Source organism: Callorhinus ursinus, unplaced genomic scaffold (genome assembly GCF_003265705.2).
Source record: "Callorhinus ursinus isolate GAN/ISIS: 27379988/994484 unplaced genomic scaffold, GSC_fseal_2.0 scaffold25, whole genome shotgun sequence".
NCBI classification, from domain to species: domain Eukaryota; kingdom Metazoa; phylum Chordata; class Mammalia; order Carnivora; family Otariidae; genus Callorhinus; species Callorhinus ursinus.
Window position 1 is genome coordinate 18,156,875 of NW_027397087.1, and position 70,873 is coordinate 18,227,747.

The 70,873-nt window shown below is 44.7% G+C and overlaps 2 protein-coding genes and 1 pseudogene across 4 annotated transcripts; all 3 read right to left on the reverse strand.

The window, feature by feature from the left end:
* Positions 1-6,796: 6,796 nt before the first annotated feature.
* LOC112832937 (T-complex protein 1 subunit delta-like) lies at positions 6,797-8,856 on the reverse strand (annotated as a pseudogene).
* A 1,287-nt stretch (positions 8,857-10,143) lies between these two features.
* BCL2L10 (BCL2 like 10) lies at positions 10,144-14,921 on the reverse strand. Its single transcript, XM_025883775.1, has 3 exons — positions 14,481-14,921; positions 11,328-11,443; positions 10,144-10,231 (listed from the first exon to the last, which is right to left on the reverse strand). The coding sequence occupies exons 1-3, from the start codon at positions 14,919-14,921 to the stop codon at positions 10,144-10,146; spliced, it is 645 nt and encodes a 214-aa protein (XP_025739560.1).
* A 6,143-nt stretch (positions 14,922-21,064) lies between these two features.
* On the reverse strand, positions 21,065-60,630 carry GNB5 (G protein subunit beta 5). Of its 3 annotated transcripts, none has more exons than XM_073877016.1 (12): positions 60,552-60,630; positions 59,785-59,896; positions 49,841-49,977; positions 46,738-46,779; positions 44,484-44,560; positions 39,177-39,309; positions 31,201-31,344; positions 29,294-29,385; positions 26,998-27,046; positions 25,226-25,322; positions 24,487-24,653; positions 21,065-23,244 (listed from the first exon to the last, which is right to left on the reverse strand). In XM_073877016.1, the coding sequence occupies exons 2-12, from the start codon at positions 59,894-59,896 to the stop codon at positions 23,233-23,235; spliced, it is 1,062 nt and encodes a 353-aa protein (XP_073733117.1). In that variant the 5' UTR covers positions 60,552-60,630; the 3' UTR covers positions 21,065-23,232. The 3 variants fall into 3 exon arrangements, with proteins under 3 accessions (XP_073733117.1, XP_025740061.1, XP_025740060.1); XM_025884276.2 differs by lacking the exon at positions 60,552-60,630 and adding an exon at positions 60,223-60,240; XM_025884275.2 differs by lacking the exon at positions 60,552-60,630 and having other exon boundaries at positions 59,785-60,046.
* Between the last annotated feature and the right edge of the window lie 10,243 nt (positions 60,631-70,873).

Here is a 70,873-nt window from a genome sequence, read left to right on the forward strand (position 1 = left end):
ATGTTAGGCCACAAAACAAGTCTCAACAAATTCAAAAAGATGAAGTCGTATCATTCATCTTTTCCAAACACAGTGGTATTTAACTAGAAATCAACCACCGGAAAAAAATCTAGAAAGAACACAAATTTTTGGAAGTTAGATAACATGCTACTAAAGAATGAATGGGTCAACAAAGAAATTGAATAAAAAAAAATATATGGAGACAAATGAAAATAAAAACAATAACCCAAAGGGTGCCTGGGTAGCTCAGTTGTTAAGCGTCTGCCTTTGGCTCAGGTCATGATCCCAGGGTCCTGGGCTCAAGTCCCACACCGGGCTCCCTGTTCGGCGGGAAGCCTGCTTCTCCCTCTCCCACTCCCCCTGCTTGTGTTCCTGCTCTTGCTATCTCCCTCTCTTTCAAATTAAATAAAATCTTAAAAAAAAAAAAAAAACCCAAAATCTTTTGGATGCAGCAAAAGCTATTCTAAGAGGGAAGTTTATAGCAATACAGGCCTACTTCAAGAAGAAAATTCTCAAATCAACAACCTAACCTTACCAAAAGTAGAAAAAGAACAAACAAAACCCCAAACCAGTAGAAGAATAAAGATTAGAGCAGAAATAAATGAAATAGAAACTTAAAAAAAAAAAAATCAATGAAACCAGGAGCTGGTTCTCTGAGAAGATTAACAAAAAGCCAGACTCTTTAGGGGAGAGAGGGGGGAGGGGTAATGAGCACACAGTCAAAATCAGAAATTAAAGAGGAGAAATAACACCACAGAATATGAGATAAGAGAATATTATGAGAAATTATATGCCAACACATTGGACTACCTAGAAGAAATGGACAAATTTCTAGAAACATATAAACTCCCAAAATTGCATTAGGAAGAATTAGAAAATTTAAGTAGACAGATTACTAGCGATGAAACTGAATCACAAATCAAAGAACTGTCAATAAACAGAAGTCCAGGACCAGATGGGTTCACAGGTGAATTCTAACAAACATTTAAAGAAGTTAATACCTATTCTTCTCAAACTATTCCAAAAGATAGAAGAGGAAGGAAAATTTCCAAATTCATTCTACAAGGCCAGTATCACCCAGACACCAAAACCAGATAAAGACACTACAAAAGAAGAGAACCACAGGCCAATATCTCTAATACACATGCAAAAATCCTCAACAAAATATTAGCAAACCGAATCCAATACATTAAAAAAAATCATTCACCACAATCAAGTGGGATTTATTCCTGGGATGCAAGGGTGGTTCAATATCTGCAAATCAATCAGTGTGATACTTCACAACAAGAATAAAAACCATATGATCACTTCAAGGGATGCAGGAAAAGCATTTGACCAAGTACAACATCCATCTATGATAAAACCCTCAAGAAAGTAGGTTTAGGAGAACATAATAAAGGTCATATATGAAAAACCCACAGCTAACAGCACACTCAATGGTGAAAAACTGAGAGCTTTACCTCTAAGCTCAGGAACAAGACAAGGATGTTCACTCTCACCACTTTTATTCAATGTAACTGAAAGTCCTAGCCACAGCAATCAGACAAGAGAGAAAAGGCCTCCAAATTGGTAAAGAAGGAGTATAACTCTGACTATTTGCAGATGACATGATACTATATATAGAAAATCCTAAAGACTCCACCAAAAAACCACTAGAACTAATAATTCAGTAAAGTTGCAGGATACAAAATCGATACACAGAAATGTATTGCATTTCTACTGGTTAATAATGAAGTAGTAGAAAGAAAAATTAAGACAACAGTCCATTTACAATTGCACCAAAAATACCTAGGAATAAACTAAGGAGGTAAAGGACCTACACTCTGAAAACTATAAAACACTGATGAAAGAAACTGAAGATGACACAAACACATGGAAAGATATTCCATGCTCATGGATTGGAAGAATAAATATTACAAAAATGCCCATACTACCTAAAGAAATCTACAGATTTAATGTAATCCCTATCCAAACACCAACAGCATTTTCCACAAAAATATAACAATTCTAAAATTTGTGTGGAACCATGAAGATAGGCAAAGCAATCTTGAGAAAGAACAAAATTGGAGCTATCACAATCTCAGATTTCAAAATATACTATAAAGCTTAGTAACCAAAACAGTATGGTACTGGCACAAAAAACAGACACATAGACCAACAGAACAGAATAAAGAGCCCAGAAATAAACCCATGACTATATGGTCAATTAATTTATGACAAAGGAGTTAGGAATATGCAATGGGAAAAAGACAGGCTCTTCAATAAATTGTGTTGGAAAAACTGGACAGCTGCATGCAAAGAATGAAACTGGACTACTTTCTTATAAACAAAAATAAACTTAAAATGGACTGAAGACCTAAGTGTGAGACCTCAAACCATAAAAATCCTAGAAGAGGGGCACCTGGGTGGCTCAGCTGGTTAAGTGTCCAACTCTTGGTTTTGGCTCAGGTCATGATCTCAGGGTCATGAGATGGAACCCCTTATTGGGCACTGTGCTCAGCGGGGAGTCTGCTTGGGATTCTCCTTTTCTCTCTCCCTTTGTGCCTCCCCCCCATGCACATGCACACTCTCTAAAATAAATAAATCTTAAAAAAAAAAATCCTAAAGGAGAGCACAGGCAGGCAGAGCACAGCCTCTGACACTGGCTGTACCAACTTTTTCTAGATATTTCTCCTGAGGCAAAGGAAACAAAACAAAAACTGTTGGGACTACATCAAAGTAAAAAGCTTCTGCACCACAAAGGAAACAAAACAAAGACAACCTACTGAATGGGAGAAGATATTTGCAAATGTTATATCCAATAATGGTTTAGTATCCAAAATATTAAAGAACTTATGCAACTCAACACCAAAAAAACCAAATAAGCCAATTTAAAAAATAGGCAGAAGACATGGACCTTTCTCCAAAGAAATCCAGATGGCCAACAGACTTGTGAAAAGATGCTCAGCATCCCTAATCATCAAGGAAATGCAAATGCAAACCACAGTGAGCTATCACCTCACACCTGTCAGGTTAAAATAAAAAAACAAGAGGGGTGCCTCGGTGGTGCAGTTGGTTGAGTGTCTGACTCTTGGTTTCAGCTCAGGTCATGATCTCAGGGTTATGAGATCGTGCCCCGCGTTGGGGATCCTGTGCTCAGCATGGAGTCCGCTTAAGACTCTCCCTCTCCCTCTGCCCCTCCCCCCATCCATGCACCTGCAAGTGCATTCTCTCTCTCTCAGATAAATCTTAAAAATGAAAACAAGAAACAACAGTGTTGGTGAGGATCTGGAGAAAAAGGATCCCTCTTGCAATGTTGGTGGGAACGCAAACTGGTTCAGCCACTGTGGAAGGTAGTATGGAGGTTCCCAAAAAAATTAAAAACAGAACTACCATATGATCTAATAATTCTACTATTGGGTACTTACCCAAAGAATACAAAAACAGTAATTTGAAAGATACATGCACCCCTATATCCATTTGCAATACTCAAGATATGGAAGCCACCCAAGTGTTCATCAATATATACCACATCTTTATTCATTCATAATCATATACCCACATGTGAATACACACAATTAGCCATAAAAAAGAATTAAAATTTGCCATTTGCAATGACATGGATGGATCTAGAAAGTACAATGTTAAATGCAATAAGTCAGTCAGAGAAAGACAAATACCATATGATTTCACTCACAGGTAATTTAAAAAACACAACAGATGAACAAAGAAAAAAAGACAAAAGACAGACTCTTTAATACAGACTCTTAAATACAGAGAACAATTTGATGTTATCAGAAGGGACGTGAGTGGGGAGTGGGTGAAATAGGTGATGGGGTGTATTAAGAATACACTTATCATGATGAGCACTGAGTAATGTATACAGCTGTTGAATCCCTATGTTGTACATCTGAAACTAACACTGTATGTTAATTATGCTGGAATTAATAAAATAATTCAAAAAAAACAAACTCAAAAAAGAAAAAAAAATACAAAGAATACATTCTGGAAGTAATAGATGTGTGGGTTGAGAAAACCAGGCAGGAAGATGATGAGGGTGAATAGGGTCCTAAAAGACTTCAAGTTTACAGGGAAGGTACAATTGGAATAAAACTGAGTTTGAAGCAAACATTTACCCATAAGTGCCCACCTAGATTCTAAAAATGCGGGGAAACCTGAGAGAAGATACTAACGAACATATTACTCTTCCAAGTAGACAACTGATCAGGCAAAAATTTGAGGGAACCACTGTTTTACAGGCTGATTGGTAATATTCTCACTTGGAAATGCACTTCAACCCAGCATCCCAAGAATGCCCTGAATGGTCCCATTCATCAGTAGCACATCATGCTAATCATCTTCCTCTTAGGAGTCCAGACTACTTAGTTTATGGAACAACCATCCACATGCTAAAAACAATGAGAAGACTATTTCTTTGTCTTGTGGCTAGATCTTATAGTCACAAACACTCCCTCAAACTGAAATCCCTCATCACTCAGGACTGTCAGTGCTGCTCACCTTTAGGATATTGTTTCTTACCACAGATGATTAACACATGTGTCTAATCCTTCATTTACTCACCCTCGGTTAAATTATGGTTTGAGCAATGGCTGCACAACTCCAGCCTCCTAAAATGCTAGTGGAAAAAAGTGCTGGAAGAAAAGAAGGCTCTCTACTGAAATCAAGGGAATTTTCCAATACATGGAAAACAACTATCATACCCATTCACTAACCTATACAATTAGCCAAGAAAAGAAAGAGATCAATATTAGGAAAGAAACATTAGTTAGAACTAGTGAGTGTTCAAGATAGCCAGAATTTATAATCTACATTAAATTTCTCTTCAGGATAGCCGTAACCAAATAATAAATATAACGGGGAAAACTGATCCTTTGACTCAGGAATGAATTGAGTTGCACTGGTAACATAAGTCAGTTTAAGCAGAAAAGGGAATGTATGGAGTCCCAAGTAGTTTTAGGCACAGTCACATTGTGAGACATCAGCAATGTCACCAGAACTGTTTCTGCGTGTTCTATCCTAACCCAAATCTCTTGACCTCTGTCCTTCTGTGAGGTCTTCTCTTCCAGTCAGGCTGTCTCCATGCACTGGACACCTCAGCTGAGAAAGAGTCTCCTCAGATAGTATCTGCAGAAATCCTGAAATTAAGTCCGGCTAACTTCACTGAGGAATGGACTCTGTTAGGCCAGGTCTGGGTCATTTTCCCGAACTTGAGGTAGGGTCAAATGGGGAGGAGTCAATCCCACCAGAACCACATGGCCTAAGAACAAAGGAGGGGTAGTCCACCCGCTAAGAAAACTGCGGGTGTCAGGAGAAATGGGGGAGACAAATTATCCTCTCTAGATTCCATTCCCAATAGCAGTAGAACTCAAAGTGTTGGAATACATCTAAGAACATAGGATCTATACAAAGGAAATCATGAGACTTAAAAAACATGAAAGAAGAGTTCACGTTCTTAGACAAGTTCTTCACAATAATGTAAAGATACTGATTTCCAAATTGATCTATGATTTAATCCCATTCTAACAAAAATCCTAAGCAATGTCTTAATGGATTCCTTATAAACGATTTTTCGGAATTTACGTTAAATAATTCACAAAAATAGCCAAGGATTTGTTTTTTCTTTTCAAAGAACAGCATTGGGGAAACTAGATTTAGACCACTAGATATTCAGGCATACATTAACATATAGTACTTCAGACAGAGTGCTATTAGCAGGGGAAAAGGCAAGTCAACAAAATAGAGAATACTTTCAAATCCGTAGAGGGAAAAATGGACTATCTGCAATGCTGAAATATCTATCCCAACTCTTAGAAGAAGTAAATCCTATTTTATACTAAAAGAATTACAGACTGGATCAGTGACCCAGAACACAGAAGATTTCCTTTATAATCTTCAGACAAGGGTGACCTTCCTAAAAAAGACTCAAACTCTAAAAGCCAAAAAGGTAAAATTTTAGGATGATTTAATACTGGCAAGAGTGTGAAGAGCTAAGCATTCCCTACCCTGGTGTAAGTTTGGATTGGTAGACTCTATTTTGAATGATAATTTGGTAGTAGCCAAGTTTTAATACACATAAACTGATTCAGAATCTCTTTCTAGGATTCTCTCTTACAGACATAGTCATGCATGGTTATGCACACACAAAAAATTGTGAGATGTTGTTTCTCATAGCCCTTAAGAAACATGCTAACATACAGAGCAATGAAAAGCTACATCAGCTTGATCCCACGACCCCGAGACCATGACCCCAGCCGAAATCAAGAGTCAGATGCCTGAGTGAGCCACCCAGATGTCCCTTGACTAGTCTTATGAACCCTTTCTCTTCAGAACATATAGCTCTGCCTTGCCGTTCCATCCTAGTGCATTCTGCATTATTGCAGAAGTTGATGTAACCTTTCATTGTGCTGGGTGTAGAGGCTGCTTGGGATTCTCTCTCTCCCTCTGGCCCACACCCCTGCCCCCCCCCCCCCACTGCTCACACTCTCTCCCTCCCCTTTCCCTCCCCCTCTTCCCATCGCCCTCTCAAAAAAAAAAAAAAAAAAAAAGACATCAAAAGAGCAGGTCCAGTTTTTATAAAGGCCTGAAAGGCCTGGAGGGATACCATACTATTTTTTGAAACCAAGTATTAGTATTTTCATTAAAAGGGTGCAAATACCGTTTCTAGCCAGTGCCAAATGGAAGACCAAGCCCTGGAGTTCAAAAAGGAAACAATCTTCTGAACAAGGAGCACCAAGGCAGTCTTCTACTCCAGCCACACTACCCATGGCCATGACGATGCCAGAGAGCCAGTGTCAGATTACTGAGCGTTTACCACATGAGCAATGTGCACAATGTTCTAGACAGTTTCGGTTGCTAGAATAAGTGCACTGACTGAAATCAACAAAGGCTGGACACCTGTTCTTCCAAAATAATTGGAAATTATTATTATTAATTCAGACATTAATGCCTATAGTTTTTCTCCTTGGGCATGTTAGTTTCTTGGTTCTGTTACTGCAGAAATGGGATTCAGGCCAGCAGTTTCAGCTAGTGTGCACAGAAGGACTTCCATTACATCTGCATTAGAACACAGTGGAATTCCAGACCACTCAATGTTCATGAATATTCAGTTAACCATAGGGCCAACTTTAGTTCCGGAGCACCACCTCCCACAAGAAGAGCTCTTGCTTCACTCAACAGCAAGTAACACACAGGGCATCATGAATGGAGCACTCTGCTTCTTCAATCACCAGTTTATTAGAACGATGCACAACTGTAACTTTTTTCCAGTCCTCTTGAGCAGTTTGCCAGAACCACTTAAATTGACCCGCTCAGCTAGCTCAGCCAAATCCAGCATGTCACCAGGGAATTGGTCAACATGAGCAACTGGCTTGGTTCCAGTTGTCTTACAGAGGACTTCAGTGTCTTCTCTTCCAATATCCCTAGCCACCATAATCTTCATTTTGTTCAGGAAATTTTAATGCAAGATCTCTAAGAGCAGCTCTTAAGAATAGACTTCTGTATGAGAACATTATATCTGGTTTAAAAAATTTGCCTCCCTAAATTTAGGATATAGGCTTCTTCCTTAGTACTGGGCCCATCTGGGCATATCGGAAACTACTATGTGATTATCCCTATCTGTTCTGGAAGCAGATAAGGAAAACCCGGTAAGCCCCATCTTAGCCTTTTCGACTCTGGTTAGATCATCTTATGGGTGAGAACCAGCCCTTCTACCAACCGGTAGTCATCATTTGTCCCACCCAGTTTTGTTATATATATATGAGCTATATATAGTTTATATATAAACTATACATACATACATAATTATACATATAAACATTTATTTAAACTAGAACAAAACAGGGGAGCCTGGCTGACTCAGAGCATGAGACTCTTGATCTCGGGGTCATGAGTTCGAGCCCCACGTTGTGGGTAGAGATTACTTACCTAAACTTGGGGTGCCTAGGTGACTCTGTTGGTTTCAGCTCAGCTCATTTTAGGATGAGATCGAGCCCCCATTTGGGCTCCACGCTCAGCAGGGAGTCTGCTCAGTGGGGAATCTGCTTGAGATTCTCCCTCTGCCCCCTCCCATCCCCTCTCTCCCACATAAATCTTTAAAAAAAATAAACTTAAAAAGTAAAAATAAACTAGAACAAAAGTTCGCCCATTCCCTGACCCTGGCAACTAACAATATGGCATCAGTGAGGTTGGTTTTTTAAATTTTTTGATTTAATTTTATGTACTCTTTCTAGATTCTACCTGGGAGAGAGATCATCAGTATTTGTGTTTCTCCATCTGATTTACTTCACTTGGCATAATGCCCCTGAGGTTTCTTAACTACTTTGGTATCTCAAAGATCTACACCAGTAGCTGTGGCACAGTCAATCACTTCCCTCACTGCATTTCCATTTACTGGAGAAAGCAGACTTGAACACGAAGAAAACTCTGAGTTCAGTGAAGCGGTTCCATTATCGAACAGTTTCTTGGTCACTCAGTTCCACGGGTCAAGAGGAGTTAAGATTTCAATACCCTTTCCCAAATCCTTCTGGAAGGACAATGGAAATGATGGCTGGATGAATCTCTTTCTGAAAAAGCTTCAGACAGGAATCTAAGAGAACAAGCAGCGATGATCATCAATGTGGTAACACCTCCTGCTTCTTCATCTGGGGTCTTGGACAGCTCCACCTGCATTCTGGCTGCTGGATGGAACACTTGCATTTGTTTCAAAATAGTGGCACCATGGTTTGTAATGGCCACATCCTTTCCCATCTTCACTTATTTTTATCCTTTTGGTCCCAGGCTTGTTCTAATAGCACCAGCAAGAGCTGGCCCATGGAGAGACTGCTGAGCAGATTTGGGCTGGCATGTTGGGGTCCTCATGGCGCCTTTCCAGTGGCTGCTGGCAGCGCTGTGGAGCACCCGCTCCAGAGCACCAGTGCTTGGACATGGCAAGCCTGGAGGGTCTGGGTGGGCTCAGAAAGGACAGATGGATGTGGAGTCCAGCTGGCTGCAGAATAATGGCATGCACCATTCACCACTGAAGTGGATTAGAACAGGTCACTCCAAAATATGAAACTTTGGCATATTATTTTGAGCTTAAGGCAACTGAGAAATAGCACACACAGGAAGGGCTCTGCCCTCTACTTTTCTGCCTAAGAGCAGGACATAAATTTCCTATGAGAAAGGTTCTTTTTTGTTGGTTTTTTTAAAGAGTGAGCATGTGTGAGCACACGTGGGTTGGGGAGGGGCAGAAGGAAAGGGAGAGAGAGAATCTTAAGCAGGCTCCACACCCAGTGCAGAGCCCGACGCAGGGCTTGATCTCACCAGCCCGAGATCACGACCTGAGCCAAAACCAAGAGTTGGGTGCTTAACTGACTGAGTCACCCAGGCAACCCCCCCCCCTTTTTTTTAGTTAGTTTCAGAGGTAGAATTTAGTGATTCATCAGTTGCATATAATACCCAGGGCTCATTACATCAAGTGTCCTCCTTAATGTCCCCACCCACCTCCCCTCCAGCGACCCTCAGTTCATTTCCCCACCTTTTGATCTGCCCCCCCCCCTTTTAAGTCTCTTATGGTTTGCCTCCCTTTCAATCTTCATTTTATTTTTCCTTCCCCTAGGTTCATCTACTTTGTTTCTTGAATTCCACATTTAAGTGAAGTCAACTGTATTTGTCTTTCCCTGACTTCACTTAGCATAATACCCTCTTTTCCATCCACATTGTTGCAAATGGCAAAATTTCATGCTTTTTGATGGCTGAGTAGTATTCCATCGTGTATATATACCACATCTTCTTTATCCATTCATCTGTTGATAGACATCTGGGCTCTTTCTGTATTTTGGCTATTATGGATATTGTTGTTATAAGCATCCCTCCTCTTTAAAGAATTTTTAAAAGTAATCTCTATCCCTAGCATGGGGCTCAAACTCACAACCCCGAGATTAAGAGTCACACGTTCCACCAACTGAGCCAGCCAGATGCATCGAGAAAGGTGTCCATTTATACCAGGAAGGAGAGAACACTCATCACTGGAGATGGAAATCAACACCAAGAAGACTGTACAGACTGGATTAAAATAACCCTCATCTTCCATTAGTTTCCCCCATCTATTTCCTAGTCCTTTCCCCAGAATATACTACCCCTACCAGTCTAACCCCTTTCCTTTGTCTACTCCACGATGTATCCCTTGTTGTTAAAGTATATAAACCCCGAATCTACACATTTCCTTGAAGTTTTCACTCTTCTATAAAGTCTCCTGTAAAAACATCAAGATCCATGTTTTTCACCTGTTAATCTGTCTGCTAAATTCACAGGCATCAGGTAGAGAGCCTAAGAGCTTAGAGTTAAAGTTTTCCTCCCTATCACCTTGCAGGTGATGGGTTGACTGCAAAACGGAAGGTGGAAGTGAAGGACTTTTTATGAGTTTGTATATTGATTAAATGTTTAAAATAAAGAATTGTATGTATTGTATTTAAAGAAATAAAAAAGGAAATTTTCTTCAATTCAAGTTACTCCTAAGAATAGTCTTATTGGGTGCCTGGGTGGCTCAATTGGTTAAGCGACTGCCTTCAGCTCAGGTCATGATCCTGGAGTCCCGGGATCAAGTCCCACATCGGGCTCCCTGCTCAGTGGGGAGTCTGCTTCTCCCTCTGACCCTCTTCCCTCTTGTGCTGTCTCTCATTCTCTCTCTCTCAAATAAATAAATAAAATCTTAAAAAAAAAGAATAAAGTCTTATTAAATCCCAAGGAAAACCAATAATTTTTTTAAAAAGATACATATGTTTATTAAAAATTCAAAGATATTTAACAATTTATTGAAGTCAAAAATATAAATTCTTTATAAAATCTAGAAAGGTAGAATTAGGAATTCGATTTCAAAGGATTTAGAATTCCTTATAAAAGTTTTTAATATTATATTCCTTGTCAAACTGGGACTTGGAGGGCTTTTGGCATTCCACCACTGACTGACTGCCTTGAGAAATGAGTCAGCAGTAGCACATGAAACTGGATAGATGAGAGATGCATATTCACTCTTATCCAAAGGTAGCAAAAAGCACCATGTTTCCCACTTAACTAGAATGTAGCTTCTACTGCAATTCTTTAGAGAAGTGAACCTTTAGAATCCATTTTCCCCAATCAAAGAAGAGCCATTTGTGCCTTTGTCCTAATACCTCTGAGTACTTGCCAGGAGTTAAAACTCTGGCTGAACCATCACCACAGGACTCCTTAGATGAAGGCAGGTAAAAATGTCTCAGAAGGTGGTTTACTCTGTTCTATTCTTTCACATCTCAAATTCAGTTGGCTGGTCACAGTTAGGCAGGTAGAAATGCGTTAAAAATTTCAGAACTCACGATAACCTTTTCCAGAAGTAGATTAAGATCACTGCTGTAAAGCATGACAGAAGAGCCTGGACCAGCATTCTTTTCCAAGACGGCAGCATGGGTGTGAAGAAGAGACAAAAGCCATCCTATAAGGGGGAGGGAGAAGGGAATTAGACCGTTTCAGAATGCCCCACGCCTGGACTCAATGAAACACACTGGCACTTCTGGATTAAACAGCAAGGTAATTCCTGGATTTAAAGAATAGAAAAAGTAAATACTGACCAAGAGGCAACCTGTACTTAGGAAGCTGAGTTAGGATTTGTAAGGAATCCAACATAGGGAAAAGGAGAACATAGGAGACAACTTTGTCACAGCAAGAATACTCACTTTTTGATCTGCCCCCCCGCCTTTTTAAGAGGACACCAAGCCCCACTACACACCAAATAATCTGATTAAAAATGGGCAGAGGACCTGAATGGACCTTTCTCCAAAGAAGACCTACAAATGGCCAACAGACACATGAAAAGATGCTCAGCATCACTCATCAGGGAAATGCAAATCAAAACCACAATGAGAGGTCACCTCATACCAGTCAGAATGTCTAGTATCAAAGAAACAAGAAATAAGAGTTGGCGAAGATGTGGAAAAAAGGGAACTGTTGGTGGGAATATAAATTGGTGCAGCCACTATAGAGAACATTATGGCAGTTCCTCAAAAAAATTCAAAATACAAATGTCATATGACCCAGTAATTCCATTTCTGGGTATTTACCTGAAGAAAACGAAAACATTAATTTGAAAAGATACATGCACCCCTGTGCTCATTACCGCAGTATTTACAATAGCCAAACTATGGAACAACTCAAGCATCCGTCGATAAATGAATGGATAAAGATGTGGTATATTTATACAATAGAAAATTACTTAGCCATAAAGATGAATGAGATCTTGCCATTTGGAACATCATGGATGGACCTAGAGGACATTATGCTAAGTGAAATAAGTCAGAAAGACACAAAAAACATGATTTCAGGAGCACCTGGGTGGCTCAGTCATTAAGTGCCAGCCTTCGGCTCAGGTCATGGTCCCAGGGTCCTGGGATCGAGCCCCGCATCGGGCTCCCTGCTCAGCGGAGAGCCTGCTTCTCCCTTTCCCACTCCCCCTGCTTGTGTTCCTGCTCTCGCTCTCTCTGTCAAATAAACAAATAAAATCTTAAAAAAAAGAAAACATGATTTCATTTATATGCAGACTCTAAAAAAAGCTGAACAAACAAAACAGAAACAGGCTTATAAATACAGAAAACTAGAGGGGAGGTGGGTGGGGAGATAGGCAAAATAAAAAACATGAAGCATTTCAGATTTATTTTTATTTATTTGAGAGAGAGCGGGGTCGGGGGGAGAGAAGGGGAGAGGGAGAAGAAGCAGACTACTCCCATGCTGAGCAAGGAGCCTGAGGCAGGGCTCTATCCCAGGACCCCAGGATCCTGGGATCATGACCAGAGACTAAGGCAGACGCTTAACCAAGTGAGCCACCCACTATATTGTACACCTGAAATTAGTAACACTGCCAATTATATCAAATTTTAAGTTAATAAAAATTTAAAACTTGCAAAGAAAAAAGAAACCTAAGAGGAACGTAGACTACCTTATCACATTCTTTCCTGAGCCAAGGGCAGATGCCATTTGGGAAACTGGCAAATCACTAGGTTGAAAACAATCATCTAAGACAATAAAGCAAGCAGCTCCATTCAGATAAACGGAGAAGAAAGGAATGGAAGTACAGATAGGGGATTTTTTTTTTTTTTTTTAAAGAGTTGGGGAGAGAGAGGAGTGTAGAGGGGGAGAAAGAATCTTCAGCAGGCTCCCACTGAGCCCGAGGTGCTAGATCTCACAATCCTGAGATCAGGACCTGAGCCAAAAATCAAGAGTCTGAGACACTTAACTGACTGGAACCCCCAGGCACCCTGAGGTAGTGGCATTTTAACTGTAGCTAGGAAGAGGTGCGGGCATGTCCCCTTTATGTAATTGGGGGAATCTGGGCCTCTTGATGTTAAAAGATTATTCCTTAGTCAATGTTAATTAGCCAAAATAATAAAAACAATGACCTCCTCCCAATTAATTTCCTCTTTAACTGCAAAGGGCCCTCAGGGGCCAAATGCCTTCTTAAGACAGGGCTCAGGTCCGGTTCTTAGAGTTCACAGGCCTGAAGAACAGCACACAGACCAAGAAGAATGCGGGTTAATGCTAACACCTCGAACTGTTCATATAAGGTCAGGGTTCCGATTCAGGTACTACCTCTCCTCCATAAATGGGGCCGATTTCGTCACCACAGGTGATGCCAACCGCCAACAAGAGCTAAATTTCCTGCGGTGTCTTCCTTAGTTCCTTTTTTAACTTGAGGAAGAGAGGAAAGGAACAGGAAGGAGTCTAGCTCAGAAACCAAGAGGCATGCTCTCTTCTTACTGAAGAATGGTGGTGGGCTTTCCTTGATCATTAAACCGGTTTAAGAGCTGCAGGGCAATAGCCTGCCCCTCTAGCCTAGACCACAGAAATCAATGACCTACAGCTGAAAGCCATAGCAGCTGGTTATCACCCAAAGAAGGACTGGGTGCAGAGGATTAGAAGTAAGGAACTGTGAGTCAATACCACCACTGGGTGCCTGCGCACACTCTCCAACACCTCTGGTCCCGGCTCTTCCCGAGGGGTGTTGGGGGCTGGGCAAGGGGATGCCTTTCCCACTTAACGTTTTAGGCTGGTGCTCTCCACCCTGCAGCGCAGTGGCCTCTGTCTCTCCAAAGGTTGCTTAATAAGCAGAGGAGAAAGAATCCACCTGGCCCAGGGCCGCCCCACTGCTGATTTCACCAGGCTATGAGCGAAGCATCCCGACCCTAACGTAGGCGCATCCTAAAACCCCTAAAACCGGCAAGGCTAAGGCCACAGTGGGCCAACCAGGTCGTGCCCATGGGCTTCAGAATGGGTTAGTAAGAGAGCCGTCTAGCAAGGGCGGTTTCTGCCAGTGTGACTCAGTCAGGAGAGGAGGAAACCAGACTTAACACCGAAAGTCCTCGTCTTGCTGAAAGGAACGCCTCACCAAGTTGAAACCGCTAGGGCCCTCCCGGTGGTGGCCGCGTGGGCGCGTCCCCGGCTGCCCGTCCCCCCGCTTCCCGAGTCCTCCCCGCGCTCACCCAGCCGTCGTGCGCCTCCAGCCAGGCGCGATGCTGTCCTGTGAGCCGATTGCAGAGGAAGTCCACCAGGCGCTCGCAGTCCTGGCGAACGGTGGCCTCCCAGTCCCCCAACTCCTGTTCCTGGTCGATCCCCGACGGCGATCCCTCCAGCAGTGTTCCCGCGAAGGTCAAGAGCGCCACCACGCGGCCCCAGCTTAGGGGCTGGGGGTGGGCGAGTATCTCCCGCTCCACCTGAGCCACCAGCTCGACGCGGTTGCCGCGGTAGCCGCGGTAATGAGACAAGAAGCGCTCGTGACGCTGCAGTATCTGGGCGGCCACCGAGCGCAGCACCGCGGCCTCGGGCGTAGACGGCGCCCGCGCGGGGGTGCCGGGCTCCCGGGCGCAGTACTCTAGGTAGTCGGTTAGCAGCCGCGCGGTGCGCTCCTTCAGCGCGTCCGCCATGGCCTGACCTCTCCCAGCACGGCCCCGAGCCGACCCGACCCGGTTTTCTAGGCCTGGCTGCGCCTCCGCCCAGGGAGGGGCCGCCTCGCCCCGCCCCGGTTCCGCGCGCGTGGCAGTTGTTTTCCTAGGTCCGGAGAGGAGCCTTTCGTGGGAATCCCATTTGCACCTGTTCCGGCCCCAAAGGCCAGGCCCGGTGGTGTGCACGCGTTCACACAGCGATCAGAAACAGAATGAGACTTTGGGGGGGATTATTGTTCAGCTCTGGGCCTGGGGACTAAGAACCCAGAGGGGAGAGTCTGAAAAGTTGAGCTAGACTCTTGCCTCCTCTTAAGAAGAGGTTGACAGGGGCACCTGGGTGGCTCAATCGTTAAGCGTCTGCCTTCGGCTCAGATCATGATCCCAGGGTCCTGGCATCAAGCCCCGCATTGGGGGTCCCTGTTCGGCGGGAAGCCTGCTTCTCCCTCTCCCACTCCCCCTGCTTGTGTTCCCTCTCTCGCTCTTGATGTCTCTCTTTCAAATAAATAAATAAATAAAATATTAAAAAAAAGAAGAAGAGGTTGACAAAGGCTACCCGCAGCCCTCCACTGACGACTCCCTTGCAAGCATTATTAGCACCTCTCCGCTGGACAGAAGCAGCCAGGTGTGGGCTGGATCTGGCATATGTGGCAGGAAATAGGATCCTTCTCTTGCAGGCTGTGGGAGTGCCAATACTAGCTGTATTCATTCATTCGCTCATATTTATTCAGAGCCTGTTAGCACTGAAACGTAATGGAGAACAAGGCATGTGGCCCCTGCTCTCAAGAACCCTACAGTCTAGTGCTGAAACAAAGAAACAGCCCCCACAGTAGAGTTTAATTATCACTATAGTAGGAATAGGTGAGTACTCAGCTCCAGGATATGCTTCTGGTAGCTACCATTCCTATATTGCTTAGAATTCTCTTTACTTTTTACTGGCCAATTCCTTATTACTCCAAGCCTCTGTTATAGTTAATATTTCTTACATTAACCTTTCCTTTCTCTGTTCATGATACTCTATGGCTTCTTTCTCCTGATTGGACCTAGACTGACACAGAATTGGTATTAGCAGTGAAAATTCTGGGGCTGCAGTGGTCTGGATTATGTTGAAATATCACACTTCAGGGTGAAAGAGGAGTTGGTGCCCCTGTATCACCTACAAGAAAAAAGAGGCAAGACATTTGGGAGGTCCTTTTGGGTTTTGGAGGCAACATACACCACATATGAGTGTGTGAATTGGACCCATCTACAGGCTGGTAGATTGGGAGGAAGAAGAGAAGGTTCTGTAGCACATTTAGGCTATAGTAAGAGCTGCTCTACCACCTAGGTCTTATGCTCCAACAGATCAAATGATATGTGTTGTGTCAAATAGGGATCCTGTATGGACACTCCAGTAAATACCAATAGGAGGATTATAGCACAGACCCCTAGGTTTTCAAAGAAAATCTGTGTCCTCTTCCGCAGATAGCTATTCTCCTTTCAAGAAGCATGTTCTGACTTGCTACTGGACCTTGGCAGAGCCTGAATGACTAACCATGCGATATCAGGTGACCATGTAGCTTGAGCTCTCAACATGTGGATGTTGTCTGACCTACCTAGGCATAAGGTTGGGCATGCACAGCAGCAATGTGTCATCAAGTGGAAGTACATAGATAGATAGATAGATGATAGATAGATTATATATAACTGAACTCAGGCGGATCCATTAGGTACAAGTAAATTGCATGAGTAGGTGGTTCAGAGTCCTGCAACACCAATTCTTACTGCTTTGCCTCCTCCCTCATTCCATACCTATGACCTCCAAGGGATTGCTTATGATCAGTTGACTGAGGGAGAAAAACTCAAGCCTGGATTACAGATGGGTCCGCAAGTGGACAGCTGGAGCATTACAGCCCCACTCAGGGGTGACTGTGAGGACACTGGTAAAGGAAAATCCTCCCAGTGGGCAGGGATTCAAGCCAGGTATTTGACTGTCTGCTATGTCTGGAGGAAGAGATGGCCAGAGTACATATTTACACTGATTCTTGGGCAGTTGCTGATGGTTTGGCTGGATGGTCAGGGCCTTGAAAAGACTAGGATTGGAAGATTGGTGACAAGGAAATCTGGAAGGAGGTATGTGGCTGGATCCCTCTGATTGGGTACAGACTGAAGATATTCAGGTCCCATGTGAATATTAGGAGCAGACTCTTAATAATCAGATAGACAAACTTCTGTGCTTTGTGGAATCAGAGAGCTTCTTTACCCAGCCAGCATGGTGCTTGTTCTGTGGGCCTGCAAACAAAGAGGTGATGGCAGCAGGGAGAGCATATGGCAACAGTGGAATTCTCCCTACAAAGGTTGAGTTGGCCACTGGTACTGGTGGGTGCCTGGTCTATCAACATCAGTGATTCGTTTATAGTGAGCCATATGAATTTCATCAGAAGGGAGTATAAATCTCTGTGTATTGAGCTCCCGTCTGAACTGTTTTTGACATCTTATGGGTTCCCTTGTGGAGGTCAATGTTTTGATATATGTTCATATTTTGTCAGAGAGTAATGTTTTCCTTTGTGAACACTACATTTTAGCAACAAGCACAGTTTTTTCTTAGATTTGGAGTAGTTTGGTGGTGAGTGGTAAATCCTCTGGCCCTGACATTGGCTAACTCCTCATAATTATCAGTTGAACCAAACAGCAAGTGAACAAATTAACCTCTACACAGAATTTCTGATCCACATGATGCAAGGAGGCGGTTTGCTGTCAGACTTGGTTAAAATCCTGGCTCTGCCACTTAGAAACTGTGCAACCACGAGCAAGTTGTTCAACTCTCCTAGCCTCAATTTCCCTACCTAAAAAATGGAGGTAATAAACTGCACCATCCCACTGTTACAAGGATTATGTTACTTGGTGTATGCAAGGTGCTTAGCACAGTGCTTGGCACATAGGAAAAGTTCTTTACAGAGAAATTTTTATTATAAGTATGAACTAACCAGGGTTACTATGCTCACTTGTTCCACTTTTAACCAAAAGTCAAAACATAGGGGCGCTTAGGTGGCTCAGATGGTTAAACGTCTGCCTTCGGCTCAAGTCATGATCTCCAGGTCCTGGGATCGAGCCCCGCTCCCGGCTCAGCAGGGAGTCTGCTTCTCCCTCTCCCTCTGCCTCTCCCCCTGCTATGCTCTCTCTATCTCTCTGTCTCAAATGGATAAATAAAATCTTAAAAAAAAAAAGAAAAGAAAAATGTAACATTTTGGTGAGCCTTACCTATCTGGTTTCTTTGTTTTGTTTTTTAAATACTGAAAATACCTATAGACTACCTACTATTTTTCCATATATATATATATTTAGCAGCTTTATTGTGATAAATAAATGTGCAGCGATCACCACTATCTAATTCCATGACCTCAAAGGAAATCCTATACCCATTGGCAGTCCCTCCCTGTTCATCCCACCCCGAGCCCCAAGTAACCACCAAACTCCTTTCTGTCTCTGTGGATTTGCCTAGTCTGAATATTTCATATAAACAGAATCATACACTGTGTAGTCCTTTGTGTCTGGCTTTTTTCACTCAGCACAATTTTTTCAAGGTTCATCTATGTTGTGGCATGAATCAGTACTTCCTTACTTCCTTTTTTTATTTCCAAATGATATTGCATTGTATGGCTCTACCACAATTTGTTCATCTGTTCAGCAGATGAACATTTGAGATGTTCCACTTTGGGCAGCTACGCACATTTGTGTTCAAGTTTCTGTGTGGGCATGTTTTCATTTTTCTTGGGTTACAGACTGAGGGGTGTGAAGCCACCTATTATTGGGGAGCACAGATAGGCTGACCTCTGCTTTATGGTTCCTGGTTTACAATAAGGGCAAGTGTTCACCAGTGATGTATTGGTTAGATAACCTTAGGTTCAAAAGAGGCAATTCTGTTGTCACAATCTTTGTGTAAATGCTCATACCATACTTCCATTTAGCTATTTATGTGGTTCAATTAGCCAGAGCATCATTCCTGATCCCATTTCCTCACTAGAGGGTCAGCATCTTTTTTACAAGGACATAAGCATACTCATTTCATTTCTTTCACCAGAAATGGCCATGAGTCAGCCCACTGTGGAGATGGACCAGTCCTGAAGGCCAGCCTAGCTCCAGCCACCTCTCATCTAGAGAACGAGGGGTCTGTGCTATGCCTTGAAGAGTGATGCGATTCTCTCCTATCACAGGTGAGAGGGTGAGTGGTTTAGCCTCATGTTCTTGCAAAGGATCCAGAGAGACAAAAAGATTCACTGAGCGCTTTCCCCCAACTTGCCTCCTCAGAATTCCTGACCCACCTCAGTCCGGCCCAGTCCAGATCTCCAGGAACTGTATCTGTATTTTTAGGACCTGTACTTTTTTTTTTTTTTTTGAAAGATTATTAGAGAGAGAGAGAACGAGCCGGGGGAGGGGCAGAGAGAGGGAGACAAGCAGACTCCCTGCTGAGCAGGAAGCCTGATGCAATGCCGGGAGCTCAATCCCAGGACCCTGAGATCACAACCTGAGCTGAAACCAAGCATCAGACGCTTAACCGACTGAGCCACCCAGGTGCCCCCAGGGCCTGTATTTTTAACCTGCTGTTAAAAATACCTGAGTGGCTTTCTCAGCAGGCAAGTTTGGGAGATGCAGATCTACAAATCCCTGCTCAACCAGCTCTCCAGGGCTTGGGAGGAAGCTAGCTGGCAGCAATAGGGCCCCAACTCCAACCCCAGTTAATCTAACCTATCTGCTGGGCTTAACCCCGGATCCCAAGTGCCTTCCTCTGAAAAGCTTTTCAGCAGTCCACAGGTCCCAGTTGGTCTCTAGCCTTTCCCACTGCCTCTCTGTGCCTCCTTGGAACCTCCTCTGAGGGCCTCTCCTCCAGCCCCCCCTCCTCAGTGACCCTCATCCCCACCCTGCCTTTTCTCCAAGCTCGTCTAAGGGCCTTAATGCCCTCAGCGAGTTCTCACACAGTGGGCTCGAGAAGGGCTCATTAGCCCCTCAACTGTTTCCAAAGTAGAGTCCTTAGATCTTGGGAGTCCCCCAAGATCAAAACTATTTTCAATACATAATAATACTGACTCTTTCTTTGTATGTGTGTCTTTTAAGACTCTCATTCTCTGGGGAGTTATCCAGAGGCTCCTGATATGTGGGGAAAGCATTACCAACGGGATGTGTGCTTCTCTATTCTTGTGTTTTACAATTTTCCTCAGCTTTAATTTCTAATAAAAATATTGATAGATATAACCCACATAACCAAAAAGCTCAAGAATTTTTAAGAGCGTAGAGGGATCATTAAGACGGAACACCTTGAGAACCACTGGCCCACATGAATTTCTAACTGATGACAATGACTAATTGGATACATGAGTGGGGGCTGCTCAAGGAGGGGGAGGCATTGGGAGGAGGGCTGCGGGGAAGAAGGAGCAAGGGAAGGGGAACAGGGAGGATGGGAGAAGATGGGGGTAGGGATGGGAGAAAGAGAGAGAGAAGGAAGGAGGGAATGGGATGGGGAGGGACGGTGGACAGACGGAGGAAGCAGGGAGCTAACCCTTGCTGAAGATGAGCCAAAGGCTTCACGTATTTCAGTGCTGTCCCTCCACACGCGCGGGAACGGAGGCTGAGTCAGGTATCACGCATGCTATAAGTGGCACAGCTGGGTCGGAACCTAGGTGCACGTTGTTTGTCACCATGCTGTCCCCCTCTAACTTACAGCCGCATCCTGGTACTCAGTGGTGCCACCGGCTCGCTGGCCGGCCAAGAAGCCATGGGAGTCCGGGATACAAACACCTTTATGACCTTTCGCTGCCTTTAAGCTGTTTATAATCTAGGGATGTGTAGAGGAGGTCAAGGGGTGGAAAAGGGAAGTGGAAAGGGAGTGCCTGCCTCTGGCTCATTCCAGAGTAGGGCTGGCCGCTGGGCCCCACTCCTGCGAGGCTGCCCACTCCAAAGCAGCTGCCTTGACTTCGGTTCACAGGCATTTTCCGTAAATGCCCATCACGGCAGCCCTCCTTACCTGACCCCCCTTCTCTTCTCGGACTATGCACACCTGAGGGTGCGTCCGTGTGGACCCTTCACCACAATTGGTTTGGTAGGTTTGCCCCCAAGGCCTCTAAGAAAAACTGATTACAAAACTCCACTCAGCGTTATTTTCAATATGCAAAATACAATTTATTACCTGGAGTTTACCCTTAGAGTCCCGACAGGGTGTAGCATATTCCAAACCAAGTGTTACATCGATAAATACTAAACAACACCCACTATGAAATCAAATACGTCGGGGGGGGCGCTTTCTGCCAGTGGGGATAAGTGAGTGTTCTAGGGAATACTTCCCGGGTTTTTGTTTTGATTGGAGAGTTATGGACCGTTTTTGCACATGTCCTGAAGATGCTCTCTGCCTCTCCAGATATCTAACCTTGAATTTGCTTCCCTTCAGTCTAGGTGGCTTTTCCTTTGTCCTGTCTTCCTTCACTTCTGGGAGGTCCAGGTCAGAGGGCAGAGACACTAAAGGGTCTGTAGGAGAGAAGCAAGGGGATACCATAAGGAGGAGACCAGGAGCAACTCTGGGACATGCTGGGCGAGGAGCTGGGGAATCCCGTGAGATGCACTCAGGGGCCTGACTCCTTCAGCAGCTGTGCCCATTTCCCCGCGCCCCTGCCAGCCTGGAATCCACTGGGCTCCTTGGAGTCCAGCAGGGGCCTTTTCCATTTCTCTCTCTACCCCCTACAGGGTGTGCTGTGTAGTAAAACCCTCAGTAAAATGTTTGCTTGGCAAATGACTGAATCTAACCACCATATTTACTTTAAAAGAATTGATGGAAAAGCTAGCCTGGCTTGTTTTGGATTGACTGGCCCATGAGGATACAAATCGTTCTGAGGGTGGGCCTGGCACACGTCCTGATGTTTGCAGGAGGCCAGTCACGTCTAGACCTGTCTGCTGGCCGTGCCCTGCTGCAGCTCTGGAGGGCCTCTCTGAGCAGCAGGGCCTGGGGCTGGGCCCAGAGGGCCAGAACCACGACTAGGAGAGGGGTCAGGCTGGAGCAGGGCCCAGAGAGGAGACGGGACAATCCAGGGCACTCGGGCACCATGGGACCCCCAGACCACTCACAGGGCAGGCCTCAACCGGGAATGATTTTTGGTGTGTGAGGTGACCTTCTATTTCTCTAAGTAATGCATGCCATCTTAATGAACAAGGAATTTTAAAAAACAAAGAATAAGCCTCAACACCTTAAAAACAAGGAAAAGAAGAGATCTTACAACAAAAACACTTGGTGTCTTCCAGAAGGAAATGCTGAATTTCAAAGACAAGTAAATTGTGTGTTATTTTTTTCTCAATATAAGAGAGGCAAAGACATTATCACTTGGGACCTATCAACTAATTTGTGTATGTAATTACATTTTCAATGCAATAAATATGAATATACTTCATATGGATATGATCTACTATGATACTTTTAGTATCCTGAGTGGATACTACTAATTCTAATACATCTAATACTACTAGTAGGTTTTTAAGTAAGTTTACTGTCTTGTGTTCCCACACAGAAAGGTTTTGGTTGCTCTGAGAAGCCTTTGTGTCACAAACAGCATTCAGCTTTTCCCTCAAATGACAGGAAATACCCTGTCTGAGGGATCCATCACATCATCACAGAATTCATAAATCAAACATCCTGTCCACTTTATGCACATCTTTCTTCCATTGATGACAGTTCACACAGAGGGAAATGTTTGATCTGAAAAAAGACAATGCAAGACTGAAAAAGAAACTTTTACAATAAAAACATTTTTTTAAAAAAGGGATTTTGTCCAATTACGTTTGGAATTGGAATTTTCTTCTATCACAGACCAATCAACATGGCCAGCCTCGTGCAGCCTGCCGTTAAGTCAGCACTTCTAGAGGAAAGTTCCACAAGACACAGTGCACACTGAGAAGAATCAGATTTTAAAGTGCTCTGAAAACAAATTTGATTTAAGGAAGTACTAGGGGATTTATTAAATGCTGACTCCTATTGGTAATATATGTGGAGACGGTATAACTAGAATAATCTTAAAAATGGATACATTTTTAAAAAGTATTCAAAATGCAAAACACTGTACTTGAAGGTGTTCTAGGGCTGAAGGCCCACACTGGGGTCTTTCCAGGGGTGGTCATTTTAATAGTAATATCGGGGATGCTGAGTGAACTTGCAGCCGCGGAGTCACTCCTTTAAGCTACGTTGCAATAACCCTCAGATCCTCTAGACGAAAGATCTATTTACATATGACGGTTTCAAATTCTACCCTCAGGTGCCCATGTGTGCATCGTCAGGAGATGATTAAGCCCAGACCTGCAAAGCCACAAACAGATAATTGTTAGTCCCCGAGTAGTTAATGACTTGTGAAACATGAGTTTAAAGAGATAAAAGCAGGTCAGTTACACACACACACCATCCAAAACGAAGCACGCACAGGTCTTGGATGGTAACACCTAACTCCTGGCAACTCAAAGGTGCTTCTTGAGACCTGTCTCTTCCCCTAGCTCTGCTCAATCATCTGTAGGGCATCTGTGGCCTTCTTACTAGGGGCTGGTAATGCTTAGGCTGAGTGCCATCTGTACCCACACACCCTCCTGGGTACATTAATGTGACTTTATTGATTTAGGAAACTCTTGCCCCAGAAGATGAACTCACAGATATCTTTGTTGTTTGTTTCAGGAACTTCCAAAAATCCTTGATTTATCCTAAGAGTAGACCACTCAACTACTCTCTTTAGAAAAGATACTTACTTCTCAGGCCTACACAGAGCATCACAAATGATGGTTACTTTTCAAGACTGTCTTCAAAATCCTCTCCCTCCCCCAACTATGTGTCCAGCAATCTTAAAACTATTGTGCCACAAATTTGTCTAATCCTAATTAAATCCCTCCATCTGGCCTTAAACCAGAACCCCCTCCCCACACCATATAGATATCTTTGTTCTCCCCTTCTGAGCTGCCACGAAGACCGTCAAGTTTGTGCTCCGTCCCCACTGAGGTAGGAAATACACTTAGCTTTGCTTTATGAACAGGCTATTTTGGAGGTATTTCTGGTGAGCCAACATACAGCAAGGTCATTGAGCTCTTTGAGAATCTAATGAAAGCCACGAGGACACTTTCCCCGGAAAAATGGACACATGAAATGTGACCTTTAATTTCAGGGGCTTCACGGGTTCCCTAAAACCTCTCTGTGGGTCTCACAAAGGCGTGTGAATGCCCCACTACTGGGAGGGGAGCCTGGCACCTGTGGTTTGCCAAAGGCTAGAATCAGAAGAACCCTACTTTCAGGATCAAAAGGGGCTGTGTGGATCACCTGGCTCCATTCTTCCCTCAATTACACGCTGATACACAGCTGTTTAAACTATGCTCCAACACCTGCATTGATGGGGGACTCACGACCTCTCCGGGGCAACGCATTCCTTCTGTGGCCATGGACAGAGCCGAAATTAGAGCTGTGTCTGGCGAACATCACCCAGGCTTATTCTGAGCCTCTGCTTTAAAGAGGGCCAACCACTCCTCTCACACACACAGTAAAATAAAAGAACTTCTCTCTTACTCTTAGGGTATGATCCCATGATCCTGAGCAAAAAGCAGTTCCATCAGGGGAAACTCGGAGAGTACTAACACGGTTTTCATGTCCAAAGAGGATGGAGACTCGGGACCCCTTCAGAACATCCCAGACATTGATGGTATAATCATTGTATCCAGCGAAGAGCAGGCGCCCTCAAAACACGAGGATATGATGGTTACTGAACCAGTTCCACCCTGTTTTTCTTTCCATGACTCACTCACACAGTCATGCAGTCGCTTGCTCATTCATTCATTCCACAGTGATTTAGGGCCACTATGTGCCAGGCACTGTGCTTTGCCCTGGGGGTTCAGAGAGCACCGTCGCTGCCCCTCGTGGAGGGTGCTGGTGGGCAGGCAGGCAGACACGTGAATGGACACATGGTAGCACATGGAATAAGGGTGTCCCTTTTCAGGGATGAAGGGGAGACTGGCAGGCTGAGGAGGAAATGCCTAATGAAGGGCACTGCAGATGGGAAGCCGCATGCATCGCTGTCTTGAAGAAGAGCGGCACAGCCTTCATTTCCCGTAAAAGGAAGGGGGTGGGGAGGCTGCTTCGGGTGGGGTGAAGTGGGGTGGGGCGTCGTGGAGGAAAACCGGGGCAAATGCAGACTGCTTAGCCCACTGGCTCACCCGAAGTTCAGCTGAGGGAAAGCTTGATCGAGAGCGGGGTTGCCTTTAGCTCCCGACTTACAGTCCCCAGAAAGTTTCTGAAAGAAAAATCTTACCACTGAGGGAGAAGTCCACACTGGATGCTCCAAATATGATACTCTCTTTGGAATAGATGGCGACCTCCCTGTCTGCCCGGAGGTCGTAGAGGCGACACTGGGGTGACAAATGTGACAAAGAAGCACTTATTTCTGGCTCCGGGTGGGAAGAGAGGACCACAGGGCTATCAGCAGGCACTGCTGGCTTGTGTAGTTTGGGGGATGAGGGAAATACCTCTAGTTGTCTCCCCTAGCATTTTCTACCTTAATCCCAATTCCTATTAATCTGCAGGGATCAGTGGAGATTCAAGGAAACAGCAAATACAGAAGATTTGGGGGGAGGCGTACAAAAACAAAAATGAAACCCGTCTTTTTTTCTGATAAAGGATATTCATTGTAGAAAATACAGAAAAACTCCTAAAGAAGGAAACAAAAATCACCCCAAATCCTAGAGGTATTTACTAACATCTAGGCTACTTCCTTCATTCTTATTTCCGTTTTATGTGGGTCTTTACATGGAGTGGATATTTCATGATGACTTCTATTAACATCAGGTTATGAGCATTTTTCTCGTATCATTAAATAATCATCAAAAACACATGACTAACATGGTTGTTGAATATTCCTTATGTGGATAGATTAAATCTGTTTAGCCGTACCGTGTTAAGAGTTTTGATTGTGTCTAATTTTTCTCCTTTATAAATGAAATTTTGATGACCATTCTTACATAAAAATCCTTATACATATCTCTGATGTTTTCCTTAGAATAGTTAAGGAACAGAATCCTCAGAATAAAATTGTTTCAAGAAACAGTATGACCAGATCAAAGGGGAGGGATATTTCAAAAGCTCTTGGCTTATATGGCAAGACTGTTTTCCAGAAGCGTGGAACCAACGGGCCTAAATCTAGGCTCTTTAACCATATTACGTCCACAATGTAGCATTTCATTGCTAATCCAAATGAGCTCTGATCACTTAAGCTTGCATTTATTGGATTACAGGTAGTCTGAAAATGTTTTTAGGTGTTTATTTGCCATTTTGGATTTCCTACTTTGTAAACAGTCTACATTTTATCAAACTCTTTAAAAATTGGGGTGTTTATCTTATTGATGATGCAACCCCATTCATATCTAAAGGATTTCAATTTGGTCTGTCATACAGATGGCAAGAACTTTTCATAGATGTATGCCCTTGTATTTTGTTATACATTTTTTGGCACACGGAAGTTTTACATTTTCATTTTCATTTTTTAAAAAGATCTTATTATTTGGTATTTGTCTTCCCTCTGGCAAACCCTGAACCAACCACTTTCCCCAGGCTGCCTGGGGAGGTATAGGAAAAGGAACATATAGGGCAGATGAGACATGGGAGAAATAATATGTACCAAAAATATTTACTTATAGTAGTATTTCTTAAAGGGAAAACAAAACCTTGAACCTAAATGTCCAAAAATTGACTAGTCAAGTACACAATGGCATGTCCATAACATGGAATACTATTCAATTACTAAGAAAATATAATGTAGATTGGCTCCACTGGCATGGGAAATGTTCACAATCTATTGCTAAGTGAAAAAAGCAAATTATAAAGCATTTTGTTTCAAAATAAAAAAGACAGAAAGGAATTCACCCAACTGTGACTTGGGTTGGGAGAATAAGATATTTTAACCCCCTTCCCAAGGTTTCCTCAATGAATTCACTTTACTACGGTAATCAGAAAAAACATTAATTTTGAAAAATAAATCACTGTATCTCTCTTTCCAATAGGAAAAGCTCTCATAACTTAGAAACATACCGTAGCATCATCTGATCCTGAAGCAAAGGCATCTCCACTCGGGTAGTACCTGCAGAGAGAAAGTTTGGATAGAAAGCATTTATTCAGAGAGGTGATCCTCAATCCTGGATGCCCGTCAGAATCATGTGGAAATCACCTGAGAAAGTTGTCCCATCTGGGCCCGTGGAATCGGAATCAGAATCTCCACTGCTGGGGACATAAGGACCACTCTTTATAGAGGCCAGAAGGGGAGGCTCATCTGCCTGGCCCACCGGCCTCTAGTTTTTTTCCCTGTAAGTAGGGGACAGTAACAATGGCCTTGCAGAGTGTTGGTGAGGAGTAACTGAGATAACGTGTGTATTCGCACCAGGCACTGAACACAGAGCAGGCTGCTGGTAACCGTGGTTTCCACTGATCACACACCTCATTCCTGGGACTTGGCTCAGCTCCAGGGTAAGAAAGTGATTATCTGCAGACACTGGAATGGCACATACAAGGCCTCGTGCAGATCTCCGCACTGACCATTGCCTCCCTGGGGTACCTCTGGCAAGGGACTTTACTTGCCCAGCCTCAGCTTCCTCATTTGAAAAGTGAGGATGATAATGTACTTTCCTGTTGTAAAGACTGAATACAGGCCAAGAACTTGGCATAGTGCCAAGTGAAAAGCATTCAATAAATGATGCTTATTACTGTTACGTCCATTCTCTTCTCGGTAATCAGGCTTCCTGGGGAGAGGGGAGTCTACACTGAGACCTAATGGATGTTAGAGGAAGAGGGGTCAGGGCAGGGGGAGCAGCACAGGTGAGAGAATGTGCATTTTAAAGATATATAGGGGTTTAATTTATCTTTGTGGCTTTATATTCTATCCTGCATCTTACCAACTTCACTATCTGTATTAATTTCCTTTGATTTTCTAGGTAATTACAGCACATTTGCCAAAAGCAATAGTCTCTTCCCTTTTTCTCTATCCTACAATTAAGGGCAAGGACCTAGAAATTCTTACTAACATTTCTATTGCTAACGTAAATAAGCACTGTTATCTTGTTCTTCCTTTTAAAGGGAACAAGTCTAGTGTCTTTTCCATTAAGTATAATGAGGATTCTTAGAAGGAAGAGTCTTCACAGTGCCATCGTCCAAATTCACATGTCAAGTCCCTGCCTCTCGGGAACCAGTTCATAGATCCTGCTACCTACTCAACATCTCCACTTGGGTGTATAATAGGCATCTCAAACGTAACTATCCCAAACAGAGCTCCAGAATCCATGTGTGACGACTGCTTCCTACCCGTACTTCCTCCAGTCTTCCCTGTCTTAGTAAAATAGATCACTGCTCATGCTCCTTATAAAAGGTTTGGGTTCCCAAGTTCAGGGTTCTTCTCCTGTAATGCAATCCCTGGCCTGTGCAGGTGTCTTGGGCCCTCTCCATTTCACCCTGTGGGACTGGGGCTCAGGTAACCAGCACAAAAATGCTGATACCCTGGCTAGTGCCATTGCTAGAAGTAATAAACTGTCCTTCATCTCAAACCCAGGAGTCTCATGTCTTCTACCAGCATCCATGAAACTGTGGCAGCCTAGCTTGATATCGTGTAGCTAGGGTAAAATCTCAGAATCAGCACAATTCTGAACATTTCTGTCTCTACAACGTCTTCCTTAGTTCCAGCCACTGTCACCTCCTTCTTGAACTCACACAACTTTCTAATTGGCCATCACACTTCCATTCTTGCTTCCCTACAATCTCTTCTCCAAACAACAGCCACAGTGACCTCTCAAAGGCAAAACAGAGACCATGTCAGCCACCCCCCAAACTGGCCTTTGGTTAGGTCCCTCCACATCTCGTCTTAACCCAGCTCTCTGCAAGCCTGGCTCTTTGAAACACTGCTTTCTCAGAGAGGCCTTCCCTGACCATCCTAAGCAATAACCCATCGCACTTATCACCATCTTAAATTAAATTGTACATTTACTCATTTGTGCTTTGTCTTATCTCCTGCAAGAAAGTAGAGACCTTGTCTATCTTGTTCACAAGTTCCTGGAACAATGTCTAGCATATAAGTCTCAATAAATATTTGCTGAATAAATGAATGAGAAATACTGACTCTATTTAGGGAGGATAATAACAATTACTCTGAGTGCCATTAAATTAAATATCTCCAAGAGATCTGGGGTGCTGTTCAGTGCCACCACAAATCAGCCTTTCTTGCTGGGGAGACCTCTTTCAGCCAAGTAAAATGAGCCTGGAGGTGGTTCCTGGCTTGAGCATTACCCCACGCCAGGGATCACCAGCAGAACAGAGAAGTTACATGAACATTCTACTCACTGACCGGACACTGTTGATGTCAGATTCGTGTGTTTCAAAGGCCTGCACGCACTGGCCGGAGCGCATGTCCCACACCATGGCTTTCTTGTCACATCCCTACAATTGCAAAGTTACCCAGAGTTATGGCCACTGCAAGGCCTGTCTACAGTCAGGCATGAGTTCTCATTATGTAACACAGCCATTTACTTACTATTGGTAAATGGCTGACAACATGCTTTTCTGAGACTAGCCTCACCTAAGGCTGCTTTCCTCAACCAGTAAGCCCTGAGGAGGTGAGACTATGTCTTGGGGTGTAGGGGAGCAAGGGAAGGCACCCAGCTTTCCCCTTCAGCATGTCTTCTTCTTTTGCACCTTTCCAAGTGTGGGTGCAAACCCTCCAGAGCCTCCCCGATTTCCCCCTGGGCATTTCTCTCTTTTCTGTCCTTCCCTTCCTCCCTCCTCTTCATCTCTGCCTCCCTAAGCCCGGGAGGGGAGGGCAGGCATAGAGTGGGTGCACGGTGAGCCCACCCCGCTTTGTCTCAGGTGTACAGGACAGCGTGAGCAAAGGGAGAGCACCGGGTGCCACTGGGCCATCTGCACCTCTGCAGCATGCCGGCTGGGAGTCATGACCTCGCCAGCGCTTAGCTGCGGGTCTCTAGCAAGTCACCGTCCTGGGCTTCCGCCTCACTACCCATAAACCCTCTCTCTGGGTTGTCAACGTGACCCAGAGTCATAAACATGAGGTTTTCACATTATGCTATCCTGGTTCTAGGGGCATTTGACACATTTCTGCAGAGCAATGCTATTATCAAGCTTGGGTAGTATAATGTGGACTCTCAATAGTCAAATAGAAGACATAATGGCTTAAAATCGGTGTTCAAGTTGCTGGTTTGAACTTCAGGGAAAAGAGTGGGGTGAATACCATAACTGATATCTCAGAACTGTGGGGGTTCAGCACTTTGAGGAGGGACAAATACAGTTATTCAAAGGCACAGAAATGAAACATACACAGACAGGGCCAAACACCCAAGAAGAAAATGGGGTTCCTGCCGATGACAGGCCACACAGCCCTCGCCTCATGCCCAGCACCAAGATGCAGGCAGCTCAGAGCAGAGGTCCCTTACATCCTTCAGCTGCAGATGCCATGCGATGGTGTGTCCAGCACGTCCTCTCCCACCTCTCTCCTGACTAAAGCGAGACAGGACCTGAGCCAGGTCACCCTGCTTAGTTCCCCATTCTTATTCCTGGCTGTCCACAGAAATACTCACCCCTGACATCTGTATAACCCATTGTCAACTCTTCCACCTAATATATTCCACGTCATATCCTGGGGGAGTGGTTTGCATTATGCCCAATTTACAGACAAGGAAATTTAGTCAAATAGCAAAGCCGGGACCCCGGCATCTTAGCCGAGAGCTCCTCTGTGCCACCGTGGCCTTGTGTGCCTGACCCTGAGCCTTCAAATGCTCTGTTCCCTGTGCCCTAGGTTGGGAGGGTGATGGCGACTGGCAGGAGTGGGGCAGGAGAGTGCTCACAAGCCCCAAGCCCTGATCACACCACGCTGCCTCACCTCAGCAGCCATCTGACCAGCTTGGTACCTTATGGCTCATCTCCAGTGCTCTCAGATGCTAACTCTGCTGTTTATCTGAGGAATAACATTTTCAAATGCGGCAGATATGCACCTCAGGTCACAGCATTCACATGAGGAGAACATTCCAGACACCTCTGCAGACTGAATGTCAGCAGCAGAACAGGAGACCCTTGCGACCCACCACGCACTGCCACTGCTGTGGGAGCCGGGGGTGTGACAGTGAGCTGAGGACAATTCCTTCTTGAGAAATGTCTGATCTACTCCCTGAAAATGACAAGAATTGCCAACATAATTCTCCCACAGAGATGAAGGACCCCTAGGGATTTTGCTTGGGTCTTTACCCCAGACACGAAGGTGTTGCCCGTCTCCGAGGGGGCCAGGTCCAGGCAGAGCACATCAGCCCCGTGCCCGTGGAAGCTCTGCAGCAGCTGCCCGCTCTCCACGTCCCACAGGGCACATGTCCCGTCGCCGCTCGCTGTCAGGATCTGTCCACAGAGAAGGGCAGCAAAAGCATTGTCATTATGACCTCTGTTGGGAGAAAGTCACTCTGATGCTTAGAGCCGAACATGTGAGCTCTTGGAACACACACACACAGACTCGTGCCTCGCTATATCTGGATTCAAGCACAGGAGTATTTCCCCTGTACTAAGAAGAAAAGTTCCTTTGCGACACCCTCACTGTCCTTGCGATGTGGGTTTATGTGCCTGTCCCCTCCGGAGCAGGAAATGGAACAGGAAATGGAGCAGGCCTCCGTGCTTTATCTGCAGAGCTCTGTGCTTGCCGGGCGTCCCAGAGGAAGTGCTCTGTGAACGTTTGTGGACAGAACTTGCGTGGCCCCCACGAGCAGGCCAAACACTTCGAGTGCTTCTCAGATCTTAACATGCTCCCTAGCCACTGGGCTGCTTGCTAATATTGCATCTGGGGTAGGGGCCCGAGGCCCCAGCATTCTCATAAACCCTCAGCTGGTAGCAGCGCTGAGCAGTGCGCCCTGTCAGACACGTGTGCCCGTGGCTGCTTCCCCCCAGAGCAGGGCAGGGTGCTAGACGGTCCTAGGGCCCCTGAGAGGGCCACATGCAAGCCCTCACAGATTCAGTAAGTACCTGCTGGGTGCTGACGACATCCAGGTGCTCTGCTAATAGGCATTAATTAGGGTTCGAACAGAGATCGTGTCTCGGTCCTGCTCTCCCGGAGGGCCATTGAACAGAACTGGCAGTAAGACCCGACACCAACCGAATTCCCTGCCCCTGTGTTAAACAATTCCGAGCCCAGGCACACTTTCCTGGAGCTCTGTGAGGCAATACTGAGACCAAGCGAAAACAATCTAGCGGCCTGCTACAGGACATACCTGCTCCTGCAAGGTAAGACTGTGAACCAACAAAACAACTTACTCACCAAAACTAACGGCTTGCTTACCCAGACTCACGGCAAGACCCTCACCTTGCGGGGCTCACCAATCCAAAGCTAGTAATGTCGTAGCCAGTTTGCTGCCTTGAGAGACCCACCTTAAAATCACCCAGCTTGGCCCCCCAAGTCCTCCAAGTACCCTTCCCTGATTTTCTCATTTTGAGATGCTATGGAGAGTTTGCCGAGTTGGGGTTCTCCCTTGCCACAGGAGGTCTAAGCAAGTTGGCACTTCTGGAGGGCAAGTTTTTCCGAGGATCTCGGCAGACAAGACAGTGATGACTCACGATAGAGTGAGAAGTGCTTAGATCCAAGCAGGCCCAAGGGACAGACAGCAAACCCATTCTGGCAACATCTGAGCTGCTCCAAGGATGAGTGAGAGCTGGCCAGGTGAAGGCCTACCTCTGCACAAAATGAGAGTGTGAGGACTTCAGCCTGTAGGCAAGACGGAGCTGTGGGAAGCTTCCAAGTGAGATGGTAAGATCAAAGGCAGATTTTAGGAAACTGTGTCTAAGGTCCTTGCAATCACCTCTCAAGCCGCTTCTGTAAACTTACAAGTACAAAGGCCACCCATATGGTGAGAGGAACACTGCGGTGCCTGGGTGGACTTAGGGTCACAGCCCGAGCTGTGGGTGTGCGTGTGCGCACGCGTGCCCATGGCTTGGGCTCAGGCTAAACACAGCTTCCTGGGGCTGGGAGAAAGGCAGCGGAGATGCAGGGCTCATGGCCTCTGGGACCCAGCTGACAGCCTGTCCTGGGCAGCCATGGGCTGGGGGATCCACAAGGGCTAAGCCCTGGATGTCACAGCCTCCCTGCACCCCACCTTCCTGCCGCTCACAGGGCCTGGATGAGGTGATAAGACAGTGCAGGAAGTGGCTCTTGCAGCGTCACTGCCACAGAGAAGGCCCTCGGTGGGTGGAGCTTACTGAGGAAAGGAAATGAGCGGCAGCATTAAGGACTGTTAGCCTCCCGTGCCCCACTGACTGCCCTGCACCTCCAAATTCCTCCTGCTGTGGGTTTTCTCTTCTCCTCTCCTTCTTTCCTGTTCTCTTCCCTTCTCTCTTACACGCTGGGCCTAGCACTCGCAAAGAATCTCCTTTTCTCTGCAGGAGAGATACACATTACAAGGAAGGGACTCTACTCCCACCCTGGCCTGGTGCCCGGCTGGCTGCCCCATCTTGGAGCGCGTTTCCGGCCAGGCAGTCTGGGGAGACCTAGACTCTCCTTGCAGCCAGGAGAAGCCGCTTTGGAGCTCCTCCCTGGAGCAAGAGCTGGGTGAGTTCCAGAGAGCTCAGGCTTCTTGGGCGTGGCCCCCAAGGCCCGCCTCAAAGCTCCCCCTCAGGGGCAGCTCTCAAATGTGGGGAATCTCCAAGACTGCAAAGCTTCTGCCTCTGTTTGTGGGACTCCCTGCATCCTTGGCCTCCTTCAAGTAGCCTGGCACACCCAACAAGATGACCTAGGCTGGTAAAAGTTAGCTTATGAATGCACAAGACATGGACTGGGTCTTAATTTGGGTACTTATATTTTATAATATGCTGTAATTCTGTTCAATGTCTCCTGGCCCACACCCATTCCTGTCCTAACACTTGCAAAGGGCCAATAATCTCCCATCTTTTTAGGGACACCCAATCTGCTTTAAACGATTACCTCAGTCTAGCTCTTTAATTTGCGAATTTTCCATACCATATTCTTCAACCAAAGAGATGAATAGTTTTTTAAAAGTTACAAGTAAATTCTTAATAGTAAAAAATATTTTAGAAAAATACTTTTAATAATTTTGTGATCTTCATTATAAGTAAAAATTGAATTTAAAAACCAAACACTCATCACGATAAATGCACGAAACAGAGCCTCTAACTCACTGTCAGTTATTTCTTTTGGAAGTAGGGAATTTGTAGGTTTAACACCAGTCGTCTGCCAGCCAGCCCAGGCCACAGTGCCCCCTACTGTACAGGTCTGTGAGAATCCTGGTCGCAAACGACAGGGGCAAACACTGCACTCCAAGTCTGAACACCCCTCTGCTCAGCAATTAAACAGTTATCCAGTCACCTGGTCTCCCTGCTGCCAGCCTCGCCTCCCCTTCTGACCCCAGTCAGCTGAAACCAGAGTGGGCCATGGAAAGCTTTAATCTGACCCAGATGCTCTCCTCCTTAAAAGAAACCCAAATCTGACCTGGCACTTGCATGGCTCCTTGCCCATCTGTAGCGTCAGGCCAGACTCAGGGGGCCCTGTGATCCGGCCCTGCCCACCTCGCAGGCTGCCTGCTCCCTCTGGGCTGCCCTCACACTTGCCTGGTCACACCCTCGCCCACCAAGGCTGGCTCAGGCAGCCCTTTGCAGCAAGTTTGCTATCACCCCTCCTGTTCTGAGCTCTCAGCTTCCCCCGCTGTTCAGTCACAGATGGTTTCCATGAAGGTTCTGAGAACAGAGCCTGAGTGTGAGCGAGTCCACCCCATAACCGGTGGTATGTGGCAATGTGGGTGGTGGGCACCTATGAAGATTTGCTAAATAGATATGAATGAATAAACTGAGAATCCTTTTATGACTTGTTATAAGAAACTTAAGAGTGTTGAAGTTGTATTGTTTTCACCTTGTAGTTTATTCAAAGTAGGGAATAGATTTACTATTGAAAGCTTTTTCTTTTGGTATTTGTTAAAACACAAGTATAAAGTAGGTACAGTGAGGTGTATAAAATGCGCAACTCTGAAGCTCAGCAGCTCATTAAAGTTTTACACATGTAAGCACATTGGAACCACCACTCAGACTGCCAGATAGGAATTTCCACCCCCTCAGAAGGTTCTCTGTTCCGCTCCCACGACCACCAAGTCAGTTAGAGGATGTTTAATATAGCTCTGTCATTAATTAATAGCCCCAACTTTCCCCATTTTTGATTTATTAAAAATAATAATGATAACCAATGAAAAACAACAGGTTCCTCTTAGAGCCAGCTGCTAGAGCATACCTCTCCTGTTAAGACACCAGAATAGCAATAATTACATTACACAAAACAGACTTTAAGACAAAGACTATAACAAGAGACAAAGAAGGGACTACATAATCACAAAGGGAAAAATCCAACAAGAAGATAGAATGATTGTAAATATTTATGCACCTAACATAGGAGCACCTAAATACATAAAGCAACTATTAACAGACAAGGGAAGAAACTGTGTAGAAATATATAGAAATATAATAATAATATGGGACTTTAACACTCCACTTACATCAATGGATAGATCATCCAGACAGAAAATGAACAAGGAGACAGAGGTTTTGAATGATACATTGGACCAGATGAACCTAACATATATTTGGAATATTCCATCTAAAAACAGTGGAATACACATTGTTTTCAAGTGCACAAAGAACATTCTCCAGATAGATCACACGTTAGGCCACAAAACAAGTCTCAATAAATTTAAAAAGACTGAAATATCATTCATCTTTTCTAAGCGCAACAGTTGAGCACAATAAATCACAAAAAAAATCTGGAAAGAACACAACTACATGGAGGCTAAGTAACTTGCTAATAAATCATGGATGGGTCAACTAAGAAATTAAAGAGACAAGTGAAAATAAAAACCCAACTGTCCAAAATCATTAGGATGCAGCAAAAGCTGTCTTAAGAGGGAAAATTATAGCAATATAGGTGTACCTCAAGAAGCAAGAAATATCTTGAATAAACAACCTAAACTTACACCTAAAGGAGCTAGAAGAAGAACAAAGGCCAAAGCCAGTAGAAGGAAGAAAATAATAAAGATCAGAGAAGATATATATGACATAGAGACTATAAAAACAATAGAACACATTGATGAAACCAGGAGATGGTTCTTTGAAAAGGTCAATGAAATCGACAAACCTTTAGCCAGACTCATCAAAAAAGAAGAGAGAGAACTCAAATAAATAATATCAGAAAGGAGGGAGAAGGAGGAAAAAATAAAAGCTGACACTAGAGAAACACAAAGGATTATAAAAGGATATTATGAAAAATTATATGCCAACAAATTGGATAATCTAAAAGAAATGGATAAATTCCTAGAAACACATAAGCTCCCAAAACATAATCAAGTAGAAATAGAAAATTTGAACAGATGGATTACTAGCAATGAAATTAAATCAGTAATTAAAAAAAACAAAACAAAACAAAAAACTCCTGAAAAACAAAAGTCCAGGACCAGATGGCTTCACAGGTTTATTTTACCAAACATTTAAAGAAGAGCTAATACCTATTCAATCAAACTGTTCCAAAAAATAGAAGAGAAAGGAAAGCTCCCAAATTTATTCTGCAAAACCAGCATTTACCCTAATACTAAAACCAGACAAAGACACTACAAAAAAAGAGTACTAAAGGCCAATATCTCTGATGAACATAGATGCAAAAATCCTCAACAAAATCTAAGCAAACTGAATCCAACAATACATTAAAAAATCATGATCAAATAGGATTTATTCCAGAGATACAGGGTGGTTCAATATTCACAAACCAATCAACATGATACATCACATTAACAAGAGAAAGGATAAAAACCATATGATCATCTCAGTAGATGCAGAAAAAGCATTTGACAAGATTCAACATCTATTCATGATAAAAACTCTCAATGAAGCAGGTTTAGAGAGAACATACCTCAACATAATAAAGGCCTTCAATGAAAACCCACAGCTAACATCATACTCAATGGGGACAAACTGAGAGCCTTCCCTCTAAGATCAGGAACAAGACAAAGATGTCTACTCCCACCACTTTTACGCAACATAATACTGGAAGTCCTAGCCACAGCAATCAGACAAGAAAAAGAAAGAAAAGGCATCCAAATTGGTAAGGAAGAAGTTAAATTGTTACTATTTACAGATAACATGAGAATATAGAAAACCCTAAAGATTCCAGCAAAGAAACTACTAGAACTGATAAATGAATTCTGTAAAGTTGCAGGATACAAAATTGATACACAGAAATATGTTGCATTTCTATACACTAATAATGAAGCAGCATAAAGAGAAATTAAGAAAATAATCCCATTTACAATTGTACCCAAGAGAACAAAATACCTAGGAATAAACTGAACCAAGGAGGTGAAAGACCTGTACTCTGAAAACTATAAAACATCAATGAAAGAAACTGAAGACAACACAAATGGGAAGATATTCCATGCTCTAAAACCAATATTGTTAAAATGTCCATACTACCCAAAGCACTCTACAGATTTAAAACAAACCCTATTGAAATACCAACATTTTTCACAGAACTAGAACAATCCTAAAACTTGTATGGAACCACAAAAGACCCCAAATAGCCAAAGCAATCTTGAGAAAGAAGAACGAATATGAAGGTATCACAATCCCTGACTTGAAGATATACTACAAAGCTGTAGTAATCAAAGCATTGTGGTACGAGTACAAAAAGAGACACACAGATAAATGGAACAGAATAGAGGGCTCAGAAATAAATCCAAGCTTTTATGGTCAATTAATAGATAGGAAAGGAGGCAAGAATATCTAATGGGAAGAAGACAGTGTCTACAACAAATGATGTTGGAAAAACTGGACAGCTACATGGAAAAGAATGAAACTGGACCGCTTTCTTAGACCAGACACAAAAAGTAAACTCAAAATGGATTAAAGACCTAAACATGAGAACTGAAACCATAAAATTCCTAGAAGAAAACATAGGCGGTCATTTCTTTAACATTGGCCATATAAACATTTTTCTAAATATGTCTTTTCTGATAAGGGAAACAAAACCAAAATTAAACTGTTGGGATTATACCAAAATAAAAGACTTTTGCACAGTGAAGGAAACAATCAACAAAACAGAAAGATAACCTGCTGAATGGGAGAAGATATTTGCAAATGACATATCTGATAAGGGGTTAATATCCAAAATACAGAAAGAACTTATACAACTCAACACCAAAAAAAGCAAATAATCCAAGTTAAAAATGGTAGAGGACTTGAATAGACATTTCTCCAAAGAAGACATACAGGTGGCCAAAAGACACATGAAAAGATGCTCAACCTTACTCATCGTCAGGGAAATGCAAATGAAAACTACAATAGATATCACCTCACACCTGTGAGAATGGCTAGTATCAAAAACACAAGAAATAACAAGTGCTGGCCAGGATGTGAAGAAAAAGGACCCTCTTCTACTCTTGGTGGGAATGCGAATTGGTAAGGCTGCAAATTGGTGCAGCCACAGCAGAAAAAAGTGTGGAGGTTCCTCATAAAGTTAAAAATAGAAATACCCTATGATCCAGTAATTCCACTGCTAGGTTATTTTACTCCACTAATTAAGAAAGATGCGTGCCCCCCAATGTTTATTGCAACATTATTTATCACAGCCAAATTATGGAAGCAGCCCAGGTGTCCGTCCATAGGTGAATGGATAAAGAAGAGGTGGTGTGTAGATACAGATTTAGAAATAGATAAACACACACACACAGTGGACTATAACTCAGCCATAAAAAAGAAAGAGATCTTGCCATTTGCAAAAACATGCATGGAGCTAGAAATTATAAAGCTAAGTGAAATAAGTCCAAGAAAGACAAATACCATACGATTTCACTCACATGAGGAATTTAAGAAACAAAACAAAGGAAAAAAGAGACAAGCCAAAAGAGAGACTCTTAATACAGAGAACAAATTGGTGGTTGCCAGAGAGGAGGGATGGGTGAAATAAAGGGGATTAAGAGCACATTTATCATGATGAGCAGTGAGAAATGCACAGAATTATTTAATCATTATATTGTGCATCTGAAACTAATATAACACTGTATGTTAACTATACTTGAATAAGATGATAATAATAATAATAGAGGGGACACTGGAAAGCTTCCTCTCCTTGCCACCCCTCCTTGGTCCTCTGTCACTTCCCATGCTCCCCAGCAGGCTGACCCACCACACAGCCGCTTCCTCACCTGCATGTCTGAGTTGGTGAAGCTGCAGGCCGACAGGTAGTTGGTGTGCATAGCAACAGACTTCTTTTTGGCAGCCATGTTTTCATTTTTGTCAAACGTCAGTGGATACACAGAACACTTATTATCCAAACCGCTAGCATGGAAAGAAAGAAGTGACAGATGCTAATATAAGGCAACAGAATACACCTATACATTCTCCTTCACGCAAACTTTTCAAAATGTTTTCCTTTGGCAGCATGATGTATTGTAAACTTTCCCCCCAACTTTGAAGATTTTCAAATGTACCATAAAACTGAAAGAAAAATAGTACAATGAGCACCCAGATCCCTTCACCTACATTCACTAACTTAGCCTTTTGTCATATTTGTGGGAGCAAATTCTGAACCCATTTGAAGGTAAATGCAGACATGACATGTTATATCTACATACTTCAATTTGCAAATTTTACATCTTCTAAAAAAAACAGAACAGTCTCCTAGGTAGCCACTAGATCATTATCACATCTGAGAAAACTAACACAAATTCCATAACACGGTGTAATCAGCCAACCACATTCAATCTTCCGCAGTTGTCCCCAGGATCCAGGGCCCAATCAAGGTTCACACATGGCATTCAGTTTTTATAGCTTTTTAAGACCATTCAATTTAGAACAGACCCTCCACCTCTGTTTTTGTTGTTCATGACAAGAGATCTTAGGCCAATGGTCTTGTAGAATGTCACATACTCTGGACTTGTCACATTGCTTCTTAATGGTCATATTCAAGTATAACATTTTTGGTAATACTAGTATACAGGTAATACTGTGTACCTCTTTCTCTTTCTCGCTGCTTCACTCCAGGAGATCTGTGAGGACTACTGTCTCAAGATTGGTGATGCCGACTTTGATCACTTGGTCAGAGTGGGGAGCACTAGATCACTGCATGGTAAATATGACTTGCTTTTAATTAGTAATTAGGGTTTGACACTTCGAGACCATGTGAATATCCTGCTTCCCAACAACCTTTCATGCAATGGCTTTAGCATGATTACCATTGTTTGAATCAAATATTATTTTAGGAGTACAAAAGAGTGACCTTCTGATTTGATCATTCCTTCTGCATTTGTTAGCTGATATTTTTCTGTAAAGAAAAACTTCCCCCTCCCCTCAGTATCACTGTACACCCATGGGTTTTTTTTTCTCTTCAAGTCTGTTATGAGCCATTACTATCACTATCCCATGTGATGCTCACATTGTCCCACATTTGGACAGTGGAGGGCCCCTTGAAGCAGCTCGTTTCTGTTGGATATGACCCCATTGGTCCTTGAATGTTTCCTCGCTTTCTGGAACAAGAAAATATCCTTTTCCGGCCCCCGACCGACAATCAGCCTTACTCCGAGGAGCCCTGCTTCTTCTTCATGGGCAATGACATTTAGGAGGATGACACTCTTCTGATGCCCTGGGGATGCTAGGGAACCCCTTAGCCTTTCCAACTGCTCAAGGGGGCAGGTGTGGACTTGGGAAGTCTCTTACCAGTAATTCATAAGCTTGTGGGTGAGAATGATTGGCAGTTAGGCTGTGACATTGAACCAGTATGCTGTGGACTATGGGCTTCCTCGGACCCTTGAGGTGGTAGGCGTTCTCCTGTGCTGAAGCTTCAGAGTAATTTCTGTAGCTCTCCTGGGATACCCATTACTTAGGGTTATTTACATCTGGGGTTGAATCTCAGCTTTAGTATCTAACTCATTTTGTGATCTTGGTTATGTTTTTTTAGGTTCTCTGAGCCTCAGTTTCCTCGACTATAAAATGGAGTGGATCCCACGATCACAAGGGGCTGTTGGGAAGATTCTATAAAGAGTTCAGAATGGCCCTTGACATACAATAGAGTCTCAGTAAGTGGTCATTATTGTCATTTTTATATTCTACTTGCTTGGAGGCAGGCACTATGTCCTATTCATCTTTAAATTCCCCAGGACACCTGGTCCATTGCCTTGTGAACTGTTGTTCATATCAAGTATACAATACCTGAGTGAAGTCTTCTTTCACATATGGCTTTCAAATAAAAAAATACTTATATATAAATAAAGGCAATTAACACATTTTTTTGAGAAGGGGATTGTGTCAATACTGTTGGATTTCAGCTTTCAAGTTTGGAACCAACTAAGAAATAGACTCACTAGTCAGACAGATGGAGATAAATATATCCCTGTTCTCCCCTTAAAAAAAAATGGAGAGAATGTGGTGGAGGTGTGGATTTGTGTGATCACAGAGTTACAGGGCTGTCACAAAGCCATGGTTGAGAAACACCACATTAGATCATCACTAGATAACTAGGCAAGTTAATCGCAGTGGCTCTTGGCAGTTCTAGGGAAGGTCTGAGCAGGTGCTTTTGTCTAAGATGGGGATTCAGTTTTGCTCAGTTCAGATTTTTTTAATGATTTTATTTGAGAGAAAGAGAGGGAGAAAGAGAGAGAGAGAGAGAGAACAAGTGGGGGAGGGGCAGAGCAGGAGGGAGAGGGAGAGAGACAATCTCTCAAGTAGACTCAGAGCCCGACGCTGGGCTCGATCCCATAACCCCGAGATCATGACTCCAGCCAAAACCAAGAGTCGGATGCTCAACTGACTGAGCCACCCAGGCGCCCCTGCTCAGTTTAGTTTCTGATGCTCTTTCCTCATCCACTGGACCCCATATTTTAAATATTTGTTAATATTACACCAATATTCACAGCTTGAACTCCCTCTGCTTGTGAGGCAGGCAGTGCAGGCACTGAGTATCTATCACAGGGCAGGGCCGGGAGACAGATATGATGGACAAGACACCAGCCATTCCTCTCTGAGGAGGCTGTCACCACAAACCTGTCTACCTGGGCCTTGTAAAATTATTCCCTTTCCCGCTTGCCCCCCTCCCTCATGGAAATTTTCCCACTGGGTTCAAATAAGAAATAGCTGACAGAATCATTTTCCAAACTACTGTTAAAGACATTGTTCATGGGATGCCTGGGGCAGCTCAGCTGGTTAAGTGGCCGACTCTTGATTTTGGCTCAGGTCATGATCTCAGGGTCAGGAGATGGAGCCCTGCATTGGGTTCTGCGCTCAGCAGGGAGTCTGCTTGAGATTCTCTCCCTCTGCCCCTCCCCCCACTTGCCTGCTCTAAAAAAATACATTGTTCACTACGTTATTATATCCATTGCATACTGCAGAAGGATCTACCCAATATATTCTTTTTGTAACACAGAACCAGATAGCAGATATCTCAGTATAAAATATTGAGAAATGATGTAACTCCTTCAACTCTATGCATCTGCTAACATTAATGCCCAGTTAGAAACATATTACCCTGGAGTTTTTAAAAATGTAGACTATTTATTAGTCCTAATGAGTAAGAACTGGTCTTACATAATGAGAGGTCAGCTTTTGCCCTTGGCTGCTGGGAGGTCATCTTTGAGCCCCTGGAATGGGCCTAAGGGAGAAGAGCTTTGGTTCACAGATAGTCTCACAGTATGATTTAGGGCACGAACTGTGAGTTCTGACCTCCTCACAGGAACCAGAAACTAAAGGCATTAGCCTAAACCTCGAGGACACACTGGAGACTGAGGGTCAGCTATATGCGCCGTATGTGATTGAGCCCCAGGAAAATCTGTGGACACCAAAGACTCGGGCGAGTTTCCCTGGTTGTTAATGTTCTATGTATCATCACGCATGGTGGCCAGGAGGCCAGCAGGAGGTAACGCCGTCCGTGATGCCACAGGGATGGGACAACTGGAAGCTACAGGTTTAGACCCCGCCTGGACTCTGCCCTGGGCACCTCTTCCTTTGGTTGGTTCTAATTTGTATCCTTTCACTGTGAGAAAACTGTGAGCTTAAGTATAGCACTTTCTTGAGTTCTGTGGTTGTTCCAGCAAATTATCAAACCTGAGGGTGGTTTGCGACTGATATCTGAAGTGACAGCAGTTTTGTGGGAACAGCGCCTTCTAACTATACAGCTGGCCGAACTCCTTTACGCTTATCTTATTGTGTGTATGTATACACACATATGTAAATAAATGTATTATGTACATAGCATATACATAAATACATATATACCTATATACATCATGTGTATATGTGTGTCTTTTACTGTGCTTACCTCATATCCTTTCAAGAAGGAAATGGGATGAATCTTATATAAATAATGCCATTCAGTAATAAAATGGAAATATAACCTACTTTTGAATTATTTAAAAAATTAGAAAATATGAAATACATGTGTGTGAACATGGGTTCCAAAGGCACACAGGGTCTTGGCAAGTGGAGAGTGAATGGAAAGATGCCCCCAAACAGCCACTCAAAGGGAGGGATGTTGAGGACAACCACTGGTGTGACTGTGGCTGGAGAAGGCTCCAAACTTTTTGCTTGGAGGCCAAGTGTTTTCATTTTTGAATTAAAACTCCTTTCTCCTGATTATAAAAACAAGATACGCTTATTTTTAAAAACGGAAAATTACAAAAAAAGAGAAAATTATAAAAAAGAGAAAAAACCCCATAGTCCCATCATCCACAAGGAACTACTATTGGATTTTTTGGTATAGTTCATCACAGACTTAATGCCTCTTTGCTAAACATGGCTGGGATCCTATGGTAGAGATATTTTCCAGAATTGTTTAACACAGGGACAGGGAATTATGTTGGTTGCAGTTCTCACTGCCAACTCTGTTAAACTGAGCTCCAGGAGAATAGGAAATAAAACACCATCTTCCTAGCAACCTGGATGTTCTTTTCATTTACTGTAATTAAGAAGTTTCCTTTTTAATGGTTGTATAAAATAGTCCCTTCAACTCATGTCCCACAATTCACTTAATAATTTCCTTTGATGGACATATGATTCCTCCCTACCCTGCCTTTTTTTGCTTTATTTTAAATAATGCTACAATAAATATTATTGCTCATATGGCTTTTCTATATTTTGGATCATTCCTTTCAAACAAGTTCTTAGATATGGAATCTCTAGATCAAAGGTTATAAATTTTTCAAGGCTTCTGTTCTGATACACATTACTAACATGTTTTCCAAAACGTTTGCACCAATTTATAGTCCCCACCAACAGCATTTGAGAGTAGAGGAGGCAGGTTTGAAACTTAAGCTACTGTCAGTCTATAATGAAAATAAGTATGAAAGAGATTTGTGTAGTTTCTTTTTTGATGAAGTTCAGGGAGGAACTGAACACCTCGCTTAACCGGTCAACAACAAACAACAACAAAAACAGTAAGTTCGAGTTCGTTTGCTTGTTTTTGCCCATCAAATGGTATTTTGTGGCTAATCAAAGATCTGAAAAGCTGCTTGGCCCCTACTTACCCACATGCAATGGCGCATCCCGACGGGGCATACGCACAGGCCATCACCCACGTGCAGGGCATGGTGACTGCATGCTCCTGAAACACAGTACGCAAGCTTCATAGAAGGAACGAGCAGCACTTCTACACAAATGTATTAATGTTTAGTTTTTGCAAAATCAAATGACTGGAGTTCCTGCTAAATCCCATTACCATTTCAAAGGGCAGTGGTGTGGGGTGAAGATCAGCTTGAGACTGACAGGAGACTCAGCTCCCCCAGAATCAACAAAAGCGAATGTCGTATATTCCAAATGCTAAAAATCTCAGCCAACAAAACAATATCCTTACCGTTTTACTTCTCTCTCTTTTTTAAAGATTTATTTGAGAGAGAGAGAGAGCACACAAGCAGGGGAAGGGGCAGAGAGAGAGAGAATCCTCACGCAGACTCCCTGCTGAGTGTGGAGCCCAACGTGGGGCTCAATCTCACGACTCATGAGATCATGACCTGAGCCGAAACCAAGAGTCAGATGCTCAACTGATAGAGCCACCCAGGTGCCTCTACTTATTTCTTAATGTTATACTACCCTTGTTCTTCTGAATGAATATTGGGGCTCATTTTCTTTGAAAGGTCTGTCTGAATTTCACTTCAGTTACATGCTATACTTTATTTACTCAGATTCCCCCTTAAAAATCTATTCTTAAATGATTCTACATGTATGTTGTGTTTGCTGCCCTGTGAATATACAAGAGCCTCTGTCCCCTGTGGGTCCTGAAACCATTCTTGGGAAGGTCTGAGTGGAGGCGGGGGAGGGCAGGGTGATCTTGAGTTTTGCTCACAGACGACAGAGACCCCATAACATGGAAGCAATGAGAACTACACGTAGCAGTTTCTGCTCCTGGCTGGTGGTCAGGGCACCCACATTCTCCTGCATGCCAATAGGCAACAAAGCCACAGCTCAAAACCTTCTGCATCTGTGGTCTTACTTCCATGAGAGACATGGGCCCTGGTTCCTAGTTCCAACACCAGCAAGATGTGCAGCCCCATGCAGGCCATTGGTGAAGGGAAAGGATGGGATTAGATGATTCTAGGCTGGTTCTTTCCTGCTATGATTCATGTTATGCTCATGGAAATTCTGTCACTCACAATCTACAGCCTTTCAGATGCCTAGAATAACCCACTGCAGCAAATGGCCACTCTCAGCACAAGGCGCCCCAGGCTCCCTTCCTTACAAGAAAAAACTATGTTCCCTGCCAGGGCCACAGTGGCAACACCACGGCTCCCCAGAAATCAGGCAGTGTGTGCTCTAGGACATGCTAAGGCTTAAACAGAAGCAAAAAAACCCCACATGCTCCTGAAGATGCTAAGGTGCGCTGGGAGAAGCAGAGGCTCCCATGGGCAGAGGTCCTGGAGGGGAAAGACCCTTGTAAACCGTTAAGTTGCCATTTTTACTATTCCCTAGGGGCCTGACCATTAGGCACTCTGCTCCAAAAGATGGTTCTGTCCCCCCTCCCCCGATCAGGTTGTGTAGCACCTGCCTACCACAACACTTACTAAACACATTCAAATAATGCAGAATATGGATGCTGTTCAGTTTGAGGCAGATATAGGTCTCTTTGTCTTATATAGTGAGGAAGAGAAGACCTTCTTTATATAAATAACAGAACCAGGACTGAATATACAATAGTGGTTACCATAAATGGCACACAGTGCAGGCTTGTAAGCACACCTCCACAGAGACTGTGGCTTTTCTCTTTAGTTAAGAGTCTAAATGTAGGTTAAATTTGGAGCCGAGCTCGCCCAGGCCCGACCTGCAGGATATCACTGGATAGTCAGTTCAACCCCCAGCAACCTCAGCTTCTCCCCCGCTGTCTGCTCATGTCCATGGTGCTACAGAGTCCGGTCAAAGACACAGAGGGCAGAGAAAGCGGGGGCTTCAGGAACCTCTCACCACCCCTCAAAGAAAAATAATACGTGCGTGCGTGCGTGAGTGTGACGAGTTTTCTAGGCCAGGCCCTTTCTGGTTTTAAGTGTTAGCACCCTCTCTGCTGGCTCTGCATGCTCCTGCTGGGGGGAGCGGTTTCAGCTCTCAAGGGGAACAGACCTGCCACGGGCTGCCGAGCTGTGTGAACACAGATGGGATTTCCTGGGGTTTCCATCCCCAGGCAGGCACCTGGGAAGCCCGACCATGACTGGGGGGTGTCTGGAAGCGAAGAGGACAGGGCTGGGGTTCTGGGGCTCTGGGGTGCTGCTCAATGCACCAGGGACAACTTCTTACCTTGTTGGTAGTGAAGGAATCCCACACGATCACCTTCCCGTCCTGGAGGGAAAAGAGTAAACAGCTTAAGGAGCCGTCAGTCAGTGCTCACAGGCGACTGCGAGAACACTCCAAAGAGCTGTGTCCAGCTGGGCAGCGCGCAGGAGGCACCAGAGTAAGTACCTGGGTGGTCAAGGACCTCCAACCTACCTTTGAACAAGGGGGAGAGAACAGGGGGCTGAACTGTCCCGCCTCAGTTCTCAACATGATACTCCTTGTAGAGCTACAGAGCGGTGCTCAGAGACTTCTTCCAACCATTCAGAAACCAAGCACTCACTGTTGGTGCCCTGTCGTCGCCCCCCACGCCCTGTCAAGAAGCTATACAGGGGTGAGACAAACCTGAAATTACCTCGAGGTACTTGCCAGGTAACTAATGGTCTCTTTCGTTCTCCCTGGCCACCCCCACCAGCCCTCCTGGCTACTGTGCCCCACGCACACTGCGTCAGAGCCCCCCTCCCCATTCCTGGCCCACTTCTCTGGGCTCCACGGGCCTGACAGCAGTGTAACTTGCCCACCCAGACAGTTCACGCCTAAGCTGGGAACAACGTGAGACTCCTGTCTGTCACCTGTCTGTCACGGTGGGGATGCCCTGGGGGGCTGGGCTCGGGGCTGGCGATGCCACCTTCACTGTACCCGCTGCTGCAGCCCGCACAGGGGCTATAGGGAGTCACCACGATGTCGTGGGTGTGTAATACAAACCCACACGAGCCCTGGTCCCTACAGTGCAGCCACCTGCCCGGTATGCGGTGCGCGGGTCCTCTGGGCCCCCAGGCTCTGCCTGAGAGGAAGAAGATGGCTGAGTCGGCAGCCTCCGTGGCAGGCTTGGTTTTTGTAATCACAGAAGCCATTTGGAACCAAACCTGAACGACAAGGTGAGGGTGGGGGAAGAGGTGCCACTGAGGGGCACAAGCAAGGTCTGATTATCCAAAGTGACATGGTTGCTTTCTTTGCATGATCCACTGGACAATTTCCTATTCCCGCTACGTGTGGCTGAAGGGCCCAGGAACAAAGTCGAAGTGGGCAATCTGGGGCCTTTCAAAACTCCTAAGCACACTGGTTCTTCTAGTCCAATTTCTCTGACTAAACACCCAAACACAACAGAGGGGGTAGATTAGGTAACAGGGCCGAGAAGAGGGAAGGAGCTCCAGGCCTGTACCTTGGGGCCCTCCACACCTGGAGCCCGGCTCGCTGTGCCGGGGAATGGACTCGTGCATTGCCCGAGCTGGCGTTCCCTCTGGCAGCTTCTTCCACCACGCCGCCTGCCTGCCTGTCCTCACTGCCCACCCACTCTGTGCTCTGGACAGAAGAAGGCACCCAAGACGCTAAAATCAGCCATAAAACCAAATGTGGGCCTCTCTACCAGCACAGATTTATACGCCAGGGCGTCATGTTCCTGGAGAGACCGCCTCCACCCCAAACCCTACCCCACACAGTGAGGCTGATTCATCACCTGCCTTCAAGGGCGGAGGACTGCTCTGAGTCACCCCGTCTGCTCCAGAATGTTCCTGCTGTTGCCAGCTTCCTCCCACACCCACCCCACTTCTAGTTTTCTCTGCGTTAGAGGTAGATGGATGGGGTGTTCCTCCTCCCTCTCTAATAAGAACAGTGTATGCATGACAGAAAATCCAACATATATTGTACTCTTAAAGACAAAAAAAAGTCAAAAAGGCTAGGTAGCAACATGTATATCTTGATAACCACTTTGTAAAAAAAAAAAAAGTCTGTTAAGGAATGCTCTAAAATAGTAATAATGGTTGGGACAGGGTGGTGGGAGTAAAAACATTTCTTTGTTCTCTTTTTCAGTGTCTCTTTAATGTGGTAAAATACATGAGAGAAATGTTTTATGAACATAAAAGAAAGCAAATAACAACGTGACATATTAGATCTATAGGTAATTTAGGAGACTAAGACCACCTGTCCTTATCAAACACAATCTGACATGGATGTTAGAGTGTGTGGATTATTTAGATTATGTACAGTTTTTATATTTAAAAGGAATTTTGTCTTTTGGATATTGTCTTTTGGAAAAGCGGGGCTGAAGGTATGGATGGTTGTGGGGGGAGTCCAAACTGGCCATAAAAATAAAGGACTTCAGTTTATAATTTGATATTCAATGCATGTTACATCAAAATAGACATAAAAAGTACCAAGTAGTGATAACCAGCCTCCTGATAGTCACACTTTTGTAGAGGCCCCTCCCTCATAATGTCAGGGCTGGAATACAGCAGGAGAGATGGAATATAACTTCTGATGGCATGGCTTCGGCTTCCATCTCCCTCTCTTGCTCTGGGGAAGGCCAGCTACTATCTTATAAGAAGCCCTATGGAAACGTCCACATGGTGAAGGACTAGGGCCTCCAGACAATGAGCCATTTTGGAAGCGAGTTTCTGCCCTACTCGAGCTATGTCATGACCCTGCGGTCATGGGGTTATAGTCAACATCTTGGCTATAACCCCATGAGAGACTCTGAGCCAGAACTACCCAGATAAGCCGCTCCAGAGTCCTGGCTCTCAGAAACCATGTGAAATAATAAATATTTGTTATTTTAAGTTGTTGAATTTGGAGGCAATTTGTTATGCAGCCACAGATAACAGTAATGTAAGATGTAAAATAAACTATGTTAATGAGATAAAATGAACGAAAAATTATACTTTATAAAATATGTGTCTTAAATTTGCTCTTTAAGGCGTAAAAAGAGTCCAGCAACTCTTAAACTGAAAGATGCCACAACCACTTATGTCCTCAATTTGAGGGGAGGGGGCCCCACTATCTAAAAAATGGTTTCATTCACAAATTCAGCCCTGAAGTATGCTCAGGAAGAAATAATTTTGAATGGCTTCTCAAATATAGTTCACGTTTCAGTTATTACCATAACTCCAAATCTACCCAAATTAGTGACGTTCTACAGTATGCAAGAGAATTCTTCACTATGCTAACTCATGTCCTGCGGAGAATAAGCAGAGTCATAAAGAGCAGGCAGGGTTTTTTGAAAAGGAAAGCTCTCTTTCTTCTTTAGCTATCAAGTCAGACACTTGCTCACCCTCACAGAGCAGATTTCACATACCTGGGATGAGCTCACGACCCTTCTCTTATCTTTGCACCAGTCCATGCAGAGAACCTTGTTCCCGTGGCCTTTGAGGGTCCTCCTGGTCTTCATGACAAACTGCCCCAGAGCTTCCACCCGCTCAGCCACCTGGTGCACTAGAAGGACAGGCTACAATCAGTTCCGTCACCAATGACCAGATTCTGAGCCATATGCTGGCAAAGGGATGACGCTGGTCTTTCTCTGATTCTCCTGTTTTTGTGTTTTCTGTTTTGTTTTGTTTTTTACTATTATGCCTTCATAATGCTCTCTCTTTTAAACTCAGAAGAGGGTAGAGACAACACTGTCATTCTGTCTTTGTGTTTAATACCCCACATCTTTCAAAGCATTTCCATCTCCATGTGCCGAGGGATCAACAACGAGGCTACCTCATATATATATGGCTGTCTTCCACCATACAGAATTCTCCCACTGAAGGGCTGCGGCTCTGCGAGGTGGGCAGGGTGAGCAGCAGAGCGAGACTGAGGCTCACCAGGGTTCTTTGGCTAAAACAAGTTCATACAACCAACTGGGAGTGAAGCTGGGGCTTCCGGTTCTTCTACCTACCTTTCCAATCACAAGGAAAAGTGACTTTACAAAGACCGTCCCATGGTGGCAGAATGCGCACCCATGCTGCTCGAGAGCAGGCACTGTGACCCCTAGCTGATGCCCTGTACCTAGCACAGGCCTGGGACATGTCGGGGCTCCATTCAAGTGCTGCAGACAAGAACGGACGAGGGAGCCACCACATGGTACACCAGTGGATTTACCGAAAACTTCCGCTATCAGTGGAGATCAATATTCTAAAAGTCTAAACACATGACCTACGGGAGAAACCCACACCAGGGAGGAGCTCCAAAAAGGAATCTTGCAGGGGCTGGGCCCACGGCCTCTTTCCTGAGCCTGTCACTGAGGAGTCCCAGAAGGAGCCACGTTCCAGTGAAGGGACCATCACGTCCCGGCCCCGCATCCAGAGGTGAGGAACTGAGGCTGGGGGACCCCACGGCTTCACCCCTTCGTGCAGTGCCACTGCCCTTCTAGTTAGAGGCTGTGCCAGAAGGAAAAACTGGGGCTCCTAACCGCCCCCCCTCCACTTCTTCTACCTCCAAACCTCCCAGCTGGGCCTTTCCCCCAGGCAGGTGAGAAAGAGGGAAAGGGGCATCCGAGGCAAAGGGCAGGCCCAGGAAAGGTTTGGTGTCTCGGCAGAGCAGCGCAGCATGGGCGGCGTGAGGCAAGGCAGCTGGCCCTCTTCCTTCCCAGGAGCCACTGCCCCTTGCTGGGGAGTGCCACCTCCCTCACGAAAATGGGGCAGGGAGGGCCGGACTGGACTGCGGCTCAAGCCCATGACAACAGTGCCCCTTCTCAGAAATCCTCCCTCCCTCCCTCCCCTCTGTCTCTCTAAACACTGCATTGTGTATCTCCTAAAAACAAGGAACTCTTACATAGCCACAGTATATTATCAAAGTCAGAAAATTAACACTGAAACAATGCCATGTCCAATCTACAGCCCTTATTGAGATACTCTCCATCGTCCCAATAATACCTTTATAGCAAAAGAAAACCCAAGACCACGTGCTGCCCTCAATTGTCATGTTTCTTTAGTTTCCAGATATTGAGTTTCCCAGTGTGGGCTTGTCTGCCGCTTCCTCAAGATCAGATGCAGGTGATGCGTGTTTGGCAGGAACGCCACAGACGGACGCTGAGTCCCCGCCAGGTCGCCCCGTCAGGAGGCACCTGTCGTCTATTGGGCCCATCACTGGCACTGTGCACGCTGACCATTCAGTTGAGGTGGTGTCTGCCGGGTTTCTTCACTGAAGAGTTACCATTCTGCTTTTTGTAATGAAAAAGTATCCTGTGGGGATGTACTCTGAGACTCCACAAATACCCCGTCACTCATCAAACTCCAATACCCTCTTTTTAACATCTGTTCATGATTCTTGCCTGAATGGGTGATGATGATGGTTGGCAAGTGATTCTCCTAATTCCATCATTCCTTCTGCATTTTTAGGTGGCTTTTTTTTTTTTTTGAGGAGTTCATATCAAATTTTTTTTTATCATGTATTGGACAGGTCCTTTTTTAATTACAAAATATTTCAGACATACAAAAAATTACCAAGAACAATAAAAGTCACACACTCATCACGGTAATTATCAAACATTAGCATTTTGCCATATTTGATTCATCTCTCTTGTTTTTTTAAATTTTTTATTGTTATGTTAATCACCGTACATCATTAGTTTTTGATGTAGTGTTCCATGATTCATTGTTTGTGCATAACACCCAGTGCTCCACGCAGAACATGCCCTCTTTAATAGCCATCACCAGGCTAACCCATCCCCCCAACCCCCTCCCCTCTAGAAACCTCAGTTTGTTTTTCAGAGTCCATCGTCTCTCATGGTTCGTCTCCCCCTGACTTACTCCCCTTCATTCTTCCCCTCCTGCTATCTTCGTCTTTTTTTTTTTCTTAACATATATTGCATTATTTGTTTCAGAAGTACTGATCTGTGATTCAACAGTCTTGCACAATTCACAGCGCTCACCATAGTTTAGGTGGCTTTTTAATAAAAGGAGCTTCCCCTCTTCAGTGTATTTGTCCATTTATATTAGATGGACTCATGGATTCTTACCTTATTCAAGGGGTTATAATCCTTTACTATTATTATTTATTTTTATGCTCAACTAGTCACTGATTTGCTCAGTGGGAGCCCCGTCAAGCAAGCCCCCAGACCTTCTGACGTGACCCTATATCGTTCTCTAAGCATTTCTTATTCCAGGCTCATGTTCTTTCCCTGCTCTGGCCCTAGAATCAGCCACTTCTCCAAGAAGACTTGGTTTTGTTTAGTTGCCCCATCCCTTTGTGATAAAAGAACAAGAGTGTGAACAAGTTAAAAGTCTCTGTGAAAACCCAACTATAAAAAATCCTTGCTGAACTATAAAGTACTACGTGAGGGGCGCGTGGCTGGCTCAGTCGGTGGAGTGTGCAACTCTAAAGCCCCATGTTGTGTGTAGAGATTACTTAAAAATAAAATCTTAAAAAGAAAAAAGTACTACATGAATGTGCAATTATTATGCTATCATTCTGCTAAAACATTGCATTATTGCCACAAATGGCACACTGGTTTTTTACAGATACATTCTTAAAAATACACTGAATATAGTTTAAAGATGGCAAATTTTCTAAATTCTTATAGGCTGTTTACACAAGTCTGTACCAGCTCAGAGCTGTGAGCGTATTTTGTTTAGTGTTTTGTTTTGAAACTTCACGTCAATATTACTGCAGCTTTCCCCAATTCAGCATTCGGACAACCATAGCTATTTTATGTCCCTCTCATGAAAATAAAAAAAAATTAATGAATTAAAAAGATGACTCACCCCACCGATATGGGGCCCTCCTTATATAATGTGAATCTGACCACATCCCAGCTACTAATTATTTTTTTCTCACTGCATTTTCCTTTCCCATACATAGGTTTACTCCCAACCCACTCCATCCCATTTCTATCTGGCCAATGTCACAACTGCTAAATTGAAGAGTTACAGCTTGAATGATATCTCTAGAACCCCGAGTATGTGCCAAGTACTGTGCCGGATGCTTGGGTACAGAAAAGGGTAAGACGGTCCCTGCTCTTCCCGAGCTCATGGTCTGCAGGGGGCAGACCGAAGCTGCAGTGCGGGGACAGAGGTAACCCGGCTGACTGCTGGCAGGTGTGCCATCAGGAGACGTCACAGGTACCTGGCTTTGAAGGATCCATTGGAACTGGAGTAAGGAAAGGGGAGGTTGAATCACCTTCCAAATTTTGCACCAATATACAGTCTTTGATGGCCACCATTTGGTAGAAGATCTAAGGAATGGAGGATGAAAAATTATCCAAAGCTAATTCTAAAAAATTCATTTTGCAACCTAAGTGTCCATTGATAGATGAATGGACAAAGATGTGATACACACACACACACACACACACACACACACACACACACACACATATATACACACGCAACACACACAATGGCATACTTCTTATAAAAAAGAATGAGATCTTACTATTTGCAACAACATGGATAGACCCAGAGGGTACTATGCTAAGTGAAATAAGTCAGACAGAGAAAGACAAATACCATATGATTTCACTTATATGTGGAATCTAAAAAACAAAATAAACAAAAAGCAGAAGCAGACCCATAAATACTGAGAACAGACTGATGGTTGCCAGAGGGGAGGGGGGGGATGGGCAAAATGGGTGAAGAGGAGAGGGAGGTACCAGCTTCCAGTTGTGGAATGAGTAAGTCACGGGGAGGGTGGGGCGATGGGGTAACTGGGTGACGGGCATTAAGGAGGGCACACGTGATGTGAGGAGCACTGGGTGTTATATGCAACTGATGAATTATTGAACACTACATTGGAAATTAATGATGTACTGTATGTTGGCTAATTGACTTAAATTATAAAAAAGAAAAAAAAGTAAGTCACGGGGATAAAACAGGATAACAGCATAGGGAACACAGTCAATGATATTGTCTAGTGGTGTCTGACGACAGATGGTAGCTACATTTGTGGTGAGCAGAGCATAGAGTTATCGAATCACTGTTGTACACCTGAAACTAATGTAACTTTATGTGTCAGCTATACCTCAATTTTAAAAACTACAAATAAAAAAATAAAAAAAATGGATCCTGTCTAATTCTACCTCTGGATTGAATGGAGTGGTTATAAACAAAACCCTCAAACACTTGGATGGAAGGAAAACATCTGCAATCACATTACCTCATTTGTGTTTGAGATTTTGGAATTGCTCCAAAACATACATTAGCTACACACACAAAAAACCTCCCCAGAATTCCCTAATTAAAAGCTGGATAGGCTAAGCAATGGTACAGTCTTTCAGATGGAGTACTATATGGCTCCATTACAACAATTTCAAAATATTGACATTAAAAAGAATGGCAAAATGACACAGGGAACTATTTAATTCATTGCATTAGATTGAAATTAGGCTCAAACTCTAAATCTAGTACAATCCCAAGTACGCTCACAAATAATATGCACAAACATAAAATCATAAACTATGAAATACATCAAAATATTAAAATTGGCTACCCCTGGGTGGTGGGGTTATGAATGGCTTGTTTCTGTCTAGATTTCTAAATTTGTTATAGGGGGGCCTTAGTTTATTATGATGGTACCCTAGATTCACTTGTGTGAGCTAGACTGTATGCAATTATGAATGCAGAGCCAAAGCAAGGGGAGAGGAGATGAAAGGCAGGTTTGCTCTCTGTTCCCTCTCATGACTGCAGGCAGCATGTGGGACAGCAGCAGGGAGAGGATTAGTTTGTAGGGAAACATGTCTAGCCTCAGGCCATGTGGCCTATTTCCTTAGAACGCAGAAAAAGTCAACATATTGGCTTCAGACTAATCCAGAAATTCGGTTTTCCTCGATTTCTCCATACACCATAAAATCAGAATAGTCCAAGGCTCCAGTCATAATACAGTCTTTGAGAATAAAACCTTTCACAAAGTTACATTTAGAACAGATAGAAAAGTGAATAGCATCTGATGATAGGTCCTGCGAACTTGCCTAAATTTCAGCTGGATTTGTACTTAGAGAAATTACATAAATCTTCTTTGAGTGGCTTTGTTCCTATACTAGATTAGAATCTGCCCCCAAAGAGGCTGGGAATCTGGAAGAAGCCCCCCATAGCCCCGCAAGGCTGCCATACGTGTTGGCTGAAATAAACACAGTGTGCCTCCTGACCTGCTTTCAGCCTGTTTTCTGGATCATTCTTCAGCATTCTTCAGTTTAATTTCAAGTTAAGGACTCTTTAAAGTTGAATTCTCTTCTTTGTTCTTGATCTTGACTCCCATTCCAGTACTCATTTTTTATTATAAAAGCAGGAAATGCACAGATGGGTATAAATCGAAAAGTACCTCCGCCCCCCCTCACTCCCCTGGGCCCTCTCTAGAGATAACAAGTTTCTCCCGTATCCTGTCACAAACTAAATGCATATTTGTTCAAGCTTGTTCATGCTAATGAGATCATGTTATATATACTGCTTGGGACTTTTTAAATTTAATGTTGAGACCTTTTCATACACACCCATGGATTTTTTTTTTTTCCTTCTTAATGGAAATCTCAACCGCCTGAGAGATGGCCTAGCAGGGTGAGAAGGAGAGCTCATACTAGGAGCCTGAACCCTGGAGTCTACTCCCCATTCTCCCTTAGAGTAGCTGCAGAACCTTAGGGCATTCCCTTTACCCTTCCCTGGATCTCAACAGTCTCCTCATCCATAAGGGTTATGCGGAGCAGAAGGAAAGCTTTTGTGCCTGAGGACTGAGGCTGAAGCAGGTGACCATTCTAGTTTTGAGAGTCTGTGATAGGACCTCCGAAGATGTCCATGCCCTAATCCTTGGAACCTGTGAATATGTTACCTTACATGGCAAAAGGGGCTTTGCGGATGTGATTACGTTAAGGATCTTGAGCTGGGATGATTACCCTGCTTTATACAGGTGGGTCCACTGTAATCACAAGGGTCCTTATGAGAGGGAGGCAGGGAGATCAGAGTCAAAGAAGGTGAGGTGATGACAGAAAGGTCAGACGATGTGGGGCCACAAGCCGAGGATTGCAGGCAGCTTCTAGAAGCTGGAAAAGGCAAGGAAGGGACTTTCCCCTAAAGCTTCCGGAAGGAATGAAGCCCTGCTGACCCACTATAGACTTCTGACGTCCAGAACTGTAAAAGAATAAATTTATGTTGCTTTAAGCTCCTATGTTTATGGAAATTTGTACAACAGCAATAGGAAACTAATACAAGCTATAACCTCATGATTCTAAAATGTCCTACAATCAAGCAAGGGAACACTTACCTATGGTAGAAGGTAAGCAGAAGGCAATAAGGGGAAACATCTAGGGAGGAGGAAGCTCTGGAGGAGTAAGGCGAAAGGCAGGGGTATGGGGCCTGGGGCTATGGAGTTTGATGTAGGCTTCCTTCCCCTTGGGCCACCCATATAAGCCACTTCCTCTATTTAATGTTGGTCAAGGGTCTGACTTGGGGATGAGGGCCCAACGGTATGGACGTTGGTCTGAGGGTCAAAGGGATGGGAGCTGGAGACGTGAGAGTCTGGAGTTGGGTAAAGTGCTTTTCCTCCAAGTTCAGGCTATTTTGTTGTGTTTTAGGCAAGAATTTGGGCAAGTCAGAGCTAACAGAAGGCTGTTAGGCAAGAATTTGGGCAAGTCAGAGCTAACAGAAGGCTGTTCAACCCAGTTTGCCCAGGACTAACGGGTTTTCCAGAATGCAGCACTTTCCATTTTAAAACTGAGAGTCCCAGGCAAACCGGATGCCTTGGTCATCTTAGCTTGTGGCCTGAAAATGTTCCCTAGCTAGGGTAGGGGGTTACAGGACCATCCATATAACAACACCAAAATGCAAAAATGCCAGGCTCAGTAAGAGGCTGAGAGACTGGTAGAGAGAAGAGTCCAGTGATCATGGATCATGGAGCTCTCTGGAGGAGAGGGTGTGGTCAGAAGAGGAAGAGCAGCGCTGAGAGCTAACGAGATCCAGGAGGCTGTGATGGAGCGAGAGGCCAGCGTGTTACGAGGGTCATATTTGTGAACCCTGAAGGCACCAGGGACGGGGCAGGGCTTAGGTCAAAAGGAAGGCTCACGTTAGGTGCTAAAGTCCGTAAGAAATGAGGCAGCCTGGCTGGGGAGGTCAGGAGCCAGCAGCACGGAGGAGGGGAAAACAGAAGGTCACTTGAACGACAGGAGCCTCCAAGGAGCAAAGGTATTACACGGGTGTAAAGGAAAAGTGCTGGGGGGAATACAGCTGCAGGGGAAATAAAGGGGAACATGGCCATATGACTTCTGGTCTCTTCAATTCCAAAATTCTGACTTCTATGCAGGTGGGGATAGATCTTTCCACTGTGGGTCCCTGGCTTCTGAGGAGCCTGCATCCTTGGCAGGACGGGGGCTCCCCGGTGAAAAGCTCTACCTTGACTATCTCTCTGCCTTAAGGCCATTTCCCAAGTCACAGAAAAGGCTGAGAGTTTCCCAGCGGGCCGTCTGCTCTGCTGATGAAGAGAGTTTCTGGAGAACCTCCTCTGCACAGAGCCCAAAGGGGTTGGGCACAGAGTTGAAGTGAGGCTGGGCTGGAATCCTGGTCCCACCACTCACTGGCTGCAGTCCTCTGGCAAGTCCTTTCACACCGAGGTGCCTCGGTTTCCTCATCTGTAACATGCAGAAGTCAGACAACCTACCTCAGGGGCACCCACACCACACTTAGAGCATCATCCACAGCATCTGCACAATGTAGGAATTTGCAGAGTGAAATGAGACAGAATTTTTTGTCCGGTGCCTCCCAATTTCTGTTCCCTACCACTTGCTGATAACAGAAACCCAACTTTATTTGGGGATGATAATGTGTCCAGCTCACTTCTCCCTTTCCCAGCCTCCCTTGCAGTAGCTATGTGACCTACTTCTGGCCAATAAAGTACAAAATCTGTTGGGAGAAAGGAGGCTTTGGGGAAAACTTCTGCTTTCCTGATAAGAAGGAGAACCAGAAGCTGGTGCCCACATTCCCCCTTCTTCTTGCCCTGGATACAGAGGTTATGTCTGGAGCTGTGGTGGTCATATTATAATCATGGGGCTAATGCCAGTGGAGCCTGGGTCCCTAATGGCACACTGGGCAGCTGAGCCAAAGCTGGTGATCACCGACATTCTTCCTGTTATATAAGGAAAATCACTCCCAATTTGCTTAGCTACTTTATTTGGGGTTTAGAGTTAATTGTAGCTGGACACATCCCTAAATGATATAGGGGTTTAGTGTGTCTCCGGAGGCCCCTAGGAAAGCACAGCGCACTCTAGATTCAGGTCATCTGCTTCTATCAAGTGATTTTCAAAGAAAGGCATCAGGTGCTAAACGACCTAGCATGAACCCCACGTTTTGTCTCCAAATAGATTTTAAAAGGGGTGGCACCAGATAGGAATGGTATAGGGATGCCCGAGGGTACCATGAGGGAGGCTGCGCTCAGCAAAGGGAAGCTGCAACCCTCAGAGCTGGAAAATAAGCAGATAAAGCCATTTCCCCAAGCCTGGCCCTGAGCCCAAACTCTGCTGAAGACAAACCATCTGAAGGGTAAAGGGAAGCGGATCCCACCGAGAGTCATTTAAACTGGCTATTTAATTGCTCCCTCATAAAAATCACGGAGCCGTTTCTGAATTATGGTAGTGGTCAATAAGTAAGTTTATTTAAGATTGCTATTGCTCTTTTATGCCAATCGCACCGCATCCATTCAAAGGCTTCTTAAACGGCCTTAAATGAACGAAATTATTGGATTTGGTAAGCTCCTCTGTTTTCCCCCCATCCGGTTCTCCACCCCAAGGACAGGGGGCAGACTGGAAAAATGAGGTTTTAACTCAGAGTCTGCTTCCTTGTAAAAGCAAAACTGAGAAAAGACACAACAGTGATGGAGAAAGCTAAATGATGTAAAAACAAAACAGTTTACCCTAGGCCGCGCCCACAAGGGCTCAATGCGCCGGCTACCGCCGACACCCCCCTCCACCCGGCTCGGGCAGAAATGCGATCAGTTCGCATCTTCCAAGCAGGTGATGGAGGGAACTGTCCCAAGATCCTTGGGAGGTGAAGTGTGGGTGGGGGTGGGGAAGAACAGAGGCCAGAGGCGGAACGGCCTCAGCTAGCGGGCTGGGGCTCTGCAAGGTGTCCGGCGCCTCCGAGGGCCGCCAGGCTCGGGCGCCACAGCCACGCAACCCGGGGCTCGGGGCCGCAACCCACGTCTCACCGGGCGCCCGGGAACCGGGCTCATTTTCCGCGCGGGCGCAGGCCTGGCTCCCGCCCCCCAACCGCGCTCCCTCGGGGGCCGGTCTGGTTTCCTCGGCCCGCCTCCCGGCGCGCAGCCCCCGCCCCAGCCCGCACTCACGCTCCACGTCGTGCAGCTTGGCCCGCTCTTCCTCCAGTTTGCCCTTGAGGCTCTCGGCCTCGCTCTTCAGCGACGCCAGCGTCTGGTTCTCGTGCAGCCCGTCGGTTGCCATCTTCGCGCCGGGACGCGGCGGAGAGGGAAGCGGAGAGCGGGGATGCGGGTGAGCGGGTGACAGAGGCCTGGCCGGCGAGCGGGCGGGAGCGGCCCGCGGCGCAGCTCCAGCCGCCTTCTCCCCGAGCGCGGCCCCGCCCTCCGGCGCTGACGCGGGCAGCTGCGAGCCGGGCCCACTCCCCCCTCTCCGCCCGCGGACACCCGCGCCCCCTCCGCCCCGGCACCTGCCGCGCGCGCCTGCCGCTGTGCCCAGGGCGATTCCCTCGGTGGCGCTGCTGCGCACCCCACCCCACCCCGGAGAAGCAGGGAGTGCCCTGCCCATTTTACCGGTGGGAAAACCGAGGTAACTTGACTTGCCGGAGGACGCTCACGTAGTGAAGCACCAAATTGGGATTCCAGCCCAGGACTGCCCGGCTTCTGGGAGTCGGTGAAGCCCCACTGACACGCCCTTACTACCCGCCCTTTCCCCCGGCACCGATCGCCCCTCTGTGGGACTTGATAGGCTGCCCAGTGGCGGCTACCGGCCGAGTAGATGAGCGAGGAGTGGGCAACGAGGCCCAGCCGGCACCACTGATACCGGCCTGGTCCTGGGTAGCTCTGGTGCTCCCCCCACAACGAACTTAAATATTCTTAAATATACAAAAATAAAACGAAACCTGGCTTCTGGGAAGCTGTCAAGGCTTCGCGGCATTAAGAAGCGCACTCCTGGGTTTGCTTTCCTTCTCTGCACACAGCGCGTTAAGTCCCTGGCCTGGGGTTAGCAAAGGAGGTGCTGACAGAGTTGGAATTAGTACCCCGGGGTGTTTGAGCCCACACGCAGTGATCCCAGATGTGTCACTTCTGAGGCAGCTTCCTCCACCTTAGAATGAAAGTTTGCCAGGGATCATCAAGGACGCAAATTTAGTAACTTCATGGCAGGCTTAAGCATCTCTTTTCCCCGGGTCCCCTGCAGTGCCAGGCACTGTTCCAAGCACTTCACATTACTAAATCGCAACAGTCACCCTGAATGGATACCGTTATCCCCATTTTACAAACGAGGACACCGAGGCCCAGGTTAAATGATTTGCTTGAGTCACACTCCCAGAAAGAGGCAAAGGCAGGATTTGGACCTAGGCAGTGTGGCTTCATTTGGCTACATGCCTCTGGACTTCAGTGTGGAGGACCCAACATGTGGCTTCTCCCTTTCCCCCCATCCATGACCTGGAGTGTATGTGCGTGTGTGCAAAATGGGAAGGCGGATTAAGGTGACAAATTTCAGAGCAAACATTCCCAAGCAGGATTTTGGGGGCTGCTCTCACCCCCCCACTCCCTGAGGAATCCAGCCTCTACTTGCTGTCCTGGGCAGCTCTTTATCAAAGAAAAGTTGGAAGTAATCTATATTCATCTAGACATGGTAGTCTAGGAGGTTAGATTCTGAGCTCCTCAGTTTCCTTATCTGGAAAATCTACTTCATAGGGCTGTATTGCGAGAATTAAGTAAGATACTGTGAGCGAACCTCTTAGCAGACTTCTCCATCACAGCAGATGCGTATTAACTACCAGCTAGCTCCCCTTTCCCTTTCCATCAATATAGGTTTATTCATCATTTATCCTCAGAATTTAGCATAATAACTGGTATATGGTAGGTATTCAGTTAATGTTAGTTTATTAAGTGAATGTATAAAACAGAATATATAAAATATATAATTAAAATAAATATATAAAATATCAATATAAATATAAATGCTTTAGATTCAGGCAACTATTTATGAAAGCGAAAATATGACATCTGCTTCAGAGTTCGTAGAGCAAAAGTTTAAGAGCACAGGTTCCATCTATGTCATACTGCCTGAGGATAAATCTTGGCTGTGTTGTGTGGCCTCTGGTAATTTACTTAATTTCTCTGTGTCTCGGGCTCTTTATCTGTAAATGGATAATGCCTCCTCAGAAAGGCCTCACCAGGGCTGACCACGCAGAGCATTCAGAGCTGAGCGTGACACAAACTATTTGCTCATTAAGGCTCCCTGATACACTCGAGTGATTCACATGAAGTAATTTAAATGAGACACTAGGTCATGGGAGACACTTCTCACCAGGGTCACCTCAGAAGGCCTAGCCAAACAGCATCCTCTCATCACTTCCTCAGTGATGCCTTGTGGCCCATCATGAGATATGTGCCTGCTCGAGGTCTGCCTGTGTGTGATCTGGGGTGAGTGGAGCTTCACCCTGGGGTGTGCCCTTCTCTGGACGTTCTCTCTGTAAACAAATCCCAAACGTCCTCCATTCTAGAGGCTCTACCATCTAGCGATAAGGCCATGTGACTTCTTAACAGGTGGGAAAGTTTCCAAAGTGCCTTTCTGTACTTTGGGTTTAACTCCTTTTTCTAAGTAAGGAAGCCGGAGATCAGAAAAGTTGAGGTCTGCTACATTTCGGCGGGGGTGGAGTCACAGCGTTGCCCCTGTTCATGGAAAGGGTCCACGGGGGCGGGGGGGGGGGGGGGAGGCTTACATAATCGCAAACACCCAGGTGAAAATTAGCTGTCAGTCATTTGGTTGTCTCCTCAGCCACAGGAGGGTGTCTGAATATTTGGGAACCCCCAAGTGCTTGTGGAGATGGCCTGTGACAGTTTCCTGAAAAAACTCTCCAAGCAGAGCCTCTGCCCTGGGGGAGAATCTATGATGCTACAGGATGTGACCACAGGGACCCTGGGCTCCCAGTATCCACAGAAGAAGTTGTTTAAAAAATAGAAGAGCCAAGATTAATAAATAGCACTGCTGCAGGATGGTAGGGCCACCGGAAAGCAGGCTTATTTTAAGAACTGAATGTCGTCAATTTGATGATGTGCAGAGCCATGTTTAGAACACAGTGCGCTGCAGGTAGAAGCCCATTACACTAAGCTTGAGTCTTGTGACATCGGGATTATTGCGCTGTCCCAAAGCCTATGTGTCTCTCTGGGCTGTTTACTTGCCATTTGCTTTACGAGAATAATTTTTTAAATGTAATTACTGTCAGGGGTTACAGTGGAACCAAGAGGCTGAATACTGCCTTTTCCTCTTTAGTTGCGTAAAATGTAAAAACCACCTTTCCTCTCTTTGGTAGATGGTTTTAAATGTGTTGATAATCCGGAGTTTCCAATTGGGATTTTGGAGAAGAGTACTTTACCACTTTTGAACAGGTGGGGGCTCTCCTGAGCCGTATTACTGAGCGTGGCTTTGCAAATCCTCTCAGGGCTTCCGCCATGCTATGGGCATTTTGCTACAAAGATCTGAAAAGACCTGTGCATAGCCACCTCTACTGAGGACTGATCTGTGTTCTTTGAAAAATGTAAGGATTTATACTGAGTCCCTAGCCCTCACTGAAATCTTAGGCCTAAGGAGCACGTTTCCTTGAACTTAATTTTGCTTACTACTGAGGCCCTGTAGGGTCCAGTCTTCAATAGAGCTGTTCCTAGGGAAAGCCAGACCACGGCCTTGGGAGAGGCACTTCCAGGCTGTTTGTTTGCCAGAGTCCCTTTCCGCTGGGTTGCTTGCCAAGCAGACAGAAGCAGAAGAAAAAAAACATTAGCCCTAAAAATGTAGTAATAGTTAAAACATGCATTGAGCACGGCCTGCACTGGGTACTGTTTTAAATGCTTTATCAAATGAACTCATTGAATTCTCACAAAACCCTATGAGATAGATGCTATTATTCCCATTTTACATATGGGAAAACTGACCTCCTAAGTCGATTGAGATCTGTTGGCACCACCACCAAGGAACATAACTAGGATTTGAACCCAGGAGGTCGGAGAGTCCACACCATAAACCCCCATGCATACTGCCTCACTCAGTCCCAGTGTGCAGAAAATACCTGTGTGTGTAAAGTGATTCTATGGTAACTCATCTGTCACAGGTCCCTGACATTAGACATCATTTTAAAACAAGATAACCACTTTAATTTTTTTAAAGTGGCACTTACAATTTCTGCACACATTGAACAGTAGCTGAGCTGTTGAGATTTCTTGAAAACCGGTCTCAGAGCCCGTTGTTTGAAACATTTGTCACAGGAGCCAAATACATTAACGAGAAAGGTCTGATCACACATTTTTTATCCAAAATGAAGCTGAAAAAGAGAGAGAAAGGGAAGTTTGTGCATGAGAAAAGCCAACAGAAATAGCTTTTTAAAACTTCATCTTCCTTTGATCATGATGGTTGCTCAGACTTCTACATGTGGGATAAAGTATACGCAGTTAATTTATAACCTTTGATTTATTACAACATGCTGGGTCAACACCAGCTCGTTTATTTAATCAGTAAGAAAGCATCAGACAATAGGTTTTCTGGGGTTACCATTTAACTGGCTGTTTTGGCAGCTTACAGACATGGACACAATTGATCTTTGCAGCACAGTATTAATCCTGTGGGGCTCCACGGTGGAAAGCATCTTTGTAATGGATGCTATAATTTAAAACTTAAAAAAAAAATTCCCCCTCTAAGGGTAAACTTTTGGAGTAAAGACAAGAGTCAGAAAATGGTAGAGCCTGATCTCAACCAATAACATAAGGCTGAGTAAACGTAGTATTGATTCTCTGCAAGGGACACAACCCATTTCTTAAACATTTGACAGCCACAGACCCAGGGTCCCTGTCTGTCCATCCAGAAGTCAACAGAGAGGCCCAGGCCACTGAAGGGAGGGCAAACTTAGACAAGCAAAACCATCTGGTGGCTAAGGGTGCTGGCTCTGGCTGACCAGATCCTGGCCCCACTACTTAAGCAGGTTACTTGAGCTTCTCTGAATCTTTGCTAATCAATCACAATGCAGAGTACTAACCACTATACGATCACGGCCCTTTGCTAATCAATCAAATGGGGATCTTAACATCTACTGTCCCAGGGTCATCAGGGGAATTATGAAAGACAGTGCATAAAGCCTGGCTCAAGGATGGAATACAGGGAGTGCTCCACAGACAGCAGCAGCAGTGGGAAGGAGGGGGTGGGGGATGAGGCTGGAGACGTGGAAAAAGCAGAAGCGAGCCTATGGCCACACTTCAGGCAGAATGCGATGAAGGCCTCACATAAAGCAATGGTGTAGGATGGATTTGGACCATGCTCACGAAGAAGGAGCTAGACTTGGTGACATGTGGGGACAAGGAGGGAGAGAGGTGTGTAAGGCCGCCTGGGTCTCTGTTTGGGAGGCTAGGCATTGGGTGTCACTGTTGGAGAGGAGGACAAAGTGGTTAAAGGGGGCAGGGGGCAGCCATCATAGCCGAGTGGGCCACATCAAGGGTCAAAGAAATGACCCTCTGAGTATGAAGAGATTTGGGGGCACTGGTCTGAACATTTCAACAGAGCCAAATTTGAGAGGAACGTATTTGTAGGGCTGGGGGGGGGGGGGGGGGGGGAGCACCTCAAAGGGGGAATGTCTACCATGCAGAGGTCACCATGGGACCAGAGAATGAATGGGGAGAATGAATTGGGTTGAACTCTTACAACAAAGGGGCAGTTGATAGTAATTCTTGAGAGCTCTAAGTGACGGAGAAGTAGAGGACAGTCGCTTAAAGATGAGACATCAGAAGGGAACCAGCTACTGACCACCACAGAGTGCTTGGCCCTGACTGCTCACAGCCATCCCAGAAAGGAAGCAGATACCGGTGTTACAGCTGAGGAGATACCTCAGGATTAAATAAGTTCAAGGTCAGCAGTGGAGCCCGAATCTGTATGTAGTGGGACTCCACAACCCTTCTGGTGAAGCTAGCACAATCAGGCTTCTCTGCCTTTTCATAAAACACGAGTTAAAGAAAGCAAAAGGGCGTTCCCCTCGGAGCCTAGCCTTTGGCGAGGACCCGGTAATGTTGTCCCCCACTGCGCATGCCTGCCAGTCACACGGTCACGCCGCGGGCTCCAAGTAATAGCATTAGGAAGGCGAGCCATGGGTTTCTCAGCAAGGGAGCAACGTCATTCAAGTGGATTACTCCAGCATTTGCGCTTCTAGAAGTAGGTCAGAGAGAGAATGTACAGCAGGAAAATCAACTAGGGTAAGAGATTGTTATCATGTTCTGGGGAAGAGGAAAGGAGCTCTGGACAGAGGGACAGCCGGGGGAAGGGAAGGTGAAAGGAACCGCGGGGACCGAGTGGAGATACCAGGATGGCCAGCAGTTGCGGGAGAGCAAGGAAAAGGGAATATTCCAAAGGCCAATATTCTCTCCAAATCTGGAGAGAGACACTGTTCTTCCCAGACTGAATTTTAAACTTTTTCAAATGGTAAGGCTGTACATGTTTATTATAACTGGAAACAGAAGGACATGAAGAAGGAAAATTAATCACCTACATGCCCTATAATAACAGTGATTGCTGTTAACATTTTATGTTTTCTTCTAGTGTTTTCATAAGCATATGTTTATACTTTTCCTAAAAAATCAGAATTGTAGGCAATATATAATTTTGAACTTTAGTTTTTTGCTTACTAGTGTTTTTGTCTACATGTGCCATTGCATATTCTTAGAAAACATCATTTTCTAATGGAGACCACAAGTTTTGAGACATAACAACCTTAAATTGCTTCACATGGCTAGTATTTTAGATCTCATTGGTTAAGCATGGGTAAGCTACAAACTAAACTGAAATTTTACAGTATTTAAAACTAGAAATATTATACATAGGCATTTTAGAGTCTGGAAAAATCAAAAAGGCATAAGGAAGAAAATAATCACCTATAACCCCACTGCCTAGAGAGACTCCTGGTCCACATTTTGGCATATGCAAGAGTAGATTTTATATTTTTTTTATATACTGATGTTTTTCATTAAGCATTTATAACATGGCCAAATTTAATTGTAGTGCATTCTAATATCCTTATTGTCAATAATCCTTTTTATGATGAGGGAACTTTTAATAGCTAGGACAAATGCTTCAGTGAGCATTTTGACAAGATAAAAATGTCGCATTTTAACAAGCCTCGACATGAAGTTTTCTGAGTAGTCCATAGAATTTCTCAGACCTTCCCCTACCCCAAGCCAAGCACAGAATTTCTTTGCAGTGTTTCACCTAAATATATAAATTAAAAATTATCAAAAAACCCACCACTCCATATTTATTTTTAAAAGTACAGACCAAAGATAAAAAGTCAAAAGTGTAAGTCCCTGCTACTTGCTCTGCATTCTCTCCTCATATTTAGATTTGATGCATATTCTTCTAGACTTTTCTGACACCATAGATGCTTGTGAGTTACACAAATAAGGCTGTTAGCTATTTGCTTTATTTCACCTAATTTGAATCTGTTAGTACTTACAGATCTGTTTTTTGGTAATAGTTTTAGTATCACTCTATACCATGCAGTATCATGATTTTATTAAACCAACCTCTTATTATTGGATATATAGGGTATCTCCAGTTTTTATTTTTAGAATAATGCTCCATTGACCCAATTGAAAATGGGCAAACAACCCCAAATGCTTTGCTGCTAGGAATGTAAAATGGTGCAGCTGCTGTGGAAAACTGTTTGGCAGTTACTTAAAAAGTTGAAGAGAGTTGTCACTGTATGACCCAGAAAATCCACTCCTAGGTATATATGCCCATGATAACTGAAAATACATGCTCACATGAAAATTAATACATGAATGTTTGTAGCAGCATTTAAGCCCAAAGTGGAAACAACTCAAATCCATCAACTGATAAATGGATAAACAAAATGCGGTATATCCATATAGTAGAATGTTATTTGGCGATAAAAAAGAATGAAATTCTGATCCATGCTACAACATGGATGAGCCTTGAACACATTATGCTAAGTGAAATAAGCTAGACACAAAAGGCCAGTAATTGTGACTCCATTTATATACAAATCTGTACAGACGGAAGGTAGATTAGAGGTTTGCCAGTAAGCAAGAGGAGGGGAGAATGGAGAGTGATTGCTTAATGTGTATGGGGTTTCTTGTCTGGGGTGATGGGAATGCTGTAGAATTAGATAATGCACATCATTGTGTATACACTAAACACCACTGAAATGTATGCTTTAAAATGCTGAGTTTTGGGGCACCTGGGTGGCTTAGTCAGTTAAGCATCTGACTCTTGATTTTAGCTCAGGTCATGATGTCAGGGTCATGGGATCGAGCCCCACATCAGCCTCCGTGCTCAGTGGGGAGTCTGTTGAGACTCTCTCTGTCCCTCTCCTTCTGACCTTCCCCACTGTGTGCTCTCTCTCTCTCTAAAATAAATAAAATGCTGAGTTTTATGTTATGTGCATCTCATTAAAAATTATTTTTTAAATACAAGACTTTGAACAGACACTTCACAAATGCAGACATTCATATGCTCAATAAACATATAATGCTCAGTATCATTAGTCATCAAAGAAATGCAAATGAGAACCATGCTGCGATACCACTGCTTCTCCACGGGAATACCTAAAATTTAAAAGACTGACAATTTGAAGTGTGGGCAAGGTGTGGAGAACTGGACCCCTTTCCTTGTTTGTGGGAGTATAAATTGGTATGACCACTTTGGAAAGCTGGTTGATAGGACCTACTAAAGCTAAACATATATATAACCTGTGAGCTGGTAGCTCTATTCTTGGATATATACTCATCAGAAACAAATACTTATATCCTCAAAAAAAGAAAAAAAAAGAATTTCATAGCAGCTTTATTCATAATAGCTCCAAACTGGAAAAATCCAAATGTTCATCAACAGACTAGATAACTTGTGATGTACAATAAAAAAGAATAAACTTTTGATACACACAACAATGTGGGTATATCTCACAGACTCATGACTATATAATGTTTATATCAAAACCTCTTCCTATTCCAGGAGCACCTGGGTGGCTCAGTCAGTTACTCAACCAACTCTTGATTTTGGCTTGGGACATGGTCTCAGGGTCCTGGGATCCAACCCCATGAAGGACTCCAAGCTCAGCATGGGGGACGTGGAGGGGTGGGTCTGCTTGGGATTCTCTCTCTCTCTTCTGTTCCACCCGCGCCCCTCCCCGTGGCTCATGTGCACAGGTGTGCTCTTTCTCTAAAATGAATAAATATTTTAAAAAGATTTTTTTAAAGATTTTATTTATTTATTTGACAGAAAGAGAGAGCACAAGCAGTAGGAGTGGTAGGCAGAGGGAGAGGGTGAGCAGAGAGCCCGATGCGGGACTTGATCCCAGGACCCCAAGATCATGACCCAAGCTAAAGGCAGACGCTTAACCAACTGAGCCACCCAGGCGCCCTAAAATGAATAAACCTTTAAAAAAAAAAACCCTCTTCTTATTCCATAAGCTGCATTCTGAGGCTTATGTTGACATGTAAAGTGTTACCTGGATCAGTTTTTTAAAACTGATTATATGACTTTACAGATGCCTAATTTTTTCCCCCTGATGCCAACACTAAATATATTTTTAAAACAAAACACCTTCCTATTATTTCAAAAGAAACACATGTGGGTTGTAGAACAGTTAGAGTGTGCAGCTTAACCACCACCACCGCCCTTCACCTGTGCTCTCTCCTCAAAGAATGCCCAGTTAACACCTTGGTGTGTGCATGTAGAACACTTACCTGAGCATGCAGGAAAACCTGAGTATGCTAATATACTGTTAGCACGTACATACCTTCCAGAGAGTCAACACTTGGAGTGACCAGCTGAGAAGTCAGAGCTGCAGCTCCAAGGTGAAGGTGCGAAAGCAGAAGCTGCACCTCTAATCTCCTTATCTGGGCATCACAGCTCAGAGGCTTTGTCCCTTCCCACGGGCACTCACTGCTGACAGTGGCCTTTTGCCCATCCACAGCAGATGCCCTCGGAACTTCTGTTGACCTGTTTCTTGAGCTCATTTCTCTGTTCTCTGCAGGAGGCAGCCTTGGCAGGCTGAACCCTCATGAATCCATGCTCTGCTCCACTGAGCAAACCTGACGTTCACCCCTGTTATCAGCAACTTCAGCCTGCTCAGTCCTCGTCCCACCAGCACCTCTTCATTTTGGCCATTCTTCTCACCTTCAGCTTTGTGATTTTTTTTTTTTTGAGATTTTATTTATTTATTGGACAGAGAGAGACACAGCGAGAGAGGGAACACAAGCAGGGGGAGTGGGAGAGGGAGAAGCAGGCCTCCCGGCTGAGCAAGGAGCCTGATGTGGGGCTCGATCCCAGGACCCCGGGATCATGACCTGAGCCGAAGGCAGACGCTTAACGACTGAGCCACCCCGGCGCCCCTCACCTTCAGCTCTGTGGGGTGGATCGAGATGTGGGAGGCATGCTCCTCCCCCTTCTCCATGTATACATTTCTCAGCCTCTGCAGGCCCCCTTGTCTTGTTCCCAGACAAGATGTGCTCCTTCCCAAGGCTGACCAACCCCCACACCCCCAATCCTGCTGCCTCTAATAGGACCTTGCTCCTGCAGCTCTGTCCAATCTCGCCAACATCAAGATGAGCACGGGGATGAATGAGGACCTGCTCTCCAAGAGTTCACAGGGTGGCAAAGGAGGTGGGTGATGTCACTAGCTGATAGCCCGGGGTGAGTGGTGTGAAACAGGCATGAACCCTGACATATGGGACCCGGAAAGGAAGGGTGATGGGAAACAAAGAAAGGGCACAGAGAAGGCCACGGATGCCGATCGGAAACCCAGCCAAGTCTCTGTCAGTGGCCCCTCATTCTCTCACCATCTAGGAGCCCATGGAGACACAGCCTGAGCCAGGACTTAAGGCATATTCACTTCCCCTCTAAAAATGTTTATATATATTTTAAGAGATATTATGGATCTATAAGGATTCCAGCATCTTTAAGTAGACAATCCTTAAAGAAAGGCATAAACCTTGTGCACTTAAGAAAAATGTAGTCTCCTAGCAATTAAAAGAACCTGACCCGGGGTGCCTGGGTGGCTCAGTCACTTAAATGTTCAACCCTTGATCTCAGCTCAGGTCTTGATCTCAGGGTTGTGAGTTTGGACCACATGCTGGGTGTGGAGCCTACAAAAAGAAAGAAAGAAAGAAAAAGAAAGGAAGAAAGAAAGAGAGGGAGGGAGGGAGGGGGAGAGAGAGAGAGAAA

Coding starts and splice junctions, on each gene's coding strand:
- BCL2L10 (XM_025883775.1), bottom strand. CDS start 14,921: ATGGCGGACGCGCTGAAGGAGCGCACCGCGCGGCTGCTAACCGACTAC. Junction 11,444..14,480: donor TGGAGGCGCACGACGGCTGG/GTGAGCGCGGGG, acceptor TCCCCCTTATAG/GATGGCTTTTGTCTCTTCTT. Junction 10,232..11,327: donor TACTTCTGGAAAAGGTTATC/GTGAGTTCTGAA, acceptor ATGTTTTTACAG/GAGACTTTATAGAAGAGTGA.
- GNB5 (XM_073877016.1), bottom strand. CDS start 59,896: ATGGCAACCGACGGGCTGCACGAGAACCAGACGCTGGCGTCGCTGAAG. Junction 49,978..59,784: donor CAAGCTGCACGACGTGGAGC/GTGAGTGCGGGC, acceptor CTGTCCTTCTAG/TGCACCAGGTGGCTGAGCGG. Junction 24,654..25,225: donor TGTGGACTTCTCCCTCAGTG/GTAAGATTTTTC, acceptor TCGTGTTTTGAG/GGCGCCTGCTCTTCGCTGGA.